Raw genomic sequence first — 60,948 nt, 5'->3', positions numbered from 1 at the left:
CAGGTGTGCTTTACATGAACTGGGCCTCCCCACAGTTGGGGGCTCTCTGCCTCCTACAGGACGTGGATTTCAGGAGGCCTGGAGAGTCGGCCTTCGTGTTGTCAGTAGGGCATGGGGCGCGGCTGCTCTATTTGCCAAGAGAGGGTGGCCGCGTAGTGGGCTGTCCTGGTCTGGCACAGGCCACGGTGTACTTTAGCCATGTGTGGTAAGCCGAAAGGGGCTGGAGTCAGCCTGGCACTGTTCATTACGCATCACTAATCTGTCACCCCAGTATCAGCATGCCGATGCTCAAAGTGCGATTCTTGCTGCCATGTTTGAATGAACTGTGGTGGCCAAGTCGATGAGCTGGACAATGAAGGATCACAACTGCCAGGTCAGCCACTTTAGTTCTGTGGTGGTAGAAGCAGGCCTGAGACACCCATGTCAGACTAAGCAACCTCCATCCATCCATTTTCCAACCCGCTGAATCCGAACACAGGGTCACGGGGGTCTGCTGGAGTCAATCCCAGCCAACACAGGGCACAAGGCAGGAACCAATCCGAGGCAGGGTGCCAACCCACCGCAGGACCAAGCAACCTGACACACAGATTTGGAGTCTAACACCTAAAGCTGTCTTAGTGACAATTTACAGCCCCCCAGGTGCCCACCTCCAAAAATGTCACCAGCTGAACATCACTTGACTTGTGTGCTGAGGAAACTCCAAACAACTCATTCAAGCCAAGAAACTGGGCCGATCCCACTTTTAAAGTCCAACGTAAGGCTAAACATAAGAATGGCAGAGTGACAGGCGGCCGAGCGGCATCAGCACGCTGATGCCTTGCACCAACCTTTATATAGTGTCTTCCTTGAGTAAGCAATTCAGGTGGACTCACAAGATTTGCTGTAATAGATTGAGTTAATTGCGAAGTGCGCTTCCTTTTATTGGGGAGGTGGTGTGCTTTCACTGACAGTTTGGCCCTTCATGCGGACTACATTCCCCATCATGCCCTGCGAGCAGCAGTCCGATTTCCCAACTGCCTTTTCGGTAGCGATCCCCGCCTTAAAGCGATCGAGCTTGCTACTCGTGGGAGGAGATGGCGAAAGAGAACTTCATTACCCAGCCTACTTAGCGGAGAGCGCGGGCTGATCCCAGAATGCTCTTCAGCGGCGGCGGCTGTCCCTTTAAATCCGACTGGTGCCGGGACGTTTCGACTGGTGGTCGTGGCGTAATCAGAAGCGGGACGACTAGGGTGGACAGGGGATGGACTGTCCTGCTCGCACTCTGAAATAGAAGAAATTGTGCCCTTTAAGACGGGCGGCGGCGGCGGGGACGGGGCTGGGCTGCTGTGACGCGAATTCCGGGCTCGTCTCCTTCGGCTAGCCGATCGGCATGCCGGCTGAGTGAAGGGATGAGATTCACGACAAAGTGGCCTTCGTGTACAGCGCGTGGACCGTCTGCTCCGGCGAGAGACTTCACCTCATTTGTGCCATGGGCGCTTGGCTCTTCACGGCCGCGGCCTGCCTTCTCTTCTGCCAGGTAGGGGGCATGACGAGGCGGGAGAAGGCCGAGCTCAGGTAAGACGTTTGAGGCTGCGGGGGGCCGAGGGGGCGGCTTTGCAGGACCGACGATTGAGAGGATGACGTATTCGTATAGCGCCTTTCTGTGCCATACCGTTGTTATATGGCCAGCCTTTATCCAGCGCCTTCTGTGTGCTTAGGTGGGCTTGTATTGGCCGCGTGTTTATATAGCGCCTTACCGGAGCCTGCCCAGGTGAGACGCCATTATTGTGTAGTGACGGATGCAAGCAGTCAGCCTTTAGACGTAGGCACATTTGTTGGTACCCTTCCATGAAAGAAGAACCGACATTTAAGTCTAAAGTGACAAAAGTCCTTGGCACCCATCATTGTTTTTATTGCGTAATTAACAAAAGTCAGAGTTTGGATTCTACAGAATGTCTGAAATAATAACCTAAATGAAAATCGCATAAGCAAAAAAGATGGGACCCTCAATGTAACATTTGGTGTGCCTTCTCAGGTTTGTGTTCAGTGTGAGACAGCAGGGCGATGATTTGATTGACGTTGGCTGAGCGAGCGACTGAATGCACGACTGGTGACGAGTGTGATACGAATTCAATAAGACGGCCAGTTAGGAACACAGAATCACTGGAATCCAGTTATTTAGGGTCCTTCATAGGGGTACCAACAAATGTGTGCAGGCCATTTTAGAAGATCTTTGTAGAATGAGCAACACTTGATCTCTTATCACACTGCCGTTGTTTTATTCAGTGACACCTCAAAGGCCTGCGGGGACATAGGGGACAACTGCTTTTCATTGTGGCACTTTTTCAATGAGCTCGAAGGGTCCCAACAAACTTGTCATTCACAGGGTGTGCAGCTTCTGAGTGGGGGTCATCGCAGTGACTGTCGTGTGCTCTGAAGCACAGCACCCAGCGGGCACCTGGACTGGTGTCTTGTAGGAGGGCAGTGTGGCCTGTGCTCGTGTTGTGGTGCTGGACTGGTTTTCTTGCACTTTTTGGTAATTTGACTGCACTTTGCTCCCTTGGTGCATTCAGTTGTTCATTCCTGTTAGATGCCAAGACTGCGCTGGTGACGAGGCTGATGGGCATTTGCTCCTTCCATGTTTGAGCCAGTACAGCGGGCACTGAGTGATGCCCTTTGTGGATTTTACAATATAATACAATTTATTCTTGTGTAGCCCATAATCGCACATGGAGGTCCGCAATGGGCTTTAGCAGGCCCTGCGTCTTCACAGCCCCTCAGCCTTCAGTCTAAGAAGAGAAGGAAAAACTCCCAAAAAACCCTTGTAGGGAAAAATGGAAACAAATGGATTTTGTGTCTTTAACTCTGACCCTGAAGTCCGAAGCCCATTGTAGGAAACCATGACTTCCTGAGCTTGACCTCCTGCCTGCTGCACTTTGGGCACACAGAGACTCTCTTGATAGCAGCCTGGCCCTTGGCATGTGCCCATACCTGACTCCCCATCTCCCTCTCTGTTTCTCCCACACAGGGAGCAGGTGCTGGAGATGTTCGACCACGCCTTTGGCAGCTACATGGTAAGCCTTTGCCCACTGGCCTGTGGCACAGGGCCTCAGGCTGGCCGTTTGAAGCCAGTTCCCCATTCCTGACTTGCCATGGAGGTGGTGGGCATCTCTTAAGGTCTAACAGCCCTTCTCTTGCTTTTCCAGAAATACGCCTATCCTGCTGATGAGCTGATGCCCCTGAGCTGCCGTGGCCGCATCCGAGGTTTCGAACCCAACCGGGGCGACGTTGATGACTCCTTAGGAAAGTATGTAATTATGGGGTGCCATTCTGCCTGCCTCACAGCATGGCAGAGCATTAGAGATGGCGCTGACTCTCGCCTTTTGCTGCCCACAGGTTCTCTCTCACCCTCGTCGACACTTTGGACACTCTGGTGGTGAGTGCCATGCTACCTGAGCAGTAGCTGAGGTGCCTTTTGCTGGGTTTGTGGTGCGGTGGGGTCTTCATCTTCTAGTGATGTTTTGGAGCCATCGTGAGCCCCCCCCATGCTGACCGGGGTGTCTTTTCAATGATCTGCTTTGTATTTCAGGTCCTCAACAGGCTGGATGAGTTTGAAGAGGCCGTCCGGAGGGTCATCCTGGATGTTCGGTTTGACAATGACGTGGTCGTCTCTGTGTTTGAGACCAACATTCGTGTGCTGGGGTGTGTAAGTGGGAAGAGTGGGGGGCCTGGGGAGTGACTGCAGTAACGTCTGGGTGATGCTTATTAAATGAGGGGGGCTTGAGCTGGACAATGCCAGTGATTCCACTTTGTCTCTCTTGAAGTGGCCTGCTAGGAGGACATGCCATGGCCACCATGCTGAGAGACCGGCCTGCGAGTGAGAGGATGGCGTGGTACAAAGATGAGCTGCTGTACATGGCGAGGGACTTGGGCCACCGGTTGCTGCCAGCGTTCAACACTACCAGCGGCCTGCCGTACCCCCGGGTGGGTGAGCATTGGCTGCTGTGGTCTCGTGTATCGTGTTGCACGTCGCGTATGGCTTACTTGGCATGTCCTGTGTTTCAGGTGAACCTGCGCTATGGAGTGCTGAACCCACTCTCCAGGACGGGCACAGAGTCGGACACCTGCACGGCCTGCGCTGGCACCATGATCCTGGAGTTCGCCGCACTCAGCCGCATGCTGGGCGAGACTGTCTTTGAGGTATGTGATGGCGTCGAGCTCTGGGTGGGACACTTGTCACCTGTTGCCCACATGTAATCCTAGAAGAAGAGACTGGCATTGTCATGATGTGCCACCACTGATGGGGACTGCATGTCGCAGAGTGGACTGGTGGTAAGCACCATGGGACTGCCATGTCAGAATGGTGGTATGCACTGCGGCTCTGTGATTGGTCAGATGCCCACAGCTGGGAGGGGCTGGATTAGAGTGGGTGGAGCACCGAGTTACGAAGGTCCAATGGAAGCCTTACAGGAGAGACTGGCACAACTGAACAAGCAAAGTGGACGGAATGGTCACTGTGCTGGTCACCTTGACTTGCTGGCCCTTTCTACTGTCCTGTCATTGTGATGTTTAGGAAGTAAGCAATTTAAGCAGAAGGACAGGGGCCAATGCCACCCTAAAAATCATGTGTGTGTGTTGATCCCAAACTCGGCTGTGGCGGCCCACTTGTGTCTGTTATGGTTTGACTGCTTCCCTGGCTGACTGTATGGAAACGGGCGGCTTCTTTAAAGAGCGAGCACAGCGCCCAGGACGATTACACGGACAGATCTGCAAACCGCAGAAACGTGAAAGTCCGAGTGGCAGCAAATAGAAAGGAATGTTGGCGAAGCTCCGATGGACTGCCAGGCTTTTAGAAAGTGGAGGACCAGTCGACCCACCGCGGTGTGTCTTGTGTACGGTGAGCGACGGTTGGTTTAGCTCTCTTATGGCTGAAGGGGTAGCAGTCAGGCTGGCGGCTAAAACATTACTTTGGACCCCCAGGATCCCCACACATGACTTGGGTGGTCTGCACATTGGTTTTTGAATTGCTCAGACATGTTACTGGCGTGGTAACCATGTAGACCACCTTGGAGTGCCCTCTCTTTAGATGACTGCGCGGTGTGCGGACAACGAGCCAGTAGGGTTAATGAACGAGGACGTTGGGCGCAGCACGGCTCTTCACACGCGGGTGCCAGCGCACTGCTCTCTTACCAGTGCCACATTCAAGCCGAGTCCCTCAGGCACATCCCACGGAAATGAATGGAAGGAATAATTAAGGAGAAGGTTGGGCAGCACATGGCGCGTACAGCAGTTTTACTGGGAAGTCTGTATGGGCTCAGACGAGGAGGTCTGGTTCTACCAACACACTGGCATTCTGTGAGGATACGGGGGGCACATGAGATGATTGATCATTGATAAGGCGCCATGTGAGAGGGTTGGCATCAGGGTGTGGTGTGTAGAACTGGCACAGACCCAGGAAGCAGAAATGATGATGGGGTGGAGAACCTTCTCAGAATTGGCTGATGTTAAGAGTGCTGGCCAGCAGGGGGCAGTGCTGGTGCTGCTGCTGTTTTTAATATAAAGAAATGATTTGGATAGAAAAACAAAGAAGAGTTACAGGTGGGAAGTGAAATACACAATGGGGGGGGTCTGAAAATCAAGAGCCCACCTTAGGAGGAGGACAAGCCATTAAGAATGTCAGGTTATATAGCGCCTTGACATGTGCTGTACAAGTCACTGAAGGTTTATAACCCACTGGTGAGGCCTCATGCGGAGTCCTGGGGGCAGCGAGGGTCTCCATAAAGACCGAGAAGTCCAGAGAGGAGCTGAGCCTGAAGGAGATGAAGAGCAGACGTGACTGACTGATGGGTTTAAAATGATGAAGGGCATCGGCCCAGTGGAGCGAGATGGTGACTTCAAAATGAAACGCATTAAGGGTAAATGTCACACAGAGCGCCACAGACCCGTGGAATGAGTGACCACGTTGTGTGGTGGGCAGCAGGACTTTAGGGACCCTCAACTCGATGTTATTTGGGGGGGTTTCTGTGGATAGGACTGGCGTATTTTGTTGGGCACAGTGGTCTCTTCTCGTCCAGGTTGTTCAAATGTTCTCCAACTGCTTTAAAACCCCAGAATTAGGGTTAGACGTCTATCCGCTCCTCCTCTTCCTCAGTGTGCGAGTGGACGCAGACTTTACCAAGCGGGATGGAGTGCCAACAATTTGGCCAGGCAGACCCCTCCTGAGGTGGTCCCAGTGTCTGGGGGGAGCTGAAGCCAAATGTTTGTATTTAAACCATCTTGCTGCAGATGGGCATCCTGGCAGTTTTAGTGTGTCTGGTGGGCTGGGGTTGGGGCACAGAATAACGGGCTCTGCTCTGATGTCATCTTCCTGAAGGCTGCTCGATGAGTTTGTTAACATCAGTGGCCAACACGGCTGCCCCCTGACTTGTGTGTGCTCTCTCTCTCTCTCTCTGTGTCAGGAACATGCCCGCCGGGCCCTGGACGTGCTCTGGGAGAAGCGTCAGCGGGGAAGTGACCTCGTGGGGACAGTCATCAACATCCACAATGGAGACTGGGTGCGCAGGGGTGAGTGCTGCCAGGTGACTGTGCCCCTCTGGCCGGGCACTTTCCACTCCTCTGACGATGACCATTTGCGTTTCAGACAGTGGCGTGGGAGCGGGCATTGACTCCTACTACGAGTACCTGATGAAGGCCTACATCCTGCTGGGTGACGGCGTCTTCCTGGAACGGTTTAATGCGGTAAGCGTGGCACCTGTAGGGGCGGTCAGAGTGGCCTGCGGTGCCTCGTGTGTTTGACCCTGGGTGTCTCCTGCAGCACTACGCGGCCATCATGAAGTACATCAGCCAGCCGCCGCTCCTCCTCAGTGTCCACATGCACAACCCTACGGTCAGCGTGCGCGGTTGGATGGACTCCCTGCTCGCCTTCTTCCCTGGTCTGCAGGTCAGTGTGAGGGCTTTTGTTGGTTGCTTTTTTGAAAGCTGCCCATGCTGATGCCATGCTGTTTTGTGGCAGGTCTTGAGGGGGGACTTGAAGCCCGCTATCGAGACCCACGAGATGCTGTACCAGGTCACCAAGAAGCACAAGTTCCTCCCAGAGGTGGGCACCCGACATCTTTGATTTGTGCCAAGTGAGTGCTGCCCCCTGCTGGACTGACTTTTTCCCCCCTCTCTCTCTCTCTCTCTCTGCCAACCCCCCCTACCCCCCAAGGCGTTCACCACAGAGTTCCGAGTGCACTGGGGTCAGCACCCCCTGAGGCCCGAGTTTGCAGAGAGCACCTACTTCCTGTATAAGGTGAGCTGGCGCTGCCCCCTGACTTGGCCCTTTGACGTTGCACCCTACTGAGCGTTTCGTTCTTTAGGCCACTGGAGACCCTCACTACCTGCAGGTGGGCAAATCCATCGTGGACAGCCTGAATGGGCATGCCCGTGTGCCATGTGGTTTCGCAGCTGTCCAGGACGTGCGCACTGGCACTCACGAGGACCGGTAGGTGGCACGGCGTGGCATGGCGGGGGGCTCCCTGGGCTCGGCACCGCTCAGCCTGTCCTTCCGCTTCATGCAGGATGGACTCCTTCTTCTTGGCCGAGATGTTCAAGTACCTGTTCCTGCTCTTCTCGGAGAAGGCCGACCTGCCCTTCAACATCGACAACTACGTCTTCACGACCGAAGCCCACCTGCTGCCGGTGACTCTGTCCTCGTCCAGGCCGGCCTGTCCCACCAATGTCACGGTGAGTTCTGCTCTGTGTCCGCGGCCTGGCGCGCCTGGCATGTGCACACCGAGTGATGATGTTGTCCTTTCCCTTCTGCCCCCAGGTGGCGGCCCCTGCCGAGGATGACCCCTTCTCCTACACCTGCCCGAGCCTGCAGACCCTTTTTCCCAACAATCCCGCCTTTGCTCAGAGGATCCGTGACCGCTACAAGTACCTGATTGGAGCTGGTGGGTCACACGGCCCCACATCAGTCAGGTGATCTATGGCTGGCTGTGCTTCCGGACGCAGGTTTGGAATGGGGGGGGGGGGCATGTGCCATCTGTGGAAGGGTGGTGCCTTCAGTTGACCAGTCTGTGGTACACATATGCCCAGAGGTGTGTGCCAATGGAGCCTTTGCTCTTCTTTTCGTGTGCAGGGGGATTGAGCTACCCCTCCATGACAGTGGTCTGGAGCCCATTGAGCTCCTCAAGAGCATGGGCATCACACTGATGGCAATGGGCGAGGGCAGCGGCAGGGAGTCGGGCACGCCAGGACAGCAGGTCAGTAGCAGTCGGGTGCCCACGTTGCATCCTAAGTTTTTTCTTCTGTAACCCTTTGTTTGCTTGGCAGGCTATGCCAGCTCCTGAAGGCGGGGTGTACCGGGTGAAGTTGGTTGCCGAGGTGCTGCCCGCCCCAGAATCTGAGACGCTTGTGCCCATGGCCGTTCAGATAATTTCGCCACCATTCCTGGGGAGGACCGTACTGACTGCTGGACCGGCCAAGTTTGGCATGGACCTTTCCAAGAACGAGCATGGGGTGAGGTACCCTGTCTAGGAGTCTCTTTCAAGGGCACATGATGGGCAGCTTCTTGATCTCTGGCTTTGCTCTCTTCTAGGTCAAGGGGAGAGTCGTCCGGAGCGCCCCCTACTCTGCCTGCGGTCCCCCGACCAATGGCGCAGAGCTTCAGGGGCACATCGCACTGGCAGTGCGTGGAGACTGCATGTTTGCGGTGAAGGCTCGCCACCTGCAGGAGGCGGGTGCCATTGGGGCCATCTTTATAGGTAACTGGTGCCCTGGCATGGGTGGGCAGGGGGGTTGCCTGTCTCCTGTTGCACTTCACTTTGCTCCTGTGCCATTGCAGACCACAGTGAAGGCACCAGCAGCGAGGAGACCCCCCTGTTTCAAATGGTTGGCGATGGCGGCCCCGTTGATGGCATCTCCATTCCACTCGTGTTCCTCTTCAGCAAGGAGGGTCGGGTCCTCCTGAAGGCCGTAGACGAGCACCACAACGTCGACGTGCTTTTGGTGTCCAGACACAAGCAGCTTGGCCAAGGTAAGCAGCGGCTCAGCAGGGAGGGCACTGGACTGGCGCGCCAGCACCTCTGAGCCTCAGTCTTCTTCTGTTTCCCCCCAGAAGGCAAGGCGGCCCATCGGGCCATCGCTATGAACATCAAGATCCGCATGGCAGACGAGAGTGACGCGGGCCCTCAGTCTGCAGATGACACGGCCACCATTGAGCTGCTGCTTACCACAGAGGGAACGAGTGGCATGTGCCAGGAAAGTGCGGGTGGCTGTAAAGGACTGCAGGAGCAGCAGGGGGGAGGGGCATCAGCTGACCCATCCGAGTGCCAAAGCCCTTGACCGGCCGCTGGGCTAGAGGCCATGCCTAAAGGGCATGCAAGGCCTTCAGTAGTGCTGCGCCCATTCAGGCATCACCAGCCTCTCTGTGGTGAAGTGATACCGGGTGCAGCTGCCTTACGGGAGCCGAGACCCTCGTGGCCTTCGACCCTCTGCCAGCTGCTCCCTGGGCTGTGGGGTGGCCATGACGTGCCTCCGAGTGGTGCCGCCGGTCCAGCTGTTGGAAGATGTGTGGCGTCCATGGTGCCCTGCCCAGTTGGAGTGTGATGCCCTCTGCTGGACAGATCTCTCCACACATGTCCCTGCTGGCGCTGGCAATGACGATGACGCGCCTTTGAGGTGACCCCTTTTAGTTTTGTGTTCCATTGGAGGTTCCACAGTAAGAAACGTTGATGGTGACCGGGCTGGCCGTTTTTTTTTTTTTTTTTTCCTCTACACTACACCCTGGTGTTGCCGTTGGCACGTCTTCACAAATAAAAGACACCGATGTGCCCACTTTAACACGGGTCCTTGTTCTTGATTGGGGCATACTGATGGTTGAAGGGCTCATCCCTGACCTCCGTGTTGTCCTCCTCGTGTCTCCTAGCAGGCTCTGAGGGGCTGTCAGATTGGTGGAGACCACGGGGACACTAAACCAGTGAAGTGGGACGACGGGACAGGTGAGCCGCCCGATGGTAACGATGACAAAAGCAAAGCAGTGACCTTAAGCCGTGCCAACCTGGGTGGCTGTGCCCATCGGAGAGCCTTCATTCCTCACGCTTGACACATTGAGGGCAGGATAGCTGGGCAATTGTCACCCATTCATCGCGTGCCACACACCTGCCACGTCTGATCTGTGAAGTGGGCAGCGAGACCCCCGGAGGTCCAGCTCTCGAGTCTGACTGAGTTGGCAGGCTTCCCTTCTGGTGGCCACATTTAGCGTTGTGTCCAACATGAAAGCCTTTCTACCCTCGTTCTTCAGTATCTCTGAATTCGGCTCGTATTCGGTTATGGAAACGGACCTCATGCCAACTGAGGGGGTCTCGCCAGGTGCGTGAAGGGACATGACGTCCTCTGGGACTTTCAGGCGTCTCTTTGTGAGACCGAAAACTGATGCTTCGATCCTTCAAAGTGCGCAACCACCAAAATACTTGACCCCTTTAAATGTGGGAAGGGTCCCGAAACACGTGTGTCGGCCCTAAAAGACCACGCGGCCCCCCGAGTCTCGTTTCTCTTCCACACTTCAATGATGAGGTGGCTATGAGGAGCAGGGTGGTGCAAAGTGTGCCCCCCCATCAGTGCCCCCTGCCAACTGCAGCTCATCTCATCTGACCAGCTGCCCATCTTTTCTTTTCTCTTCTTATCGTCTGACATTTCTGTTTTGTTGTTGGTTTTCAAACTTTAACTGCTCATCGCTTTCTCTCATCTTTCTCTCGCGTTCTCTCTCTCTCTTTCTTCCTCTCTCTTGTTCTCGCACTCTCTTCTTCTTCTTCTTTCTTGTGGTCTTCCCCTTCTCCTCCTGTCACTTGACCCTAACGGTGACAATTCCCAAGCAGAGCCGCCAGCCAGGGTGATGACAGCTGATCAGAGTCGAGCCCACCACGTAGTAAACGCTGGGCAACAACTTCAAAAAGAATCCAAGTGGCCCGTGTAACCAATCAGGGCCTCTGAATGCAAATCCACCAAACTTAGCGTTGTCATTTGTACTTTGAGACTGAAAGTCGGAGATAACGACTCCCTTAATTAGGCCAGGAGGTTGGTTGCAACAAAAACCAGCAGCCACAGGGGGTCCCCAGGATCGAGTTTGGGACCCACCGTTTGGCCTCTGTTGTCACAATACAAGTAGAGGTGATGGAGGACACCTAGTGGACACTAAGCAGAAGTGCCCGTCACTTGACAGGCCGACTGTGTCACTTTTTCGATTTCCTCATCTTGACATCTCCGCCGTGACATGTTGGCTTCTATGTGCGCCTCCTGCTGGGCTCGTTTTTAAATGAGCATCTAGGAAATCAGTGGAATGAGGGGACTATGGGGGCCTAACTGATGTTGGGGTACTAAATCGGCCCCCGCAGTTCACTAAGGTGACACTAAGGTGAAAACTGAAACAGTGGCATCATGAACGGGCAGGAGCAACCCTGAAAGATGGCAATCAATGCCAGGGTCGAAACATGTGAGGGACCCTTGAATTCAAAGGTACCCACCCCTGAGATCGCATGGTAAAGTATGTCCACCGAGGGGCACTGGACCTGCCACCATAGGGAAGACCCCAGCTCCTGTGACAACGAGAATGTGGACGTGAGGCCAACATGGCGTGAGGGTCACGAGAAGCAGGACCCTTAAACAAAAAGCAAACCAAAAACAGGTGTGACCGGGGTGGGGGGCACGACACAACACGACTCACATGGCAGCCTCCGTAAACTCCAACTCTTCAGCACACGCCTGAGGACACCTGCTGGAGACTGAAGCCAGGAGGACTTGTGGAGGGGATGTGGAGACCCCGACCCGTTTAAGAGAATCAGCCTGCGCCACGGGGGTCCGCTAAGGTATCGAGACACCGCGGTGGTCTGTTTAGGGTTCACCTTCACAGGCCTTGGCATCTGGAGGGCTTCATTTTACAGACCTGAGAGAGTTTGAGCATCAAAGTGGGGAATGGAGGGGCACGGAGATGATGATGATGATGAAGGAGCGGAGAAGGACATGGAGAGCCAGTAGGGAAGGGGGCGTTTAAAACAGTACAGTGGCACCAAAGTCAGACCTTTTCAGTGGTGACAGTAAAATAAAAAGCTGCCAGCATCCCCGGTGGTCCGCCAGTCTTGTGCGGTCTTTATTGTCAAACGACCCCTCCAACTTCCAATGAGCGTGTGGGGGTGACAGGTGACAAAACGTAGACGCGCTCATCACTCGTCACCTGCTGAGCCCCTCAACACCATCGACTCCTGCTGAAAGGGGGCTGATCTTCATCACAGTGGTCACAATGACACGCGCACACGCAGCTGGACTTGTCATGCCTTCTGTGACCCTCTGTGGGGTGGCAGTGAAGGAGACGAGAGCAGAGATGCGGGCCACAGCCGTGCCTCGTCCTTTAAATAAAGTCTGGTGACAGCAAACCTGCTCTCCTCAAGATGGACGTCACACGCCTGTCACAGAGCCTGAGCACAAGGCTGGAAAGGCCACAAAAGCATCGCTACAGTTCATCAATCCAGGGTGTGACCTGTGGGGGGGTGTCACTGAGCCACCGACACAGTCCTGGGTTCAACAGAAAGTGAGATTCAGTTACAGAGAGGACCTTCACAAGTCACACTCTCCTCACTCCCAGGTGAGCCGCGGCCACCTCCTCTCGACCCCAACTCCCCCATCCTTTATGACGGCCCAGCAGCACAAAAGCTCCGTAACTCGGCGAGCTCTTCTACTGGCCGCATCCTCCGGTGGCACCCATGGACCTCAACACGGTTGCCTGTGTGAACTTCAAGCCCCCTGCAACCCTTGGGTGTCTAAACTGGAGCCGAGCCAATGGAGCACTGCCACCTACCATACTGGGCCTCCTGCCCATCCATTATGTCTCCTCCCCATCTGGCCATTATGGCCTCCTGGCCGGGTAGGGGGGCCTATCTCAGAAGACAAGACCCCCCAAGAAGTCTACACCCTGCAAAATGTCCACCATCAGAAAAATGCTGGATAAGAAGGGAGTTCAAGGTAGGATCCTGTTTGGGGAAAAATGGGCACTGCACACCAACATCAAAATATCATGCCAAGTGTGAAGCCCAGTGGAAGGGGCATCAGGGTTTGGACTTGGACATCACCAAGGCAACAAGGAATCCAAAGGTGCGTCAAGACATCTAACACTTAAGGGCCCTCATCCCTGACCTGACGCTTAAGGGAGATCGGCTGATGGAACAAGACGATGAGGCAAAGCTCACAAGGAAATCGACTAAAGAGACCCCATGGAGATGGCATTGGATGACTCAAAGAGGGCACCCAGGAGCATGGAGGAGCTGAGAGAGGGTCCCAAATCCCTCCGCGGCGGGGTGCACGTCTCAGAAGCAGCTACAGGAGTCGCCAAGTGGGGGTGACTGTCATTGGGTCTGTCCCGAGTTGCCACATTTCAGTAGGAATCAAGGCAGAAATCCAGGGGATTCCAAGGGGCTCACGTACTTCTCTCGTCACAAGTGAGCACAAGTGCAGCCTGGAGTCGGGGTCGGTCACTGTGCACGTCTTTCGCGCTCGGTCACAATTACATCTAACATGTGAGTCACATCCAAGTAGGACGTGGAGTCCACAAGCCTCGCTCTACGTCCAAAATGAAGCCCTGCTCGTTGCAATCGCCACTTCATCCGAACTAGTAAAGCTTGTCGCTCTTCATCTCAGTCAGCATGTCGCCAATCCTTTACCGTCATGTGGCCGGAGAGGACCGAATTGAGTCGCGGAACGCTGAGTGTGTAGAGCGAGTGCACCGACGGGGACCCTTTTACATGACGTACCACGGACCAACGCGCCGGAGCGCTTTTACACGGACACGGAGAAATCCCGCCTTCAAGTCTCTTTTTATAGATTTTTTTTTCTTTTTGTACTTAGGCTGTAACGTACAGCGTGGAGAGTGGTACATTTTGTATTTTGCATCTTTATCCAGCGTGCGATTTACCTTCCTTCGAAATTCACTACTTCGATCAATCGCACGAGCCTGTTTAACGCTCTCATTCCCACAGAGGGCCGCTTGTTTTGTCCGCCTGAGAAGCCCCGGATTGACAGACAACGGGCCAATCAGAGCGTCGAGGCTGCCGTCGCAACTCCCACACTGACACCTGATTGGTAGAAGGCATTCCTCCCGCCACCGTCTTGCCGTCGCTTCTGTTTGTTTGCTGTTGAACGTTTCGTGGCGTAAGCTGAAGTCTACAGAGCGGCCGGCATGTTCGCGGGGCTGCCCGAGCTGGGCATCTCCAACGGGGAGGATCTGAAGGAGACGCTGACGAACTGCACGGAGCCCCTCAAAGCCATCGACCAGTTCCAGGCGAGTACCGCCGCTAGGAGGTTAGTTCGCTCGCGTCCGCGCTCTGGATGTCCAGGGAGGCTGGCTGACCCCTCAACTGCCCCCCAGGGCACAAGGACGGGACACGAAGCCGTTCGTTTCTGTTATGAACCCACTGCTGCTGCGGCGGCGGCGGCTTGGCATTGGTCGCCGTGGTGGAGCCCACCCAGGACTGGGTGCCGCAGAGCCCCGGGTTTGCATATGGCGTCAGTCCTTCACATTTAGTTGGCCACATCGCCGTGTTTTAGTAGTGCAAGCCGACGAAACCGAAGCATTCGGCCCAAGCCCCAGAAACTGCAAAGTCCCCTTTGAAAGGGCAGGACGTGCTGGGGACCCCGACATTGTGGCCCCCGAGAGGCAGTGATGGCAGACACCCCGGGTGTTCCCAAGTCACAGCGGTTTTCAGCTTGTTTTTCATAATGGCACTCGTATTTTATTTTATTTTGTGGCACTCCTAGTTCATGTTCTGTTAGACCCGCTGTCAAGTGTCGCCATATCTCCTGAGTTGTACATTTTAGTATCTCTTTAGGGACACGGTGTGTGCGTCAATAACTCAGAGCCATGAAATAAATCGGACTGACTTTTCCATGAGATATTTGGGCTTGTCGTGGCCCACAGATCTTTGACACATTAGGTGGAATACTTCGAGATCGGTAGTCTTGCTCGTTTCTTTTGTTTTATCCAAACTCGCACAGATAAAAGTATAGGAAGAGCCCCCCAGAGAAGGACCACCCCTGATATGTCGGCTCATATTTCCACAGACAGAGAATGGGATTCTTCTGCCATCCCTGCAGTCGGCTCTGCCCTTCCTTGACCTGCATGGCACTCCCCGCCTCGAGTTTCACCAGTCTGTTTTCGATGAGCTGCGGGAGAAACTGCTGGAGAGAGTGGCGGTCATCGCTGAAGGCAAAGATGAAGACCGGTAATGATGCTCTGTGGCCGGTACACACGTGTGTGGTGCGACGTGAGATGTCCCTCATCTCTTTTGTTTTTCTTTTCAGCTACACCAAACTAGAGGAACTACTGGAGAAGAGCTTCCCGCTGGTGAAGATGCCTTCCATTCAGCCAGTGGCGATGCGTGTCATGAAGCACCTGCCCAAGGTTCCTCTTGTACATCTGTGTCATCGTCACAGCCAAAGACACGGCGGTGCCAGCTTTTGTGAGGACACAGCTCTTGATGATCACTGTTGGTTTTTTTTCTGTTTTCCTCTACTCAGGTCCCTGAAAAGAAGCTCAAGCTTGTCATGGCCGACAAAGACCTGTATAGGGTTTGTGATGTGGAGGTGAAGAGGCAGATCTGGCAGGACAACCAGGCCCTTTTTGGAGACGAGGTGTCACCACTCCTCAAACAGTACATCGTGGAGAAAGAGAATGCGCTTTTCAGCAGTGACCTGTCAGTGCTGCACAACTTCTTCAGCTCCTCACCGAAAACGCGTCGCCAAGGAGAGGTGAGGATCATCTGCCGTCCTCACCATAGACACATTTAGTGACCTACCAGGAGTGGGTCAAGCAGAGGGCATGTAAGATATTGGGTTGAGGGTGTCTGCTTGATGTGTCTTTGTTCCTTGTCAACATTTAAGGTGCCCAGTATGAGACTGTTCATTTTGTCAGGTGGTGCAGAAGTTGACTCAGATGATCGGAAAGAACGTCAAGTTGTATGACATGGTGCTTCAGTTCCTACGTACGCTCTTTCTGCGTACACGAAATGTGCATTACTGCACCCTGCGAGCCGAACTTCTCATGTCCTTGCATGACCTGGACATCAGTGAGATCTGCACCATCGACCCCTGCCACAAAGTGAGTCGCTCTAGTTGGTGTAGCTGCCAGCTGTCTGCTCTGCTAGTGTCCCAACTGTCATTGTCCTCACTGGCACCTCTGTCAACTTCCTTTTGCAGTTCACTTGGTGCCTGGACGCCTGCATTCGAGAGAAGTTTGTGGATGCCAAAAGAGCGCGGGAGCTGCAGGGTTTCCTGGATGGAGTAAAGAAGGGTCAGGAGCAAGTTCTCGGGTAAGCAGAGTGCCCGCTGATGTGCCATTTGTGGAGGAGGCTTGTCTTAGAGCTTCACATTCTTTGTTGCCTTGTGCCTTTTAGGGACCTCTCGATGATCTTGTGTGACCCCTTTGCCACTAACACTCTAGTTCTGAGCACCATACGCAATCTTCAGGATTTGGTCAGTCAGGAGGCACTGCCCAGGGTAGGAGAGTGGGATCCCGGCCTGGCAGACTGGTGTCTTACAGTCTTTACTCTGCGTCATCTCATTCAGACCACTTTGTCTTTACAGGACAGTCCTGACCTGTTGCTGCTTCTCCGGATGCTGTCCCTGGGCCAAGGGGCTTGGGACATGATTGACAGCCAGGTGTTCAAGGAGCCTCGTCTGGTATGTGACTCCTCGCCAATCTGTGGAATGCCATGTGTCCTGGTATCGTAAGCTCTTCCTCTAGCTCAGCTCTGGAGTGCAAGCTCTGAATGATCAGCTTGGTTTGTCTTGTACTGATGGGCCTCACCGGGAGGCTGAAGCTAATTGGGTTGATCCACTCCTAAAATGGGGGTCTCCAGTTTGCTGTGCATGCACTCCAGAGCTCCCAGTTTGTGGTTGTTGATGGTTTGTCTTTTTCAGGAGCCTGAATTGGTCACCAAGTTCCTGCCGACTCTCTTGTCGTTTGTCGTGGATGACTACACCTTCACTGTGGACCAGAAGTTGTTGGTGGAGGAGAAGATTCCTGTCACATACCCAAGTGCCCTGCCTGAATACTTTACAAAGTAAGTCTGACCTGAATAGTTGTGCCGTTTGTGGATTTTAGATGGGTTCACATCGGGCACGTGCAGTGGGCACAGTACAATGGGACATCATCACTCATGCTGCTTTGTTTGTGGACCATGAGAGGACCATTGACAGAACATGATAAAGTGTAAGAGGCCCAGTTATTAACATTAGTGGTACATCAGGAACATGGAGGATGAATAGTGAAAGCTGAAAGTGGAGGTGGTGGCAGAGAGCCACAAAGCACCCCGCTGTTCATCACAGTTAATGATTGGGGCGGCCAGTGACTCCCACCCCTGGCCCAGTTGAGCCTGCTGTTTGGTTTTGTGTGAACAGGAATGAGCCGGCTTGTGGAGGGGACTGAAGGTGACAAGCTGATCACAGACGCCTCTCTCGAGTGCCAAAGGCCCACTGTGCCCACGTGGAGCGCCATCTCTGCATATGTGTCACTGACCCATGGTGATTTGCCTTTGTCCAAGCACTTGACATCAGACTCACCATTTTGAGATGGAGGTGACATTTTACAGAGCTCCTTGATTTCCGTTTGTTCCTGCCTCTGTCCCTAAATGTCATTTAGGTGGTGACGAAATGTCTGACCAATAGGGTGACACAGAGTAACCGACTGACCGCTCTGCACACGATGTGTTTTAAATCCTGAAGTTGGCTTCCTCACACATATGGTCTTCACATTTGCTGCTCTGGCTGAGTGCTCGGAGCCCACCGTGCCCATTGTCAGAACATCTGCAGGTTTAAAAAGTAGACTCAAAGTCCTCACTGATGAAGCACATGCTCCCTCATCACCCTGTCTGCTCAGATGTCACCTGATGTAATATAACGTCACAACCCTGCCTGTTCCTGGGGTGGCTGCAGCCTACACCAGCGGCCTCGGGCATAAGGCTGGAAGCAGACGTGTAGAAGGGTTGTGCGGGTACTGGTACTGGTACTGGAGAAGACCAACACCTCTACAATTTCAAACAGCATGGTAGCAGCTTTTTGGGGTTTTCAATACTAGAAGTAAACCTCAGCTTTCCCCTCCGTCCCAAACTCCCCCTACAGTCCACATGTGGTAGTGTAAGTGTGGATGAACCGCCAGCTTTGACAGAACAAACCCCTTCATTGGTCTGACGTGCTCGGGACTTCATGGGGGGAGCGCCAATACCCCCAGCCGCCTTATCCGCTCCTGTTGTTGCTTCAGTGACTGCACACTTCACGCTATCAAGAGGGTAGCAGCGCCATGGAGGGTCTTGTAGTTATTCGCTGTTGGCTTTGGAACTGCTATGGTGGCAGTACTGAGGCCTGAAAGCTGGTTGGCATCAATTTTAGTACCAGTCCAACCCAAATGTACAGGGACGCCAGGGTCAGGGTTACCGTCAAGGTTCAGATTTGAGCTCATGACAATGCACTAGTGAGGCGGTGATAGTGACCTCTGTGCCAGCGCACTGTGCTGACCATTACAGCCTAGAAAGAGATGAAGCGTACATGCAGGTTAAGATGGCACTCGGATCGAAACGTTTAACTTTATGTGGCATCACAGCAGGGCATTGTGTTTGTTCACAGCACACTTAAGACTGACACCTCCACAGCACCTACACGTCCCTCATCTCGGCCATTGGGATTGATGGCCTCTGTTCCATTACGGCCGTCCCCTCTGTGCTTGGTGGCAGCTCTGCCAGTTCAGATGACTGTCTGGTAACGGTTGGCCATGGCAGTACTGGGGCAGTCAGCTTAATCAGACCCCAGCAGAGCGCCAGCACAAAGAAACACATCAGCATGCGTGAGGTGACCAGACATGGAGATGTCATGAGCCAGGATTTGCCACCTTCTCGGGCACAAATGCAGGTGCCATCCAGAGAGTATGGGTGAAATGTTTATGAAGAGAAGGCAGCTCAGTCCATAATATTGAGTTGGCACTCTGAAGAACCCCAGTATCCCATTCAGGTCTGCCTCCTGCCTCACACCCCATGCTGCCAGCCGGCTCCCCACCAGCCTGAACTGGATTGAGCAGGTGTACAACGAATGGAGATGTGAGAATCCGAACTCAGCGGGGACCCTCGTGTGACGCCGTCAGGTCAGGGTGGTCAGCTGCTATCTGTTGGCCTCATGACTTTCCACTCCTCAAGGCAGCACGTCTTGAACTGTACCAGTCACTTGTGCCACTGTCTTGACGGTGCCGTTGGAGAAGCTGGTAAGCCTTGGGGGTGACAGTTTTGGTGGTCAGTTCAACAGCACACAGGGTACCTGAACAACCTTGGGGGCACTGGTCTGCTGCCCAGCCCAGCTTGGTGCACGAACTTCTGTTAAGGACATGACCCTTGGGATGCCACACTGGGTGGGGGGGGGGTGTCCTGAGAGTCGGGCATTGTGCTTAGTTGAGCACCAGGCTGGCAGTATCCTGAGCCTTCTCTGAAGACCCAAAGCCCAGTGCTGCCCAGTCCACGTTTGATGCCCTCCAGTCGTTCTCTTGCCAGGTTCCTCCAGGACAGCCGAGTGGCGTGTGAGATGGGCCTTTACTACGTGCTACATGTTACCAAGCAGAGGAACAAGAACGCCCTGCAGAGGCTGCTGCCTGCCCTCGGTGAGGACCTTTTGTATGGCTGATCGTGCCAGAGGTTGGCAGTGCCCGATGCTGACGTGTCTGCTCTTGTCGTTCCAGTGGAGACGCACAATGACCAGGCCTTCGGTGACGTTTTCCTGCACTTGTTCACGGGCACCCTGACCCTGCTAGCCGAGGAGTTTGGCTCGGAGGATTTCTGTTCTGCTGTGTTTGATGGCTTCTTCCTCACCACCTGCTCCAGGTAGGCAGCTGGCTGAATGGGGCAAATGGCACTAGCTGGCCACGTGCCCTTGACAAGCTGTGCCATCTCTTTCAGCAGGGAGAACGTTCATCGCCATCTGCTGCGCCTGCTGCTGCAGATTCACCCCAAGGTGCTGCCCACCCGGATAGAAACCCTGGTGAAGTCGCTGGAGCCTTCCAAGCAGGTGTGCCCCGTGGTCTCGATGAGGTGTGGGTTCTGGGAGTGGGGCAGTGCCAGTGACACTTCTTGTCATTTGAAACAGGCCAGCGACGCAGTGCGCGAGCTCCACACACAGCTGGTGGACAAGCTGGACTCGCAGAAGAAAAGCCCTGCCAACGTGGCGGAGACGACGCCCATGGAGCTGCCCGTCGCGACGCCCGCCCTGACGCCCACCACCCCTCCACCAGTGGCCTCGCCGTCATTGTCTTCTTGAGGCTGGCTGCCCTGTCTGGCCGTGCCCACTGATGTCTGTAAATAATAAATGTGCTGGTTTTTGACATTCTGGCCTGGTCACCTCCTTGGCAAGGTGGGCTTTTTGTTACTCGGGTGACTCTTGGCAGTGTGGGGATGTCCCCCTTGTTGTGTTTGGGTGACAGCAGGGTGAAGCAGGCACCTCGTGGTCCGTGCCACCCTCTTGACTGAGGCCCTTGAATAAGCGGGTGACCCCGAGAGATTGACGGTAGGAGAATAGGACCCTGTGGCCGTGTGCCCCTTGGACGGACCCCCCCTGCTGGGTCTGCAGTAGGCTCTGTCTCGCTGCCCCTCCCCCACGAGCTGGTCTCCATGGTAACAAGGACGATGCGCTGCATCCCATCAGCCAGCCGAGCGGCTCAGTCTCTGCAGCGCCATGGAGCCCGCGGTGCTCGTCTTCCTGCTCTACGTGATGATCTTCCACGAGCTCGTCTGCGGCTGGATGGAGTATCGGAAGCTGGCGGCCAAGCCCAAGAAGCAGAAGGGTCCGGTCTGGAGTGCCAGGTGAGTGCCCATGGGGGCCTGCTGGCCATCTGAGGGGGCTGTGTGGGTGGGTCTGCTGTTGTGTTTGTGGAGTGGCACCGGGCATGTCTCGTTCAGAAATGACAATCCCATTCACCACCCTTTACCCTCTGCTCTGACTTCTAGCTGTTCCAGGTCTGCCACCCCAAGTGTCACCAGAGTACCCAACCTGCCCATCAAGGTGGAGCGCCAGCGGGACTGGAGGAAGGCCTGCAGGATTGTAAGGAAGGCTTGAGGCAATGGCGGAGGGGACGGACGGTGAGAGGAAGGAGTCGCCCATGTGGCATTGCCCTCAGTGCCAGCTGCCTCCTGCTTTGTGCCAAGTGCCCCCCCCGTGTCTGGCTTGGGTTATCAGAGTGAGGGTTGAGCACCTCTTTCGTCTTTGTCCGTCTGTCTGTTGCCCCTGTGACCCCCCCTTCTGGACGGTGGGCATGGAGCTCCACCTATTGCTACTGTGGTGCCACCAGCAGGAGTCCCTGATGCAGTTGTGGCATCCTCTGCACAGGGTACACTTAAAGGGGGCCGCAGACACATCAGCCATTTCAAATTCCTTCAAGTCCGTGGTGGGCACCTGCACCAGCCCCTCCAAGGATCTCGCTGGCCCTTTGCTTTCAGCTGAGGTGGAGGGCTCAGACACAGCAGGCCTGCCCGTTTCTATAGTGCCTTTCACCAGCCCACCTTGTGTGAAGAGGGCGATTCAGCAAATTCATCCAAGTGAGCGAAGGCCAGCAGGGGGCGCAGTGTTTTAGTGGGGGTGTCCTTTCATTGTCACCATAGCGAGGAGGGCCTATGACAAGAAACTCGACTTTGAGGTGGTGTGGACACGTTAAGTCGCTGAGTGAGCAACAGTGGGTGGGAGTCACCTGGGGGGTCTCAGTGCCTTAAACCTCACACGTGATAAGGAGAGCAGGCTATGACTGGGGGGGGGGACTGTCCTTCTGTTCCTGCCATCTTCAAGGGGACTGCTGGCACTTGTATGGACCCATCCTGGCATTGTGGGTGGCACAGTCCATCCTGGCAACAAATGGTCCTGGAGAGGACCCCACTCACATGAACCTTGAAGGCAAAATTAGAAAAATGAAACTGGAACCTGCTGGCTGGTCTTGGCATGTCTGCATTGGGCGGGTGGGCACTGTGTCTGTCCTGCAATGCCAGCTGTGACCAGCATGGAGTCACGTCCTTGGCTGCCTCCTCCTTTTCACAAATGTGTGATTGTCATTTAGGCAACAATAAACTGAACTGCATTGGGTGGGTGCATAGTTGGGGGGGGTGGGCATCTCGTTTCACCCGCCCACTGCTTGGCAGTGATGAGTGGATGAAGTGGCGGTGTTGTCATTCAGGGGTCAGTGGCTGCAGAACGTAAAGAAAGACCCAAATAAACAAATGTGACGGCTCATCAGAGATTAACGAGTGGACGACTTGTTTGTTATTTCTGAGTGTGTGGAACAACTCGGCTGTGACCGTCACACATTGTCACAAAGTGTCACACAGTGTCACAGCTTAAGCTTGGCCTTTTTAAGTTTGTCAATGTAATATTTTACAATCAAATGAGGTGGCAGATCATCATAAACACCATGTCTGGTCCACCCACTGGGCCCTGGTGGGGGGGTCCACCCATGACAGCTGATCAGAGAGATGGGTGGGGACGAGTGCTTGATTGACAGCGGCTTGACGCACAGGTGGGCGGGGCACTGATGACAACAACCAGCAGCACCCAATCGTTCAGAAGATCGGAGGGGAGGTTGTGGGATTGGGGGGGGGTCTTGGACTGGTTACACCCTGAAAGCTGAGATGCTCGAGTCCAGTGTGGTGGGCAGCCATCTTGACTGTGGCACCCCGCTGTTCTTCTTCTGGACCCCTGGCACTTCAGTATGGAAGGCCCTCACAGCTTACAGTCAGTGGAGCCACATGGTGTGCCAGGGTGAAAGGCACTATATCATAGACGAGTGGGTTTAAGATTAACAGATTCTTCACCTTTGGTTGTGGTGTCAGTTTTTAAAAAACTCTGAGGTTGGACAACTGGGTTTTTCTGTCTGACTCTTTAATGTCTGCATATGTGGCTCCCTGGAGATCTGCATGGACACCACCCATCCCTCCAAATAGCCCTGGCAGTTTCTTGGCACATGACTCTGGGTGTCGCCTGGTGGCCGACTGCACACGTGAGGGTTAACCACCCAAACCCCCCGGGACTCCTCTGCCCACCATCAGCTCCCCCTTGAGGTGGTCATCATGTGTACTCAGGCTCAGTCCACACCAAGGTTATTATAGTAAACGAAAACTAAAATCAAAACTGAAACTATTCTTAAAAAAAACATTTTCGTAAACTGAAATAAAATAACAAAACTGAAATGAAACTATTAAAGTAGCTGGAAAGACGAACTGAAATAAAAGAATAATTTACTCAAATATGTTTAGTTTTCGTTTTTGAGTGAATATTCATGCCGTTAGTTTTTAACCCTTGTAAGTTTGAACTCGTCATCCACCACCAGCCGCCCGCCCGCACGTATTCATCCAGTGACGAGCGAGCGCGTAAAGCGTGGGACACAGAAAGGGATTTGCGTGCCGCCTTTCTGTCTGCTTCTTATCAAAATGGAGTTCACACGGCTGGAATCCGAATGTGCTGCTCAACAAAAACTTCACCATACGGACAGAAAAGTCACAAGTGAGGGACTTCTCAGGTGTCTGCTTGTTGCTGACAGCAATTCATCTGCCACTTCGCACAGGAGAAATCGTGTAGTACAGTAATCATGAAAAATTCAACCTCGATAGTTGGATGAATCTTGACGTTAGAGACTAACGAGAGTCCAAAAATACTGTTTGTGGGAACTGTGTGTTTGTGTGCGCACGCGGGCGTGTCTCTGTGTGTGTGTGTGTGTGTGTGTGTGTGCGCACGCGGGCGTGTCTCTGTGTGTGTGTGCGCACGCGCGTGTGTCTGTGTGTGTGTGTGCGCACGCGCGTGTGTCTGTATATGTGTGTGTGTGTGTGTGTGCGCACGCGCGTGTGTCTGTATATGTGTGTGTGTGTGTGCGCACGCGCGTGTGTCTGTATGTCTGTGCGCACGCGCGTGTGTCTGTAAACGCGATAACTCAAAAACACAACTAGATAGATGGATGACATTCAGCACGTGCTTCTTACACCACAATTGTACATCTGGATTAACTTTTGGGCCAAACCCATCACCCGGCAGTGGCACTTTACCTGAACACATAGGATTTTTATTTATTTATGCAGCTGCAGAGTCCGATTTATTCAACATTACTTTAATAATAATTGTTCAATATATTACTGATTTGATTTGTTGCTGATGGTTCCTTAATGTACATAATATAACAATATAATCCTTGTCTTGCGGTTTACTCCTCAAATATCCATATCTGAGTATACAAGAAAGTCGCGGAGAGCCCTCACGATTCTTGAAGACTAAACGCCGCTGACCGACGAGCTGACCATACAAGACCACATAACGTCGCTGACCGATCACTGCTGCTTTACAAACGTCGTTTAACAACAAAGCGATACAAACAAAGGCAGAGAGTCTGACAAGTGCTGAAAAACTAGACATACTAACGGGTTTTTGTATTTATTTTATATTTATGAATCTATCTTGTTTAGTTCATATTCACGACTCAAAATACCTGATATTGTGAAAGTAAACCATTAGCAGAATGATATTTTTCAATGTTTTTCTCTCGCACACCAGGACTTTTGCTGCGGTGACGCCTGTGACCCTGCTCTGGATAAACAGCTTTCCATCATGTCGTGTATGTCGTTGTTAATCGCAGACGCCGTCTCTGTCGTTTTATGCCCGTCTGTACCCCTATGCCCTGCCCTGCTCTGCTCATTTTGGGTTTGCTGCCCTCATGGTGGGCCACTCGAGTCTCACGGCCCCTCACATTACCTGCTTGTTCTTCTTCTTTGATTCTCTCAATACGGCTACGTGGGGTCTGCACACTCATTCAAATCTAAGAGTCCTGTTCTTCCTAAGCTCCTGTGATTTTCATGAGAAAATATCTTAAAAATCATACAATTGTGTAAAATGATTCACATTCAGTGTCTAGTTTTGATTCTGCTGGTTGTTATCAGACAAACACACACGCAGATAGTAAAGCAGGCGGCGCAGTAAACTCGAACATTAAACTCGTATCCACATCTGCTAAGTGTACAGTTCTGTCTGATTGTAACACAAAACTAACTCCATGCTATAATTAAACTAAAACTGATAGAAATGTCTTTGTGAAATAAAAACTAAAAATACACAATGAAGGAAAACTAAAACTAAACTGAATTCCCAAGTAAGGTCAGAAAAAATACAGAAATAAAAACTAACATAAAAACACAAAACTATCAGAACCTTGGGGGCAACGGCACCTGCACATCTCTGATGTCCTCTCAGTCTTAACGAATCACAACAAGGGGGCGGAGCTCCTCACTAAACTCCCATTGGCCGATTGCACCACAACCCAATCATAATAAAGCCTCAGCCCTGGAGACCCCCAGACGTCTCTGCCCGTGTTTTTGTCCTCCACACATTCCTCCTCATTCTTGCCCTGCCAGGTCCCCATGATATTCATTTGGGGGTCTCCTGGCAGACCCTGCCATGGCATCTGTGCTCCAGTGTGAAGAACAGTAACAATAAGATTAGGAGTTCAGTGGCGCTGCCCACTCTCGAGCACATCACGTCCAATCTGCCATCTACCGCCCCTTCCTGCTCCTCTGACCGACGGACCCCGGCTTTAGTTTGTGCCCTTGAGAATTCGTGTTCTCCTCTTCACAGCGAAGGTGAATGTCGTCTTATTGTCTGCAGTTTATGAAGGTGGCTTTACCAGCCGGGCACCAAAGGTCAGATGCGGAGCTCGAGCTTCTCACACGGCCATGCGATGGGCTGACGTTACGAGCCCTGGCATGAAAAGAGCAGAAACGGCGAGCTGTGGGGGCAGAAGGCTGCAATGCCAGACAGCCCAGATAGCGACATATCGGCTATTAAGTCGGTCCACTCATCCTCATCCTCGAAGCCTTAAACTCAGACGGCCTCAGCATGCGGTGAGTTTGAATGAACGTCTCCCACCACTAAGACGACTCCTGACTTCTACCCACTCAGGCGCGCCATCGTCCTCTTTTCTAATCACATTCAGGTCAGCGTGCCAGCTGTAGAAGTTGGCACTTCTCTCTGCTCAGTTGTGGCTCGGCTCCGTCGGCCGACTTGTGGTGCGTGTTACCGGTGATGGGTGTTGTGAGCCTAGTGACGATGTTCAGGTGGGCAACAGTGCCAGCTTTGTCAAAAACAGCCCAGAGTGCCACACACACATTTTCTGATTTGTTACTCTTTATTAACCACTTAAATATTGTTAACACGTCTTCACGTCACCCACTGCTTCAAAGTGACTGCTGGGTAATCCAGTGAGGACCCTCATACAAAAAAAAAAAAAAAAATCAAACCCCCCCGCCCATCCACCCGCCCCCAGCTCCACCCACGGACCCCAGTCAGTCAAACAGATCTCTGGCGCTCTGGAACATTTCCGAGAGCTTCTGGACAGACTCATCCGCCACACATTCCTGGTGGTCTCTGTCCACTTGCTCCTTATGCTTTGCCAGGGTGTGCTGTGGACAGAAAGGGCAGACAGTTTGTGTCAATTGACTGAGCCCCTCGCACCGTACGCCAACTTCACAAGGACGAGACCCCCACTAACCCAGCTGACTCCATCTGCTGAAGCCTACCACCCAGTCTCACCTCCATCTTTGACAAATAGTTGGTCACCATCTCTAGGATAACATTCAGATTCGAGACCACCCTGCGTCTCTCTTCAGTCTTCTCTTGAACAACAAAGTGATACCTGAAAAGAAATATTTCTTAAGACCCCATTGCCAGTCAGCCCACCCTTGAGGTTCTCCCTATTGTGTCGGTGCAATGTGTGTGCAGGTCCTCTGATGGACGACCGAGAACACATTCTGCAAGTAAACATCCCGTTGCTAGGCGACATCTATGAAAGTCAGGAGGAGACCGAGGTGCCAGCGGGAGACATTTGGAGGAGTGTGCCACCTTTATGGACAGACTCAGACTATCGTATGGTGGGCTCCACGGGAGACGGTGGCACACACCACTGGCTGAGAGTGACCTCCTCAGCTTTATACAGGCAGGCACAACACACTGCCCATTTAAGGATGGGGGTCAAGGGCCGATGCCAACGGCTTTGTTTCACCGTGCTTGTCAAATGAAAACGAGCGACGAGCTTCAGCTACACACAAGTAACGCCATTGTGCCAATACTGAAGAACCCGAGAGCGTTTTCTCTCCAAAGACGGCCATTCAATCCCTGCAGTGCCAGGTGGGTGTCACACATCTAGTTGGCACAGCTGGTTAGATGGAGCACATACCATACCTTTGAATAAATGACCACCAGGAGTGCCAGCGAGGTGCTGTGGCCCCCCCATCTTGTGTTTGTGACAAGTAGTTGGGTGTCAAAAAGGCACAGAAGTAGATGAGGAGATGACAAACAGAAAGAGCAGGGACAAAGCCAGGAACAAACAAACCAAAAAAAATCAAGATGCCACCACCCAGCGCGCAAGTCCAAGGGACTCGTCAAGAATCTTCACTACCAAAGCGGCTTTGAAAGCTTGGCACCAATCGAAAGGTTTAACTTTGGGTGATGCTTGTACTGTGCAGCCATCGTCTATGCCGTTTGTGTGACGTGTGCCATGTGATCAACTCTAAATGGCGGTGCCAATGCTAGAAAACAAAACGAGGTTGAAAAATAAGCTGAAAAGATTCTGAAACAAAAAGGCAGAGCCACAGAATCTCGACATCTCCAAAGCCCAAATTCAGAACACAACGCTCCAGGGGTTCGTCACTAAGCTGAATGTCCCCTCTTTGTCCCCTCAAGCGCATTTCCTTACTGTTGCTGCGCCGCCTTCAGCTCCTCAGACACTTTCTCCATGTCCTCCATCATCTTCTTCTCCAAGGCAGATTTCCGGTCCTCGAGGGATTGCACTTCCAGCGCCCAGCTCTCCTCCTTCCTCTTCATTTCCTAAGTGTGAATGAGCATAACTGCTTGAATGTCCCCCCTCTGGCCTGGCCGGTCACGTTTTCAAGGTGACAGGTACATTTTAGATCAATTTCTTAAACACAGTTTTATGAAATACAAGTGGGCCACGGGAAGTGCTGCCATGGCTCTTTGACCCTTACCTCGGTGTCCTGCTCTACCTGCTCACTCAGTTTCTGCAGCTGCTGGTTCAACTGTTTAATCTCAGCCTCCTTATCCAAAAGGACGGAATTCATCTGCAGGAAAATCCAAGGACGCCAGGAGTTAACAAAAGAAAGAGAATTTAAACCAAAAAACACCAGCGGAGAAACGACGGGCTGTCCTCGTGAAGGGCCCAGTCTGCCCAGTTACTGCTCTTTACTAGGACTTCGGTGCCACTGCCAATACCGCCATGCGTCCTCCCCACAAATGTGGGGCACTGGACGGGCATCATGCCACTTCACGCCACTACTTATATGACGCCTGGCAAGTTCTGCAGAGACATCGGGTGAGGCTTTAGACAACGCATGCATCCTCAAAGACAGAATGGCTGAGAAGTCAAGCTGGCACAAATGAAGCCCCCTGCAGAGGCGCTATATTCATTATTTACACCGATGTCAATTTAAAAAGCAGACTTGGATATAAAGCCTCACAGAAACATCTCCACTGCCTTGTCGTCTCTCAGGGGTTTCAGTTCAAGTTGCACACGCAAAGGTCTCTCGTTCGTCTTCAGCAGATGGCACACAAACTGATAATCGAGACGAGGACAAGCTTGTCACCTGCATAGTGACATGGCTTCAAACCCATCCATGATCAGCACGTGTCTAAGTGCACAGAGTCCACCGCTGCAGACTCCCGCCTGCTCACACTGTGCCACACAGGAGGCTCACTTTGTCTCGCCAACGATACGGACGACAGCACAACGTGGCGTCACTTACCGACTGCGGTTCAACAAACACGATGGCAGTTGTGTGAAACTCGGAGCACGCAGCACAAATCAAACAGGACAGACGACGCAGTTTCACATTAGGATGTAATGTAAGCAAGAGTGCTGGGACATGTAAAGGAGTGAGGGGGGCCGTGGGAGACCCTCAAGTGCCACGAAAAGTCACTTGTGTCCAGAAAATGAAATGGAAGTGGAGCCTGAGCTGGATGGCGCATCAGTGAAGGTTTACTTTGATTTGCAGGCTCCTGCTTTCCATACAAAGTGGTGGATAAGCCCGGCTAAATTTTACCTGCTCCACAGCTTCTTCGAGGCTCAGCTTGTGGTGAAGTTGTTTGCTGGTCTCCTCCTCCATCTGAGAGATCATATTGTTGAGGGGAATCTAAAAAGACAAAGCACCAGTGAGTTCTCACCTCCAGCAAGCCCCGTCTGCCCAGTTGTTTTTTCCCCTCATATGTAGTGGATGTATGCGAGTGGATGAATGGAACGCAGCCATAGGGGACGCACATACCAGTGGGTTTCTTCTCGCCGGTACCAAGCCCAGATAAACAGGGAGGGTAACGTCATAAAGGACATCTGGTGTACAATGTTGCCAGATCAATATGCAGACAACAATACAGATTTCCATACTGGGGGTCCAGGTGAACAACGCGCACCATCAGTACTGTTAGCCAACAGGGAGCTGGCAGAAATTGGGAGACTGTTTGGGGAAGAAGGAGAAGAACATTAGAACAATCCGGATGAGAACAGGCCATTCAGCTCAAAGCTCGCCAGTCCTATCTACTTAATTCTTCTAAAAAAAATCATCAAGACGAGTTTTAAAAGTCCCTAAAGTCTTACTGCCCACCACAATACTTGGAAACTTCTGAAGGGGAAATTTCATCCAAACATTCAGAGATTTTTCTTTACACAAAGAACCACAGACACTGTGGCCAACTGCCCCCCCGCGTGTTCTTGATGAACTCATTTTAATGTCATCGTCTCGATCCACTGGACAAATGCCCTTCATTATTTCAGCACTTCAATCAGGTCTCCTCTTGATCTTCTTTTGCTTAAACTAAAAAGAGGAGGAGGAAGGTTAGGAGAGTGGAAGTGAGGGTAGGAACTTTGAATGTTGGCAGTATGACTGGTAAGGGGAGAGAGTTCGCATAAGCCACCCAAGTTGGGTGTGCAATAGATGAGAAGGAAGATTTCTGGAGTGAGTTGGATGAAGTGGTGGAGAGTGAACTCATGGAGAGACAGTGGTGTGATTGGAGCGGATTTCAATGGGCACGTTGGTGAAGGGAACAGACTGGATGAGGAGGTGATGGGAAGGTATGGTGTCAAGGAGAGGAATGGAGAAGAAGTGAAATAGTCAGGAGTACAAGGAGATAAGGCTTAAGGTGAAGTGAGAGGTGGTGAAGACAAAAGCAAAGGTGTATGATGAGCTGTATGAGAGGCTGGACACTAAGGAGGGAGAAAAGGACCAGTGGGACTGAGCTGGGAAAAGGGAAGCAGCAGGTTAGGGTGATAAAGGATAAAGATGGAAACACACTCCTAAGTGAGGAAGAGTGTGATGAGAAGATGGAAAGTACTGCGAGAGGCTGACGAATGAAGAGAATGAGAGAGAAGAGCTTGGATGATGTGGAGATAGTGATCAGGAAGTGCAGCAGATTAGCAAGGAGGAAGTAAGGACAGCGATGAAGATGAAGAATGGAAAGGCCGTTGGTCCAGATAACATACCTGTGGAAGCATGAAGGTGTTTAGGAGAGATGGCAGTGGAGTTTCTAAATCAGACTGTTTAATGGAATCTTGGAAAGTGAGAGGATGCCAGAGGAGTGGAGAAGAAGTGTACTGGTGCAGACATTTAAGGATAAGGGGAATGTGCAGGACTGCAGTAACTACAGGGGAATAAAACTGATGAGACAGCATGAAGTTATGGGAAAGAGTAGTGGAAGCTCAGTTAAGAAGGGAGGTGATGATTAGTGAGCAGCAGGATGGTTTCATGCCAAGAAAGCACCACAGATGAGATGTTTGCTCTGAGGATGTTGATGGAGAAGTTTAGAGAAGGCCAGAAGGGGTCTGTGGACCTGGAGAAAGCATATGACAGGGTGACTGAGTGGAGCTGTGGTATTGTATGAGGAAGTCGGGAGTGGCAGAGAAGTACGCAAGAGTTGTACAGAATATGTACAAGGGAAATGTGACCGTGGTGAGGTCTTCGGTAGGAGTGACGGAGGTGGGATTACATCAGGGATCGACTGAGCCCTTATTTGCAATGGTGATGGACAGGTTAATAGATGAGATTAGACAGGAGTCCCCATGGACTGTGATGTTTGTGGATGACATTGTGATCTGTAGTGAGTGAGTCAAGGAGACCCTGGAGAGGTGGAGATCTCCTCTAGATAGGAGAGGAATGAAGGTCAGTAGGACCACCAAGACAGAATGTGTGTGTGTGTGTGTGTGTGAATTAGAGGGAGGTCATAGGAATGGTGAGGATGAGGGAGTAGAGTTGGCGAAAGGTGGATGAGATTAAGTACTTGGGATCAGCAGTACAGAGTAACTGGGAGTGACGAGTGCAGAAAGGGTGTCAGGAGTGATTTGTGACAAATGGGTACCAGAAAGAAAGGGAAGGTCTACAGGATGGTAGTGAGACCAGCTATATTATATGGGTTGGAGACAGTGGCACTGACCAAAAAACAGGAGAGAGCTGGAGGTGGCAGAGTACAGATTTTTGCATTGGGTACGATAAGGATGGACAGGATTAGGGACAAGTACATTAGAGGGTCTGCTCAGGTTGGACAGTTGGGAGACAAAGTCAGAGAGGTGAGATTGCGTTGGTTTGGACATGTGCAGAGAGATGCTGGTGATATACTGAGAGAAGAATGGTAAGGATGGTGCTGCCAAGCAAGAGGAAGACCCAAGAGGAGTTTGCTGCTCAGTCATCAGGTAGACCACTTGGATGAAAATTTAAAACCATTCATGCATTTGTAGTTTTTCTGTTTACTCAGCACTCATGACAGGTGGTGAGGCACATGTACCCACCTCTCCTATTGCTGGCGCCCACTCGAGTTTGGTGTGCAGACCCCCTGGTAAATAAGGCATAGGCTCAGATTTTTTTGTTAATAAGCACCACAAATTCAGTTCTGTAGCCACTCTGGTAATAGAAGCCCAGTGAACTTCACCCAGAGAAGGCCCCAGATGATCAGAGCCTTGATTGGACATCTCCATCTGATGGACTGGCACAGATAACCCTGGTCACTGAACCTGGCCATTCATGTGAGGTTCCCTTATTCAGACAGTCTCTCATTCACTCTCTGATGTAACACCAGCTTACTTCATTTTGAAGGTCAGGCTGCTTCCCTTTCAGCCAAGAGGAAGTTTAGCACCGTAAATCACAACTAAATAAACGAACTTCAATCAATTTCCATAATAAACAGACTTACTTCAATCTGAGTTTTGTAGTTGTTCATCTGAGAGAATGCGCTCTCAGGGGTGAATTTAATTTCAAAGTCTTGTCCACAAGCATTCTCAGCTAACGACGGGATCAGTTTAAGCTTCCTGGCCAAACTGTGGTAATCGGCCAGCACACTTTCCACCTCACAATGACAAAGAAACACAGAAAAACAATCCAATCTTAATATATAGAATAGAAATGGAAACTCTTTAAATGTACTCTGAAGAACAAGTTTGAGCGCCTGTACCAGCACGAAGTGCTTTTAAATAAAAGGGCATGCTCACTTATGGAGCGCCCGCTAGACAGCCTGGTGGTCTCGGCGAAGGAGACAATTAAATGAAACCCGAGTGTCATTATGAACAATGCTGCACATCTTCTCTTTGACACACAAACACGGAGGACTTTCAGGCAACAATTAAAAATTGGCAGAAGCGTGTCAAGGAACGCAACTGGGGCTCCTGTATACCAACAGCAATACCTGTACAGCACCTCACTGGGACTGCCAAGTCAGAACTTTTATTTTCTCCGTCCTTTTAAGTCATTCTGGATGAGCTCAAACCACAGTATTTATACAGATTTATGTATTTATTTTATAAGAGCTTCTGTAAAAAGTCAACTTTCCCCTTGGGTACAAATTAACTTCCATCTATGCTGACAGGAGGTGTGCCTGTCAGTAGAAAGCACAAGATACTGTCTGAGTGACCATACCATGACACTGACATTTAATTTAAAAGCACTATACAAACAAACAGCAGGAGACTTTGTCATACGAGATAGGAACATGCTTACAGACTCCTTAGCTTTTGCAAGGTTAATTTCCTCCTTCCATTTTTGACCTTCAGCTTCCTCCAAACTTTTGGTCAGGTCTGAAATCGTCTGCTGCAGCTCCCGCCTTTCATGATTTATCCTCTCGATATCAGCTGGAGAAAGTTTCTGATTTTCAAGTATGTGCTGCAGTCGCTCATTTTCCTGTTTCACTGCCTCCAAATGCAGTCCTGCAGTAAAAGGCAAAGACCTCCGACATTACAAGGCTGGAGAGTAAAATGCATTTAGAGGACACATCAAACCATACAGCACAGTAAGCAAACTTCAATAAACATTATGCAGTGGTAACTTATTAATGAGATAGACTAGCTGTACTAGTGACCATGTAAGTATTAGTAGGACGAGACTGATGGGAGAACTCCATGATATTAATACTCAGGTAGAAGCCATTTTAAAAATAAGAGTCTGCATGACCCTCCATATTATTCTTCTCATTAAAAGATACAGCGGTTAGTGCACAATAATCATCATCATCACAGCTCCAGAGCCATGGACGTCAAAGGCCAGCATGGACATGGTGTGTGTGGATTTTGCACGTTCCTGGTGAACTAAAGCAGAGCTGACCTCCTCACGAGTACCAGTGGTGCTTTACTGCTTAAATGTCTGAATCCTTACAGACCAAGAAAACGGATTGGGAGAGTCAGACTTGAAAGGAACATTACAGAAGTGGAAGTGATACGATGACAAAAATAATTCTCACTTTGATATTAAGATCCTTGTATTACTGCCCATTGTCAATTATTGTAAGTTATTAACAAAAGTGAACTTACTGTACTCTTAAATGCTTGCTGTACAAGTCATACAGACACGATCATGCCGGGGTACTAACCATTTGAGTGGTCTTCTCCAAATTCTCCACTTCACGCGCAAGAACTTGAGCCTTTTCGGCCAGACATGCCAAATGGTTTTCATCCACATTGAATAATTCTTCTGTAAAACAGTTTATGTTAAAAATGCCTTTAGCACTTGTAGACAACCTAAACACTATTAAGAGTCGTGACTGGTCCGCCTATTTAGAACGTACGTTTGGTTGTATTTCCACATGCATATGCAGTACAGGCAGCATATCGAGATCATCAGCGTGGGACTGGACAGCAGCCACAGGTGAAGGTCACAGCAAAGAGTTAAACGCAGTGGCCAACAGCACAACAGATTTGGGCCTCTGCTGTAAAAATTCAGGGCTGATGATTCAGTTCACACTTTGGCTAAAAACACAGAAGAAGCTGAGGAGTCTACTTCAGCCATTAATAAAAAAAAAATAAGACTCCTAAGAGAGCAGGACTCGAGCCATTAGTGCCAAACTGTCCTTAAGACGGCACATTCAGAACAGGATGGTTACCTGCACTAAAACTCCCTCTGGCTACCAGTTTCATTTTCTAGTGAATCTCCCCGGGCTCTCACCATTTTAATTGATATTTAGAATGTCAACACTCCCTGCAGCGGCCCACCTCATAAACCAGGGACACAGACAGCAATAGGAAAGTCACATGAAAGGTGGTCCTTATTCTGGGTCTCTGGACAGGACATACACAAGACAATTTGCCCCCAGAGCGGCTGATTTCACAACAGCTTGGAATATCTGAAGCCTAATAATAGGAGCACCGAGAGTTACTGGAAACAGCAGAGACAGTCTAAGGCTGAAGTGAGCTTATGTGCGTACTTAGCTTAGGCAGAAATATGGCGTCTTGGCGTTCAAACGTGTCAGCTCCTTGCATAAACTCTTCGTAACACCGGGAGGTATACTCCATGAACAACTGAAAGAGAGAAAGTTTATTTTAATTACAGGCCAATAAGTCACAGCTCAGAGTTCTGTCCAGAAGAGCCTCACATTATCAGCACATTTAACTGCTCGTTCTTTGGTTGCCCTGTGAAACTTTAAAATGATAAGAAATCCCGAGGAGTAAACATCTAGAGAGGGCTGTGCAGAGGAGAAGCTGGAAGGCAGGATTTGGGGGGCTCTTGTGTCTCAGGATGAAAGCAGATGTACCACCAGGCTAAAGATAAAGTAGCAGTGGGAGATGTGCAAAGAAATGCCACCAAGGGGGTCTCCAAGAAATGTCCTAACATGACAGGCAGGACAAATAAGGTAGTCATTGAAACCTCAACCATCCATCCATCCATTGTCTAACCTGCCTGCTAGTCAGTGTCATTAGCGAATGTCTATTACGATTACTGTGCTGGGCAAACCGTAAAATGTTACCCGACAGCATCTAGTGGAGACTAAATATAGTGCACTGAACAAAAATCGGGAAGGCACTGCACCAAGGGGTCTAAAATGAGAATGAAGACCAAATGATCACCCCTCGTCTCTTCTAAAATCATCCTCTAGCGTGTTTTAAAGCAGCTAAGATAAAGAAGCACACATACCAAAAGCCATTTGTGCTTGAGATAGAGAACTGAAGCATAAGGGGAAGAAAGGCAAAGCAGCAATGAGAGGTCGTCTTACTTTATTAAACTGAATTCCATCTTCCGTTTCAAAATCACCATCAGAAAAGTCTGGATACAGCAAATCCTGCCCTTTAACAGACTTCATCACCTAGGAAGGTGAAATGCAAGACTGACGCTCTTACTCGAGGTCCAGATAGTGCAGGCCTAAGACTAAAACTCCCACATCACTGATCTGTGCAAATGGCTTTACAGGTTAATTTGTGATAAAATGCTTATAGCGTCTTTAATATTGCACCATAGCCTCAAATCAAACATATTCAATACAATGAAAAAATGAGACGTCCTAAATAATCATAACTAGTAATATCAGCATAATAAAGAGAATAAAATGAAAAGAGTGATGTTTAAGGTGAAGCCTGACCTTCTACAATAATCTGCTCAATTATAAAACAGTAATAACAAAAGCTGCGTAGAACAGCCATGCTAGACATGCAATGGTTAACAGCAGCAAGGTGCAGGAGGGGGCACACTGGGTGGTCTTTAGTTGTCCGACTCTCCAGACAGACGCGTTCATTTTTAAGCAAATGCTGATTCTGCCAATTTATTCACTTGCCTGTACGCTGTCTATCATCCATATTAGTGATCCAAGAACCTGGGGCCAAGTGTGTGGCGCACCCACCGAGTACATGGAGCTCTTGGACAGAGGAAATGGGTATCTGTAAAGCAACAGTAAACATATGACAGTGAAAATATCCATAGGCAGAAACACGAATGACACAGTCCTGCTACAAACATTTCACAGGTTGTACTGAATGCAACAAAGAATTGTGTCTGATGCCCACCTACACAATAAAAGGGGACAAACAGAACCAGGTGTTGCTTTTATGTGGCTGTAGGAAACAAAGTCAAATGGCGATGAAATGTGAGACTGGCTTTGTGCACAGCACTTACTAAAAGGAGGGAGCCAAGCAGCAGTCAGCCTGCCACAAAGTTAAGGGAGAGGCTGCCATTTGATTCCAGTTTACGCACACAAGAGCCTGACCTGACCTCTGCTCTGCTCCAGAAGTAAATACAAGCAACTGTAACTCCCTGAAGACTGCAGGGAACACTCAACTCAATACTCAGAGATGCGATGAAATGTAATTGTGTTTCACTTGTGCCGCTCTTCTGATTAGGACAGGCAGGTTAACTTTCATGTCATGTTGGGTACGTCGCACATCAGGCCAGGAAACAGCCAGGTGTAGAGTTTGCTTTTATTAAACTACTTTGACTGAAAAGACTTGTAGGATTAGAATGAGCAGCACCATCCACTAACTCACAACCATCTTGGGTTTAAACAACAAAACAGGCTTTTTGGCATAAGACACTCTGAACGGGAATGCCAAGTACAGTAATCCCTCCTCCATCGTGGTGGTTGCGTTCCAGAACCCCCCGCAAAAGGTGAAAATCCGCGAAGTAGAAACCGTATGTTTATATGGTTATTTTTATATTGTCATGCTTGGGTCACAGATTTGCACAGAAACACAGGAGGTTGTAGAGAGACAGGAACTTTATTCAAACACTGCAAACAAACATTTGTCTCTTTTTCAAAAGTTTAAACTGTGCTCCATGACAAGACAGAGATGACAGTTCCATCTCACAATTAAAAGAATGCAAACATATCTTCCTCTTCAAAGGAGTGCGCGTCAGGAGCAGAGAATGTCAGAGAGAGAGAGAGAGAGAGAGAGAGAGAGAAGCAAACAAATCAATAGGGCTGTTTGGCTTTTAAGTATGCGAAGCACCGCGGCACAAAGCTGTTGAAGGCGGCAGCTCACACCCCCTCTGTCAGGAGCAGAGAAAGAGAGAGTTAGAGACAGATAAAAACAAACAAACAAACAAAAAAAAATCAATACGTGCCCTTTGTGCTTTTAAGTATGCGAAGCACTGTGCAGCATGTCGCTTCACGAAGCAGCTGCATAGAAGGGAGCAACGTGAAGATAATCTTTCAGCATTTTTAGACAAGCGTCCGTATCGTCTAGGTGTGCGAACAGCCCCCCTGCTCAATCCCCCTACGTCAGGATCAGAGAATGTCAGCGCGCGAGAGAGAGAGAGAAAAGTAAGTTGGGTAGCTTCTCAGCCATCTGCCAATAGCGTCCCTTGTATGAAATCAACTGGGCAAACCAACTGAGGAAGCATGTACCAGAAATTAAAAGACCCATTGTCCGCAGAAATCCACGAACTAGCAAAAAATCTGCGATATATATTTAAATATGCTTACATATAAAATCTGCGATAGAATGAAGCCACGAAAGGCGAAGCGCGATATAGCGAGGGATTACTGTAATGACATAGTGGTTGGCATAGCAGTGCAGTGCCAGGCAATGGCGATCAAAACCCATAATTGCAGGTTTATCTCCAAGTCATTTCAGTCGACTAAAAGTACATTTCTACTTGTGTGTTGTGATGGACTGACGCCATCTCCGGTTTGCTGCTTATGATGCTGTGATAAGTGACTTGAACAAGGATGGAGAGAAAACAATGAATTCTGATTCTGCTAAGGAGAAGCACCCGAGCTCAATAAAGCAACTTACGACACCCTCCCAAAACCTTAATAATGTTGATTTCATTACCCCAGTTCCTTAAGAAGTCGTGGAATCTCCTCCTCGATTTTAGAAGTTGGCTCCTGGAAATTTGGATCCAGTTGATTATAAATGAAACAGAAGATCTTTAAAAATTCTTTTGTAGATGGAGACTGTAGGGACTTCACAGTGACAGAGCCTGGGAATCCACTATCATTAAGAAACTGCAAAGTGAACATTACATGAATTAAAGACCTTAACGAGATGAACAGAGCTGAAGCCAAGACTAAGCTGCTAGGTGGGCATTCTCAGCCAACATTGCCTGCCACAGCCCATAAAACTGGCACTGTGGAGATCTAAGGCAACAGAGCTGAACCAGTCACTGACTAGCTAGAGGCATTGACGGCGAGAAGTGGACACCACCAACACAACTCATGTTACATGAAGCCCACCTGACTCTTCATAACCATTTGCTTTCAGTGCTCTTGTTAACAGAAACCAGCAAGCTGTAGCGCCATTCTGAGTGGATCGTTAGGCCCGTTCATACTTGCAGTCAGCTATGTGGTTGTGCACACGCTGCTCCATTTGTAGTTCAAGTGTTCAGTATGCGACGCTCCCCCCAAAGCTTTGACTTTGCCTTTCCATATCGATCTCGTAGTGATTTCCATTTCCACCTTACAAACTTTCATCTTTGCTCAGAGTCTGGCGGATTTCTCACCATGAATTTGTGGGCATCGCTGTGTGCATTGAATGTTGGATTGTGTAGGTGCGGGTAGCGGCACTTCTGTGCTTATTGGTGGAGCCACTGTGAGGTTTTTCTTGTGCAGCATATGCTCAGTCGACATCCACAGGGACACACAACTCTGGAGACCAGTGGGCACCTGTGACAAGGTATGTGTGCCAGGATTAATGATTACATTTATGTCATGCAGACCCTTGCGGTGATGCGGTGTAAACGGGCCTTCAGCCAGTGACATGAGAGAAGGGCAGCACAGGAACAGTCAAAGGTGACGAGCGTATGAAACAAAGCCCTGCTTATAAAGTAGACGCCTGCACAAGGCACATACAAATCATTGTCTCTCTGTGTGCCAAGTGTGTCTAACTGCACTTCCTTCTTCCACTCATCATCATTTCAACCCCCAGGGCACTTCAATAGCTGTATGTGGGTCATCAGTGAACTTAAAAAGGTAAAAATGGATCCAGAAGCCACTCAATTTGAGAAACAAATTTCCATTCCTCATTCGTTTAAAAAAATTAAACTGATCCCTTTGGGCTGGCAGTGCAACATCAGCATGGCTAATTATTAATGCAAATTAGCCACACGCCCAGCAATGATCTCTAAACAAGTCTTAAAGGAGCCCACCCTTCATCAGGAAACACAGGACATGCTGTGAAATAATAAAAACACAAGATGTATTCCTACTTACAAGACGCAGAATAAAGCGTGAAGCATCTGCATCAATACACGGGAAACAAAACATTCCTGCTGTTCCGGGAGCCACGAATCCAAACAATGGAACGAGCCAGCCCACACCGCCCTTTTGTGGCACCATCAATGTGTGCCCAAGACTGACCTCTGAGCACAATGATCTTTAATTTTATTTACTTGTTGCAATTTATTGTATTTTGTCTGCGGTATTCATTCTATGGGCGTCTTGTGTGTGGTTAGCACTGCTGCCTCTCAGCTGGGGTCACAATAGTTGGTCCAGCATAGTCGGCAGACATTTCTGTAGCCCTCAGCGACACGTAAAAGAACATTCCACCATTATAATAAACTCAAACGTAGCTCAGTTCCTCTTTCCCCGTTGACTTAAATGCATCTACTGGAGTTTGCAAACATTTCTGTGACTTTGCCAAACTCTCACAGAACCAAATTCAGCAGGGTTCATTCATCATTAGTCTCATATTTCAACAGTGAGGGGTGAAAGGGTCAGAAAGTGTGCCATAGGGCAGAAGCAGGGCCTAGCATGAGAGACAAAGATGAAGTGTAACACTCTGAGGTAGGCATGGCACCCAGCGTGCTACACAAACCTAGAGAGTAGAGGCTCGGAGAAGCTTTGGGGATTTCGTTTCTACTCTGTGGCCCCCTTCTCGTTTTTTTACTCAGCAGCTGTGCTACCCATCCAAGACGGATTGAAATGTAAATAATCAACATGGACTTCAGCGTATCATCCGATAACGTTCGCAGTGTACAATCTCCGAGATGCGTTTTTAACACGTGTACTAATGAAATTCACGGCATTATTCAATCCAATAGATGGGACATCACAAACATTAGCAGTGCTTTTACAAACCCCACATCAAATGGCCTAAACAGAGACGTGGCAACCATTCGGAGATACGGCCACACTGACATGCACACTTTTGTAAAGGTGGATTCAAACTACCTGCTTCTGGGAACGGATTCAGTAAAACAGCACCTCCTTGTGGCGATGCTTCATTCTTACCTCACACAGATTTTTAATGCACTGCTGAACAAATGTCTTCTCATGGAGTGGCCGAGGATCTTTGATTTTCTCCATTATACTAAATGCACCAAAAAGGCTGCTTCGAGACCCTCCTGCTCCACTTGACCTGTAACACAGATCTCCTTTTAACATTCAGGAGGCTGCTGAATTTAGGAGCCATTTTATTTCCATAGTACAAAACAATCTTAAAACAAAACAGAAGTCCAGGTAAAGTTAAATAAAACATTAAAAACACACAAAGTTGGCCGCTCATCTCCAACTCATCACATCTAAGAGACGGGTTCACAAGCTGCTCATCAAAGCTGAATGCTCACTCATTCACTTTCTGTGCCTACTGATTTCAACACACAATGCCAGTTTATTAAAATATGCACACAACACATGATGATGAATTTTGATCCTACAGAGTTAACTCACCTTTTCCCAAAAAAGCTGATTTTCCTCTCGGTGGTTGCAGACATCGTCTTAGCTGAATTCAGCTTCTCAAAGGTCAGGTGGTCCTTTCTGCAAAGCAATAATGGACATACAGTGGCAGCCAATACATGGCATCAGAACATCTACACCATTTGGGAGCTGTTCATAGAATGCAATGGAAACCAGCATTCGGGTTTCAAATCCTGAACCCAGTCATTGTCTACCTGCACTTTGGTGTCTAAAAGGATTTTCCTCTAAAATGGCGAGTGTTGGATTAACAGGCAATTCCAAACTGACCCCGAGTGTATGTGAGAGAATGGGCCGCCTTCCCAAAGCCTGGCCAGATGTCCATCGCCAGTCTGTGTTTTGTGCCATGGGCTGAAGGAGAGGATTTTTCAAGTAAGAAATGGTGTAGAGCCTAACGGAAGGGCATATTAGAGTTCATCCCAAAGCGCAGGATGGCTGACTGATTCAAGCATTATGTAGGCCACACTGTCATGACCTTAAATTGCTGGCGTCGTTCTTCGGTAGCTGCTCCCCTAAATCCCAGTACCAGGGCACCTCTGAAGCTGCGGTACAGGACAGACCCGTGCTGAGCAGGAGAAGGGCACTTGCTCAACCAGAGGGTGAGGGATCATTGATAAAAAGGCAAAGGAGAGACAGGAATCCCCTTTGCCATTTGTGACACTAGTCGATATTAGGAGACTAAAGAGAATCATGGCAGCACTGCGCAAGAATACCAAACAAGCCATATAGCATGTAGTGAGGAAAACAAACAAAGAGCCAAAGAAAGGAAACCAACAGTAATTGTCAGCCTTAGTTTAACAGTCGATTCTACTTCATGTGTTTCTGATGCTCCAAATTACAGCTGTGACACACAAGCCCACAATAACACGACACGTTTGAACCAAACCCCCCTGCCAACTTAGCACACAGACTCCGATGGTACTCACCCTTGGGGTGTCATTAGATTCATCCTGCTGCTCTCAGTTACCCTGGCAGGGAGCTGCGAGTTCCTGGGTGCCCGACTCATGTCTCTGTGAAGAAAGACCAAAGAGCGGCCATCAGTATCGTCACTACAGCCCGCTAGCTCAAGCCTGATGACCGGGGCTCTTCATTAAACTCTCGTGTCCAGCCGGTAGAGCCGGGGGGTCTCTCGGGGGCTTTAGGGTCGCATTCAGCACACAAGTGGAATTATAAAATAAGCACGAAGGCCCTATCACGACCTCGGCGATGCTATGCTCACATTACGCCGGGCAGCCTCAAACGAGGAACACAAGAGCGCGACGTGCACTTCTGAAAAGCGACCTTCTGGTCGGAGCGAGCGCCAGCGTCAGGCAGCCGTTAAGCCTCCCCGCACCCCGAGCTCCCACCGCCGTTTTACCCGCTCGATGACAGACTCTAACGAACAATAAACGTGGCACTAACATCTCACCTTTCTAGAGGGACACCAAACTCACCGACTGTGCTGAAGCGGACGCAGCCGTAAACGGACCTCCTGTCTGTGTGTTTTTATTGTCAAAAAAGCCGCCAAGAAGTACGAGACGCCGTGATACGCCCTCGCGGTGACGTCACGAGCACAGAGACCGCCGCTGTTGATGTCGGCACGAATCGAAGCACATCACTGCCACTTAGTGGTGCGGAGGAGGAATTACAGGACTGTGCGGCTCGGCCGTGCTTCAGCGAGACGTGACAAGCGCGTTAACTGTCAGCTGCCGCGGGTGCAAAATATGGAAAAGAAGACGGAGTTACGAGTGAGTCTGGCCAGTCACATGCATGTTATTAGTAGTTTTATTATTTCTAAAGATCATCTTACTGGCCTGAAGCTGTGTCAACCTCATTCTGGACTGGTGCCTAAGGTGTCTGCCCGATATGTGGCCCCCGGCTAATGTCTGACCAGGAGGTGAGCACTTTTTAAAATAGCTCTACCTCTGTTTTCTGAACCAGCTTAATCTATTTTTAAGGGTACAGGGAGCGCACACATTCACACACACACATACTCACCACCCCCCCCCCCCCCCCCCCCCCATGCTGTGCCAGTTTAGAGTGACCAGTTAAGGTGACTGGTGAGTCCTTAGGATGAGAACTGGAGGACTGGCAGAAAATCCCACAGACACGGGAAGACAAACAGCAGCACTTCAGCAGCTGGAGTTAACAGACACAGAACAGCAAAAATAAAACATAAAAACATAAGGAAAGGGTCCAAACCAAATCACAGAGCCACAACGTTGTGATGCTGCTCTTCAGAAAGGTCACAGAGGGCCACACCTGCCATCTTTACAGGCCTCATCCCTGGCAGCCTGTCCCCAACTCAAAAGGCGAGCCTGAAAGATGTCATCGAGTCCAGCAAACCACAATGGCGTGTCAACAAGAAGCCGTAATGGCGGCTGAAGAACAAACTGACTGTGAGCCTGTGGCTGAATTTAGCAAAGGTGTGAATCGGTCATTTGACGCTGAAATCGGAGATCCACCCGCGATCGACCTCGTCCATCAGCCCGTCTGATTGGCTGCCATTTCAGTGCCTGCTGCTGCTGGCCATCAACAAACAAGCCGTCTACAAGAAGGTGAGTCGGCCAGGAAGTGCGCCAAGAAACCCGCTGGTCCCGCCCTGGTGGCGACGTCTCAGACATGTCACATGAAGGAAGGACGTGTGCTAAATGTGCCCGAGCACAGCAGTGACGCTCGACGTGGCTCTCCTGCTGTCTTTGTGTCACTGTTTTCATGTCTCCTGGTGTCTCCTCCATGCTCTTGAGACCCTCTGGTGATGGCAAGTGTGGATGTGCCATCCTGAAGGAGCTCGACTACCTGTGCCACCTGAATGGGCTGCAGGTACCAGTAGTGACACGGACACGAGCAGAATGGCAAACTGGAGATGAGTCGGTCAGGACGGATGAGGTGCGAGCAACCGTCTGAGGCCACCATTCCCTTTTTGGGGGAGTCTGGCTGTTGTCCTCTCCAGGTCACCTGATGTCACTTTCATTTGCACCAAAGCAGGTGACGCTGATTCACAGTCCCTTGTACTTCCTGACTTGGGGTCGCACTGGGAATGTGAAGCGTTCCCTTCATTTGTTTGAGCAGTGGATATGAAGAGGGCATCAGTGGAGGGTCTCGTTGGTCTCATTGGCTGATGTAATGTTTAGGAATTCGACAGCAAAACACACTGCTGGGTGAACTGAGCAAAGAATGAGCGTGATGTAAGGGTTAGGAAGGCAGGGTGGCACGGTGGCTCACGGAGTGGCAGGCCGAGAATCACAGCTCTGCTCCGAGCGTTTTCTGGGTGGAGTCTGCAGGTTCTCCGTGGGTCCATGTGGGGTACCTGCAGGTGCTCTGTGTGTGTGTGAGTGTGAGTGTGTCAAGGTGAGGTACCAGCAGATTCTGTGTGTATGTGCCCAGGTGTGGCACCTGCCATGTTGGGTACCAGCAGGTGCTGTGTGTGTGTGAGTGGCTCCTGCCTGGAGCACAGGGCTTGCTGAGATGTGCCCCCTCTGTGACGGTGCCGTTCATAAACACACGTCACTCCACAGCCATCATGGACCATTCGAGGGACGTCACTTAGCCACCAGGAGCCAGCGGTGATATGGGAGGTGAAGAATGAAAGTCAAAGTGTGCCACATTTGGCCGTGTTCTTAACCAGTGCCAACGTGTGCCCGCGGTGACTCACTGAATGCCCTGAGGGCATTGCCAATGCAAATGGCCAGTTATTGATGGTGTCACGTGAATTCTCCTCAGGTCATTAATAATTTGTAATTATTCAAATGGGAGACGCGGTAACCTTTCTGTATTGAAATGAGAGGGAAATTTGGAATTTGCAGTTTGCCTAACGACATACCCACCAGACGGCTTAGACATCGATGTGCCAATGAGGCGTTTTATTGAGGTTGTAAGGCTTAGTAACGGAGACATTAAGACCTCCCAGTCCCCTCAGCACTTTTCTACTTTCTATTTCTTCCGCTTTTGCTTGCCACTCCTGGACCCGTTGGCGTCACCCGTCGATGACATAACAGTTGGCTCTCGTTGGGTTGCCTTATCAATGGGATGGCTCTCTGGTTTTCCCTAGGTGACCCCCGTGGCTTTTCAGTGATGACACTGGTGTCATGAAGGGGGGTAGGTGACATTGTGTGACAGTAAATGGATTGTCCTTCACAGTGGCACAGGTGTCTGCCAGCAGTCTGACTATGGTGACACAGACTAGGTGCCCCCTTCCCTCAAGACATTCGGTCGACTTTGTGCAGAAACTTTGAGAATCTACTTGTTGTGATGGGTGGGCTTTTCAGCTGTTGGAGGCCACGTCCTCATTGGAGGGTCTCTGTTGAGGGTCATAAATAGAAAATCAGACCAAAGGAGACTTGTACATGGCGCTTGCTTACCATCTGCAGAGTCCAGTGTGGCCACCAAAGACAACGAGCAGAAAGAGCATTAAGACGGCTGTCTGCTCTGCTGCTATAGCACTGATATCGGTAAGGGAGACCCCCGCAGCACTGAGTCGTAACCGGTCTTTGTATGTTCCTAAAACCGGTCTCACGTCATGGGACGTTTTTGTGTATGTGCCGTTCACCGGCTTTAGGAACATACAGTGTGTGTCTGTGTGCGAGAATGGGAACATTTTAGGGCAGACATACCATTGGTGGGCCGCCATACGTGTGTCAGCGGGCCGCACTGTAACAAATACTGTTATACAGTACAAAGTTACTGTAGCTTTCTTTCAAATACTGAAAAGTTTAAAGAAAAGCAATTTATTTCCATACAATCTCCGTACAACAGCGTACAATTAGAGTCTTAGTCTCTTAGCTAGGTCCTTATATTATTATATTCATTATATTATAGTCATTGCTTACATAGGGGTCTTACAGTGTGAGATTTATTTCTTTTGTCCCGACTCTTGGCATCTCTTGTTAATAACCAGTTCGTCAATATCAGGCTTGAAATCTCGTGCAGCTGCAAGGAGGGATGAACGGTGCTCGACGGTAAGTCTTGAGCGATGTGGGGTTTTGGTAACTTTCATTATCGAAAACAATTACTCACAAAGGTATGAGCTTCCGAACATTGACAATACTCTCGATGCCAACTTACAGATCTGCACATACGAGGGTGGCAGGTAAGCCTGGCACACCAACTTCGTTGTATTTTGCCTTCAGAATAGAATCGGACTGCACTTCAGTCAACTCCATTTGGATATTCTCAGGCGCATTCTCAGCGTTGTAAGAGTAGGGGGACGTGAAGAGCGCAAAGTCCTGTTTGTGTGAACTGAAATCACGAAGACGCTCAGTACAAGTTGGAAAACAAATTCTCCAAAAATCTAATTTTAATTTACTTCAAAGTTTATATTGTAAAATAAGCCGATATGCAAAAAGCCCCCTGACCTACACTAATTTTACAAACTCAAAATCACAAAAATTTGTTAATAAACAATTCGCCAACTTCTCACGTCCACTTCAGATCTTCTGCTGTAGTCTGCACTAACTGTTCGTTACAATACTAGCACAAAATTACATGAAACTAGAGCAAAAAAACGTGCAAATATGCGAGCTATTACTACTCGTGATGGTCAGTTCTGACCAGTGGCCAGTCTCAGCAGCCCAGCCAGTAGCGGCTCTAGGCTCGTGGCGGCCGTGGGCAGAGAAAGAATCGGTGGCCCCTTCGCCCGTCCGTTGCGGAGACTGCATAGCCGCCTCGTGCTCGTGACACGCTTCTATATGCGCGTGTCCGTAAGTGGCGGCCCATGATATTCTTATTATGGGAGAACGTTATAATACGACACTCGTATAGCTTACTGCTCCGACTCGAGCGACATTAGTAAATACAGCGGACTAATTAACAAGAAACACAATGTTTATCGGCCACATCGCCGTCAGCTGTGTGTCGTTATTTTCTCTTTGTTTTATATTCAATATATATTGGTGTGGCGGCCCTGTGCAGGTGCAGTTTACATGCCTAAGGCCACCCCTGCGGCCCGCTGCCTGCTGCAGCCTAGCACTTCAGTTGTGACGTCACGGCTCATTAACTTGTCTAGGCTCGTGGCTACACTAGCAGATGACGTCTCCGGTACCGTAATGCCCTGGGAAAACGCGCTTTTGTAAGAAGGCAGAAGTAAGAAAAGTCAATAAGTAACACCGAAGATGCAGAATGATTCAATCACAAAGGATAGTAATCATTGTGTACAAGTTTAGTGCTAACTAGGATCGGTCATGCGGGCTGCACAGATTTCTGTTGCGGGCCGCGTGTTTGACATGCTTGTTTTAGGGGGTCTGCATTTGCTGGGGTCACTTTGGGTTCGGGTTTTCTGAATTACGTGAGCACTCGGCTCAGATCTCTTTACTCCTGTTATTGTTGTGAAGCTCAGGGAGAGAAAGAAACTCCAGTGTGTGAGTGTATGAGTGTGTGAGAGTGTGTGTATGTGAGTGTGTGTGTGTGAGTGTATGAGTGTGTGAGAGTGTGTGTATGTGAGTGTGTGTGAGTGTGTGTGTGTGAGTGTATGAGTGTGTGAGAGTGTGTGTATGTGAGTGTGTGTGAGTGAGTGTGTGTATGTGAGTGTGAATGTGTGAATGTGTGTGTGTGAGTGTGTATGAGTGTATGGGTGTGAGTGTGTGTGTGTGAGTGTGTGAGTGAGGGTGTGTATGGTTGTGTGAATGTGTGTGAGTGTGTGTGTGTTTTTTATTCTGCGGTGTCTCCTTGGGGAGTATTTGAGGTGACCAACATACGGAGCTGTGGTGACGCCGTCCCTTGACCTCGAGCTCATGAGGAGTGACACCTCACTGCTGCCTTTAAAGCGCCTTCTGAGCGCAGTGACATTTTCTGACACCAAAACCAAATTCTAAAAAGCCCGGCGCGCCTGGAAGACAAGGTGCCACCGGGTGAGTCCATTCGCGATCGATTCCAGAATGTCTTGGATTTTCCCTTTATTTCAGTTTGCCAGCATCAAAGGGGGGCATCCAGTGGCCCCCAACCGCAGCCCTTTTACTTTCTCCCTCTCGTCTGTTCTTGAATTACAACAGAAAATCCCGAGACAGTGACATTAAAGCTGTGGACCATCAGGATTGTGAGGGACTGGAACCTGCAGGCTGGAATGGAAAGACAAAGGACAGACTGGGGACAGCGCTGGGGGGCTATTCGTCTAGCGCTCTGTTTTAGTTGTCCTCCTCAATTCATTGTTTCAGTGTGTCAGCCACACAGCTGTTGTGATGTAAGTCACACTGGCACAGAATTCGAAATTTGCAGGAGCGCCCCCTATATGCTGCACACACACACACACACACTCACACACACACACTCCCTTTGCACGCCGCGGGCCCCCTTAACTACTTTTGTCTTTTTGAAGCCCCTACCTTGGGGGTCTTTTCCATAAACTTGCGAGCCGCTCGCACACGTGACGTGCTAAGCGCAGTGTTTCGTTCCCCACCAGACCACGTGACGCGCTTTTCTTTCTTTATTTATTTCTATATCTGTTTGATCTCATTATGATGACTTTTATCGTTTCTTTCTTTCTTTCTTTCTTTCTTTCTTTCTTTCTTTCTTTCTTTCTTTCTTTCTTTCTTTCTTTCTATATCTGTTTGATCTCATTATGATGACTTTTATCGGATTGGTTCCGTTTAGTTTTTATTCTCAGATGCCCGGGTATGCCAGTCACGTATCTCGGGCAGGTCACCACTTAACGCTGTCATCTCCAGTTTCTTGTCTCGAGTTGTGTTGCTCGGCCGCCCCCGTAATTTGCTGCGCTTCTGCCAGTTTTGTCGTCTGTCAGCTCGACTCAGCTGCCCGCCATTTCACTGTTAAGTTCCAGTTACATTTGTACGATGAGGACGGAGGAGTGCCGTGTGATGGCATTGGCTGGTGACAGTGCCAGGCGTGCCTTTCAGGTTTCGTACACGCCTTGTTGCGCTCACTTTAGATTTCTTATCAGACTGGAATCTACGGAATAGTGGAAGGCGCTATATGAGGTATGGCATGTTGTCTTCGTGTCCGTGTCACTTATCTGGGCTCCCGCCTTGCGCCCCCAGTGATTTGGAGAAGAACGGACGGACGCCTAACGTGGAAGACGCCTTGCGTGTCTTTTCGATTTGCTTTCTTTCTAAAATTTCGGGGGTGGCGGGTCAGTAGATCACAGGGTTCCGTGAGGGTCGGCCACCCAAAACAGTCAGCCAGGTGAACGCGGGCACCTCTGGAACTGGTTAGGCTGCACGCACCCAGGTGAAAGAGTGCAGCGTCCGAGCGCCGGGACAGCAGGAGGATTGGGGGGCTGACGGACCGAACGACCGGAATCATTTTTCAATGGCACTTTAGGGGTCTTCACTGGTTTGCGTGGCTCTTCGTTGCGCGACCACTTCAGATTCTCCGCACATGAAGTTGGCGCTTTGTACTTTAAAAAATTCCTCATATGTGGGAAACCCCCGCATTCTTTAACGGGCTACCGAGCAGACCCCTCGTCACTCTGTGGGTCTCAATAAATAAAAAGTCACTTCTGGAGGATTCATGTGGACTTAGGGAACCAGAAATGTGTCGCCCATGGTATCGCCCTGAAGAGCAACACTGGCACCCTCACAGGCACGGACGGGGAGTTAATGGACCGGCGGTCACTTCTGGGGTTTAAGGAGCTGTAAGAAGGGGCTGCTAGGCTGGACAGGAGACCCCCGCTTCGTGATGCCCGGCCAAGGTGGACGAAAATGTGTGGCTGTCGCCTCTTATAAACTCTTCTTAACATCCCAGTTGGCCTTCTGGGACTGGCACCAGTCCATCTCCTGGCACACTATTAGCCAGTTGACCCATGTTGTGTTACTGGAGGCATCGTATTCTCACTTTACGAGTGGCGAAGGTTCGACATGCTAGATGAGCGAGGACTTCAGAGATAAACGCAACCGCAAGTCAGAGAAGCCGAGCCGAGCCGAGCCGAGCCGAGCAGTGTAGCGTCGCGGCGCCTTTAACCGTCAGCGTGTCTCCACATCGGTCACAGAACCGGACCTCCACGATGTCACGTGAACAGATCGGACTAGTGGTCTCTGCGGAGCCCAACTAACAGACGGCGGAATCCTCCGCGAACAGCCCGACAATGTGGCCGTGGAACGCTTCAGCGGGTGACACTGACGGGGTTCGTGTTCGGCGCATGCCCGTTGCGCTCAGTCAGCTTCACACTCGCGTTCAGCAGGCGCGTCCACAAAGTCTTTCATTTCCGGAGGGAAACGTTCACGTGATCACGTCACTTATTCCTTCTCTTGACGTCGATACACTGACGTGAACGGGCAGCGCTAATGACAGCGACACAATCTGGGGAGCAGTAGGGGGACAGGCGTGCGTGCCTTTTACAGCGATGCAGGGGGCACGCGTGCCAGTGTGGTGGTGCTGCCCAGGGCTCGGTCAGAGCCAGCGCCAACACCCACACCATTCATTTCTTTCTGTCTGCACACTTCATACACAGCATGTCACTACAAAGAAAAACAAATGACAAGTAGAGAGGAATAATAACAATGCATGAAAAGTACACAAAAGACACACATTTACATAAGAAAGGGGACTAATGAAGACAATGGGGGTTATTGCCTGGCTGAGGAGAAGGGTGGGCAAAAAAAAGGAAAGGAGGGAGGGGGCATACGGGGGTGTGCAAAAGACCATCCAGTCCCCATAAATGTCCTTCTTTAATGTTTTTGATAAGCTTCGTCTTAGAGGGGGTCTCGTGGCAGGTTGGGGTATTCACTTTATTGAGGTGCTGCAGCTGAGAAACCAGAGAAGAAGAAGAGAGAAGAGCAAAGATGAAGAGAGGCGGCGGGGTGATTGAAGGGTCTCCTCAGCACACACATGGCTCATCTTTCAAGAGCAGAAAGCAACCGACCCTACAAAAAGGCAAAGTGAAAAAGGGGGCACCTTAAAATGTCCCACAGTGTCAGCCTGGCGAGTCTCCACCGGTAACGTATTTTAGGCTTTGGTGTGTAACGGCAGAAGACCACCATTAGGAGATATGAGGTTCTGACTTGCAGAGTGATTAAGGCGTCGACTCTGAATGCCACGGGTAGCCGGTGCGATGCCCACCCGCCCGCCATGATGTGCTCACATTCTAACGTCGTCCATTGCAGTGAAACCACCAGCGTGAGGAGAGGTCTGACTTTGGCAAACTTCCTTAAATGTGGTAATCTGGTGATTAAAGTTGAGGTCCCAATTCCTTGACCTTCAATGCTGAGGGGTCCGCTTTATTTCTACCCCCTCGCTATTCCCACTTTTCCTAAGATTACCATTTTTCCTTAAGTGGCTTGAGGAGATGACTACAAGGCCAACCTCGGGCCAGAGAGCCCACAGAGTCAGGGTCCTCACAGCTGTGGTAGCTCACCTTCAGAGTAATGGGAGCGTGGAGACCCTCATGCAATGCCAAACTCAACACGACGGACCTCCAAACTGCAAGGAATTGTTAACTAAGACGGAGACCACGCAGTGTGAGCCCACCCATTGACTAAGGCGGTTTATCAGGACTCTGTGCTCTGAGGTGTCAAACGCTGCACTCATGTCTAAGAGAAGAAGAAATCACACAGCCAAGCAGGGAAGAGTGAGCTGTGGGCACCAAACATGAGGTGCCAGTTTGACTAAACGCTTTCATAAAACACAACGTGACCACAGGCTGGCGCCGGGCTTCTGTTCAGAGGCCCGTGAGGACATCTTGTTTGGTGCACTTTGATGACAAAAAGAGAATTCCAGAAGACTAGATGTTCATCCGAGGTCCACCATCACTGGTCTGAAGGTGCCAAGCTCTGCCAGTAGGGACTCGCCCGGTGGGCTCGCTGGACGTCTTTAAAAACTCCCACAGTCCCGCTGGGTACCTTTGGCCTTTGCGAAGCCAGCCATCCACGGGGGCTTTAATGGATTCAAGCTGGTGGTCTGGGATTTTGCTCTTCTTCATGGATTCACCGTTCCTCTGTTGTGGTCCCACCACTGCCAGTGATGAAGATGGAGGGGTCTGCAGAGCTGGATGTGGACCTCGCTGGACGGACGTTGTGCATTCTTACCGCGCCCTTCTTTTATTATTCCTCTCGTGTTTCTTCTTATTCTTTACTAAAAGTAATACGAGGGGACTGAAGTTCATTTCCATGACATTGGATGCCCACTGGGGGGCTGGCTGGCCCCCTTGAAGCCCCTGCAGATTTTATATTTTTTCTTCAGCTTATTTGGAGTTTGGCCGTGTCATCGGTCTCGTCTCTTAGAAGTGACTCTGCCATCTGCTAGTGACGTGTCCTCTTGGCGTGAGTCCCGACTGCCTGGGTGGGTTTTTGTTTTTTTCATTATAATTTGTTTCTGTTTGCGTCTGAAGACCCCTTGACATTTGTAAAGCACTTTGAGCTCATCGTTTGTATGCCATACAGAGAAATGGCAGTGATGCTGTTTATTCTGCGGTGCCCCCTGTGGCAGCTGCCTTAAATTGCATTTGGCAGCCCCCCACGTTGCCCCCTCCTGTCATCTTTAATGTTCATGTTGTCTGCCCCTCTCCCCCCAGTGAAGATGCCCTTCAGAGTGTTTGCTTATCCTGCGTCAGACCCTCGAGCCCCCCCCCCCCCCGGTCTGATGGGGTGTGATGCCCATGTGGCTGCCTTGCCATCAAGGTTGACCACAGGCTTTGCTGACTGGACACTGTGGTCAAAATGAGTAAAAGTGAGTTGAGTGCCCCATGTGATGGGCATCTAATTTAACTGCATTGTACCAGTGATGCCCTACGTTGTGCCCATGATCTGTCAGTGTAGACACAGTTTGGGCATTCCTGGCACTGCCAATTATTAATCCCTCATCTTTGTCTTTCCAGTCCCACCATCACCATGTCCAGCTCCATGTCTGCCAGCTCTGACCTCAGTAAGACCTTGTGGGACAAGTACATGTGCCTCCCGCAGGGGGACAAGGTGCAGGCCACCTACATCTGGATTGATGGCACCGGAGAAGGCCTGTGCTACAAGACGAGGACCCTGGACTTGGAGCCCAAGGGCATCGAAGGTAAGTGTGGTGCCACACATGGTGGCATAAGATAGGCACAAACCTCACTGGGCACATTCTGACTGAGCTGATTTGCCCTCAGATGTTCCCGAGTGGAATTTCGACGGCTCAAGCACCTACCAGGCGGAGGTCTCCAACAGCGACATGTACCTGATACCCGTGTGCCTCTTCAGGGACCCTTTCACGCTGGACCCCAACAAGCTGGTGATGTGCGAGGTGCTCAAGTACAACCGCCAGCCTGCAGGTAACACGTGCGCATGTGTGTGTGCCCCCCCCCACCCTAATTGCCAAACTAATGCCAGCTTTTGATCTTCCAGAGACCAACCTGCGCAGCAGCTGCCTTGAGGTGATGGAGCAGGCCGGGCACAGCCACCCTTGGTTTGGCATGGAGCAGGAATACTTGCTGTTGGGCATTGACAAGCACCCCTTTGGTTGGCCCAAGAATGGCTACCCTGCAACCCAAGGTGAGCTGTGCCACCTCTTAATATTAGACAGGTGTCTGGTCCTCTGCTGGCACTACCCAATCTCACTGTTGCCTTCTTCTGCAGGTTCCTATAGCTGCAGAGTGGGCGCCGACAAAGTCTACGGCCGAGACATCATCGAGTGCCACTACAAGGCCTGTCTGTATGCTGGGGTGAAGATCGCTGGCACCAATGCGGAAGCCATGCCCTCTCAGGTATGTGTGGGTGGGCACTCTTACCTGGCAGCTCTGTCCTTAGCACCCTTCTCTCAATATACCCCTCATCTCTCCAAACCAACACCATCTCACCTCTCTGACTTTGTCTCCCACCCGTCCCACCTGAGCGGACCCTCTAATGTCCTCATTGCTAATCCTGTCCATCCTCATCACACCCAATGCAAATCTTCACATCTTTAACTCTGCCACCTCCAGTTCTGTCTCCTGTGCCACCGTCTCCAGCCCATATAACAGAGCTGGTCTCACTACCAACCTGTAGACCTTCACTGTCGCTCTCGCTGATACCCGTCTGTCACCAATCACTCCTGTCACTCTTCTCCAGCCACTCCATCCTGCCTGCACTCTCTTTTTCACCTCTCTTCCACAATCCCCATTACTGTGCCCATGAAAGGCACTATAATAACTGTCTCATTTCAGTGGGAGTTCCAGGTGGGGCCCTGCGAGGGCATTGCCATGGGCGATCACCTGTGGATGGCGCGCTTCTTGCTGCACCGTGTCTGTGAAGACTTCGGGGTGGTGGCCACGCTTGACCCCAAGCCGATTGCGGGTAACTGGTATGGAGCAGGGTGTCACACCAACTTCAGCACGGAGGCCATGCGTAACAAGGGGGGACTTCAGTAAGTGTGCCGCCCTTGTGGCAGGGTGGGGTGGGTTATGCCATCCCGAGGTGATGTGCCATTTTGTTTCCAGGCATATCGAGGAGGCCATCGAGAAGCTGAGCAAGCGACACTCGTATCACCTCTGCATGTACGACCCTAAAGGGGGCGCCGACAACTCCCGCCGCCTGACTGGCTCCCATGGCAGCTCCAGCATCCACAAATTCTCTGCTGGCGTCGCCAGTCGTAACACCAGCATCCGAATCCCCCAGCATGTTGGAAAAGATGGCTGTGGCTACTTTGAGGACCGCCGCCCTGCTGCCAACTGTGACCCGTATGCCGTGACAGAGGTCATCACCCGCACGTGTGTGCTAAATGAGGCGGAGCCTGTGCCCACAGGCGAGGTGCCCTGAGGATGACGAGGCACTTCTATCTTCACTGCCATCTTCTTCCTTCATTTTAACTGACTGATGGCCACCGCGGATCATTTTTTTGCTATGAAGCTCCATAAATAAAACCTTTGATGCGATGTGTGCCATGTGTGGAAAGTGCTGCCCTCTAGGGATGGTGTGGATTCCTGTGCTGGCAGCACATTGACATGAAAGGGGGTGCAGTGGGCTCATGCCCTGTTGGTGGACCCTTGTGTCCATGAAAGGCACTTTGGCCTCTAGGGTTCCTTTCTGTTTGTGGACTCCTGGATGTCTGACTGGTGGTCCTCACCCATCACAGACATGGTGCCCCTCATGTTGGTGACACTTTATTCTCACAGAGGGGTCCGTGACATACTGCCAATGGCTGTGGCTGGCCACCTCAGCTTCATTAACTCACGAGCCGCATGCCTGCGGTGACATGTGACCATCTTCCTGGTTTACGTCACCTGCTGCAGGTGGCATTTGCCTCATCCTCCTGCCAGTTTTTCACCTGGGTGCAAATGTATCTATCTATCTAAATGCCCAGTTTCAACTTCTGGACATGTGACTTCCAGTATGAAGCTCACTTTGTGGGCACTTGAACTGGCACCTGCTCCTCACACCTTGGGTTTGTGCCATCTGTGCTGGGAATAAGAAGGAGCTGTTTAAGGAGCCCAAGAAGATGGGCACTGGACCATATGGTGTGGCAGGGTGACATGTGGCATCTCTGAATGTTTAGTGTGGTGACTCCTGCCAACCTCAGGGTGGCAATACAATCTGTATCCCTGTGGAATATAGCCAGCAGCAGTGCCCCCTTCCCTCTGCTGTTATTAAACAGCCCCATGATGTGTGCCAGGATCAAGGTGGCAGGGGTGTCCTCTGGGATCAGCATGGCATCACATGGTGCCCATATGATGGTTGGTTGGTTAGAGATGGTTGGTCTGACCAGGGCTGACTGACTATGAATCAGTCAGCTGGCAGTGATTTAATGGAGGAAGGCGGGCACATCTTCCCTGGTTGTTGCTGTGGTTGAAGGCCACTGAGGAAGCGGGCACATTGTGGCAAGCAAATTCCAGCTGCCACTGAACACAGTGATTCACAGAGGGGGTGCAAACAGGGCGCAGACATCTACTCTGTGTCGCGGGCATAGAAGAGGGAGGTGGGAGGCATTTGGACCTGCAGCCCACCTTCAGATGCACACAGACAGAGCGTTGTCAGCCATATTAGCTCTTACCCAGAATGCTTTGGGTTTACATTCAAGAGAATCTCCTGAGCTCGTTCTCGGGGTCTTGTCCTTCGCTGAATGGCATCACGATGACACTGTTACACGTGTTGAAGTCCTCGAAACAGGACCATGTCACGCATATTAAAGATGACGTAAAAAAACACGCTAACCGCGACGCGGAGCACATGACTGGGCCAGCACTGGAAACGAAGAATGAAAAGTGACAGCCACACAGCAAGCGCCCCATCAGGACGTCACCCTGTTAGAATTCAATCTAAACACACAAGCCGGACCCTCGGTGGAGCTGCTCTCCCCTCTCCTCCGCAGCTTCTCCACTTCGGTGGTCTTCTGATGATATGGCTGGTGTGTGGTGGTCTCCATCTGTGCACGCGTTTGTACGACAGGAGGTGACTTTGCCAACATGTGACTGCATGCTTCATATAGCGCCTTACTGCTCATGTCAAGGGGCTTTTCAGGTTCTGCTCATTGATTTTCACACACTTCTCTTGTTAGGGGACATCGAGTGCCAAGGCTGAGTGGCAGGGGGACATGAAATAAAGTAAAAAGAAATAAAAAGAAATAAAAAAATAATCAATTAAATAACAAAAGTAATGGATAAGACTGTGCCACTCAGCCATTGTCACTGCCCCCCACTCACCTGGCAGTCATTGTACCCTTATTCAGCCCAGCATGGCAACTCTGCCCTGGCACATGGGAGCAGCATGTCTGCCACCTTTTTGCACCTTAGTGTGACCCAATGGTGATGGCCTGAAGGACTCCAAGGTTCACTTTGGGTGGCACCAGAGTGGCCACAGTGCCCTGAACCCATTTCATGGATGCGGCACATCCTGAGAAGATCAGGGAGCCAACGGGCCACCCAGGAACTAAAGGTGGGCAGGCGAGGGCTCCTGCACTTTGGTCTCTTGAATTGCTGCCAGCACCTCCTTGGCACGTGTCATGCTGGAGTCACACGGATGCACTGTACAGAAGTACCCGCTCACACGCTCATGCCACACACTCGTCACACGCCTGTCACTCATCACTGGCCTGACACAGTGGGCCACAGCTGGCCGGCTGTCTTCTGTGTACTCTTGGCAGCCTGTAGGGGGCACACCAGACCCTCATTACAGAGGGTAGTTGTCATAAACTCTGTGCCCAACCAGTGGGTGTTTCCTCAGTATGGCACCTTTCAGAGTGAAGGAGCTGCCTAAGGTCAGGGGGCTGGGGATGATGTGGTAGACCACCAGTGGTATCGGAGCAGCTTCAGAGGCTTAAGCCTCCAATCGTTAAGTCCGTAATGTGAGATTTAACCCCGTAATCAAATCAGCAACAGACCCTGCCAATCCTAAAAAGGCCCCTAATGGCCACTGCCAGCCTTAGTCTGAATGGGAGCACTAGGCAGAGCCGAGGAGTGCCACGTGAGGGTGCCAGGACTCCTGGCTGTGTTGGTTTTCCCTTTTCCATTTATAACCTCAGGCAGGTACAAAGAGTTAAAGACGAGCAGTTCCAACTCTAAACAACGTGTTCTCGGTAATATTCATAAAATAAAAACAATAAGCAAAGCACATTTGAATATCGGTACCCATACAGCCTGACAAATGCTGACGAGGAGGTTCAGGTGGCACACCGGCTTGCAGATACGTTAAATGTCTGCAGTCAGGTGGGCAGGTCAAGGGGGCCGCACTCCCCTCTCAATATGGCTGCCGAGTTGTGGGCTCCTTCATCGTGATGACGAGGGAGGGAGGGGTACAGCAGCCAAATGGATACGTTGTTTGTCCAAATCCTCACACCAATAGGGATGGCATCTGATTCAAGCCAATCCCAAACAGCCACACTTCAGACCAATGGGGGCACCCGCCCCCCTAAAAAGCCTTTTGTTGAGATTGCCAGCTGGGCAATTTGGCTTTCCTGAGGGGGTCTTGCAGAGAACCAATCACTGGCCAAGCTGGTTTTAGAAAATGACAAAGAATGGGGGCGGGGGGTGCTGAGGTGGGTCAGCCAAACCGCTGCTGTCCCTATCAGTGATTAATGTGACACTAATATGACAATGAAGTTGATTACAAAACTTCACCCCACAACACTGGCACACTCCTGTCAGTCCTGGCAGCAACAGAGCAGCATGGAAGGCACTATATGACTCCACTCCACTAAAGAGTGCCCCCCCGTGGCCGAGGGAGGTGGGCTACTAATTCAAGTGTCTCTTGTGGTTGACCTCAACATCTTCATTAAAGACAGAAAGTTCTCCTCTAAGAGGACAAATTGAGTGAGCAGTCAGGCAGTTCATGAAGAGGGAGCGTCCATCAGCAGCAGACGAGGACGGTCACAGAATGGAAGCAGACGCTCAGACTTCCTGATGGCTCAGTGTTCATTAATGCGTACATGGCCCACTCTGATTGGTCAACAGACAGGAGGTGTTCGGCTACAATGAAAGACTTTCTCCTTTCTATCCTCGTTCTTCAATTTCTTTTAGTTTAGCCGTTACCCCTGTATGTTATCAGCTGCCCAGTTTGGCTCTTTACGGGACGTCTGCTCATCTCCTGATCATACATTTGGTGTAGCACGTCCACCGGCTCCTGGTACTTTCTTGCCTTTCTCGTTCACTTGACGTTTCTCTGGCGTCCTGATGTGCCTGCACAGGTTTCTGACTCGTATTCACCCTTTTAAACTGGCAAGATGGCACAGCACTACCCTAAACGACTCTAATTTTCCTTCCACATTCCCCCATTGCGATTTATTTACGTCCCACTAAAACCACTTTAACTCTGTCTGTTTTTAATTTGTACAAATGAAGTGTGTATCAAAGACCAAATATGTCCCTCCTTAGAGACAAGAAAAAAGGGAAAGATCTCAGCTGAAAATCAGTGGAAATCATTAAAACCGATGAAGTCAAACAATAAATCTGTGAGCCGTAGCCTCGTAACTTCAAAGTGCGATGATAACACAGAATTAAGAACGACTTCATCTCCTTCTTACTCAACAAACACAAGTCCTGTTAGGTCACAGGAGACTTCTAGTCCACAATGTTTCATCTCTCATTTCTATTGTCACTGCTGGTGACACAGATAGCCCAAGTAGTTAACTTCCCATACTCCAGCAGCAGCATACTGATAAAGAACAATATTAAATTAAAGAGTGAGAACAATGCAGGTATACAGACAGACAATAACTTTAAATAATGTTAACGTTTACCCCCCCGGGTGGAATTGAAGAGTCTCATAGTGTGGGGTCTCCTCAGTCTGTCAGTGGAGCAGGACGGTGACAGCAGTCTGTCGCTGAAGCTGCTCCTCTGTCTGGAGATGATCCTGTTCAGTGGATGCAGTAGATTCTCCATGATTGACAGGAGTCTGCTCAGCGTCCGTCGCTCTGCCACAGATGTTAAACTGTCCAGCTCCGTGCCTACAATAGATCCTGCCTTCCTCACCAGTTTGTCCAGGCGTGAGGCGTCCTTCTTCTTTATGCTGCCTCCCCAGCACACCACCACGTAGAAGAGGGTGCTCGCCACAACTGTCTGATAGAACATCTACAGCATCTTATTGCAGATGTTGAAGGACGCCAGCCTTCTAAGAAAGTATAGTCAGCTCTGTCCTCTCTTACACAGATCATCAGTATTGGCAGTCCAGTCTAATTTATCATTCAGCTGCACTCCCAGGTATTTATAGGTCTGCACCATCTGCACACAGTCACCTCTGATGATCACGGGGTCCATGAGAGGTCTGGTCCTCCTAAAATCCACCACCAGCTCCTTGGTTTTGCTGGTGTTCAGGTGTAGGTGGTTTGACTCGCACCATTTAACAAAGTCTTTGATGAGGTCCCTATACTCCTCCTCCTGCCCACTGCTGATGCCAGCCCACCATAGCAGTGTCGTCAGTGAACTTTTGCACGTGGCAGGACTCCGAGTTGTATTGAAAGTCCGATGTATATAGGCTGAACAGGACCAGAGAAAGTACAGTCCCTTGTGCTGCTGACCACAATGTCAGACCTGCAGTTCCCGAGATGCACATACTGAGGTCTGTCTGTAAGATAGTCCACTGTCCATGGCACCAGGTATGAATCTACTCCCATCTCTGTCAGCTTGTCCCTAAGGAGCAGAGGTTGGATGGTGTGCTGTATTTGAAGAAAATTATTAAAATTCTTCTTGGTGCTTTTTACTAGTGTGTCCTGGACGTCTGTCTGGTGGGTTTTCATGGGGCAGCAGCACCTCTAGCGTCCACACTTTATATATATATATCTCCAGATTTAACTATCAATCTGATTTTCTATTATTCCTTATTCTGTTTGGTTTTATTGTTCATGTCATAAATACCAGACTGTTTTCAACTTTCTATGCTTTGTCTTCATGTCTGGAGTGACTGACATAATAAGGTCGATTTCTTTGAGCACCTGGTGCAGCTTGAGGTTCACTGTACACTCCATGCTGTCAGGTTTATTAAGGCTGAGGGTGTGAGCTCCACCCCATAGTAGGGAACAGGACGTCAGGTAAGGCATTCTGGGATGATAAATGGCTGATAGTCAAGGACGTTGAGTCTTTGTATGTCTGGATATATTCTTAGAGACAAAAGTGATATCTACAGTGCATCCAGAAAGTATTCCCAGCACGTCATCACATTTTCCACATTTTGTTATCTTACAGCCTTATTCCAAAATGGATTCAATTCATTTTTTCCTCAGAATTCTACACACAACACCCCATAATGACAACGTGAAAAAAGTTTACTTGAGGTTTTTGCAAATTTATTAAAAATAAACAAACTGAGAAATCCCATGTCCATAAGTACTCACAGCCTTTGCTCAATACTTTGTCGATGCCCCTTTGGCAGCAATTCCAGCCTCAAGTCTTGTTGAATATGATGCCACAAGCTTGGCACACCTATCCTTGGCCAGTTTGGCCCATTCCTCTTTGCAGCACCTCTCAAGCTCCATCAGGTTGGATGGGAAGTGTCGGTGCACAGCCATTTTAAGATCTCTCCAGAGATGTTCAATCAGATTCAAGTCTGGGCTCTGGCTGGGCCACTCAAGGACATTCACAGAGTTGTCCTGAAGCCACTCCTTTGATATCTTGGCTGTGTGCTTAGGGTCGTTGTCCTGCTGAAAGATGAACCGTCGCCCCAGTCTGAGGTCAAGAGCGCTCTGGAGCAGGTTTTCATCCAGGATGTCTCTGTACATTGCTGC

At 50.4% G+C, this 60,948-nt stretch overlaps 4 protein-coding genes and 1 long non-coding RNA gene across 8 annotated transcripts in view; 3 read left to right on the top strand and 2 right to left on the bottom strand.

The window, feature by feature from the left end:
- Window positions 1–1,011: 1,011 nt before the first annotated feature.
- LOC114642618 (ER degradation-enhancing alpha-mannosidase-like protein 3) lies at window positions 1,012–9,730 on the top strand. 2 transcript variants are annotated; one of them, XM_028791486.2, is made up of 20 exons: window positions 1,012–1,516; window positions 3,008–3,053; window positions 3,186–3,286; window positions 3,376–3,415; window positions 3,569–3,681; window positions 3,804–3,963; window positions 4,045–4,179; window positions 6,438–6,543; window positions 6,620–6,717; window positions 6,794–6,919; window positions 6,992–7,075; window positions 7,187–7,270; window positions 7,338–7,462; window positions 7,539–7,704; window positions 7,790–7,941; window positions 8,102–8,225; window positions 8,296–8,481; window positions 8,561–8,726; window positions 8,807–8,998; window positions 9,080–9,730. In XM_028791486.2, the coding sequence occupies exons 1-20, from the start codon at window positions 1,389–1,391 to the stop codon at window positions 9,304–9,306; spliced, it is 2,559 nt and encodes an 852-aa protein (XP_028647319.1). In that variant the 5' UTR covers window positions 1,012–1,388; the 3' UTR covers window positions 9,307–9,730. The 2 variants fall into 2 exon arrangements, with proteins under 2 accessions (XP_028647319.1, XP_028647317.1); XM_028791484.2 differs by having other exon boundaries at window positions 1,014–1,554; window positions 9,080–9,729.
- Window positions 9,731–13,723: 3,993 nt separating this feature from the next.
- On the top strand, window positions 13,724–20,365 carry nelfb (negative elongation factor complex member B). Of its 3 annotated transcripts, XM_051931577.1 has the most exons (14): window positions 13,733–13,910; window positions 13,988–14,287; window positions 15,067–15,227; window positions 15,307–15,406; window positions 15,523–15,753; window positions 15,917–16,102; window positions 16,201–16,313; window positions 16,398–16,500; window positions 16,588–16,683; window positions 16,924–17,066; window positions 19,536–19,642; window positions 19,721–19,862; window positions 19,938–20,046; window positions 20,125–20,365. In XM_051931577.1, the coding sequence occupies exons 2-14, from the start codon at window positions 14,186–14,188 to the stop codon at window positions 20,293–20,295; spliced, it is 1,764 nt and encodes a 587-aa protein (XP_051787537.1). In that variant the 5' UTR covers window positions 13,733–13,910; window positions 13,988–14,185; the 3' UTR covers window positions 20,296–20,365. The 3 variants fall into 3 exon arrangements, with proteins under 3 accessions (XP_051787538.1, XP_051787537.1, XP_028647321.1); XM_051931578.1 differs by having other exon boundaries at window positions 13,724–14,287; window positions 19,941–20,046; XM_028791488.2 differs by having other exon boundaries at window positions 13,733–14,287.
- Window positions 20,366–26,288: 5,923 nt separating this feature from the next.
- On the bottom strand, window positions 26,289–42,491 carry LOC114642611 (kinetochore protein NDC80 homolog). Its single transcript, XM_051932261.1, has 16 exons — window positions 42,360–42,491; window positions 41,853–41,936; window positions 40,903–40,989; window positions 40,465–40,591; window positions 38,069–38,241; window positions 36,073–36,175; window positions 35,518–35,607; window positions 34,732–34,825; window positions 33,897–34,001; window positions 33,036–33,241; window positions 32,236–32,388; window positions 29,106–29,195; window positions 28,035–28,127; window positions 27,746–27,876; window positions 26,584–26,686; window positions 26,289–26,453 (listed from the first exon to the last, which is right to left on the bottom strand). The coding sequence occupies exons 2-16, from the start codon at window positions 41,930–41,932 to the stop codon at window positions 26,337–26,339; spliced, it is 1,752 nt and encodes a 583-aa protein (XP_051788221.1). The 5' UTR covers window positions 41,933–41,936; window positions 42,360–42,491; the 3' UTR covers window positions 26,289–26,336.
- Window positions 42,492–52,655: 10,164 nt separating this feature from the next.
- On the top strand, window positions 52,656–54,169 carry LOC114642610 (glutamine synthetase-like). The gene is made up of 5 exons (XM_028791474.2): window positions 52,656–52,851; window positions 52,934–53,095; window positions 53,169–53,315; window positions 53,400–53,527; window positions 53,966–54,169. The coding sequence occupies exons 1-5, from the start codon at window positions 52,680–52,682 to the stop codon at window positions 54,167–54,169; spliced, it is 813 nt and encodes a 270-aa protein (XP_028647307.2). The 5' UTR covers window positions 52,656–52,679.
- LOC127529075 (uncharacterized) overlaps window positions 54,155–60,948 on the bottom strand; it is a 66,069-nt gene continuing 59,275 nt past the window's right edge. The window contains exon 3 of the long non-coding RNA XR_007935742.1: window positions 54,155–54,287. This is a non-coding gene — a long non-coding RNA (uncharacterized LOC127529075). The remainder of the gene's footprint in view (window positions 54,288–60,948) is intronic.

Source organism: Erpetoichthys calabaricus, chromosome 9 (assembly GCF_900747795.2).
Source record: "Erpetoichthys calabaricus chromosome 9, fErpCal1.3, whole genome shotgun sequence".
NCBI classification, from domain to species: domain Eukaryota; kingdom Metazoa; phylum Chordata; class Cladistia; order Polypteriformes; family Polypteridae; genus Erpetoichthys; species Erpetoichthys calabaricus.
Note: the sequence above shows the minus strand (reverse complement) of the source record. Positions and strands in the feature narration are given on the sequence as shown.

What these genes read in the sequence shown, in the direction of transcription:
- LOC114642610 (XM_028791474.2), top strand. Translation starts at nt 52,680, where the DNA reads ATGTCCAGCTCCATGTCTGCCAGCTCTGACCTCAGTAAGACCTTGTGG. An exon ending in GGAGCCCAAGGGCATCGAAG is followed by an intron (nt 52,852 to 52,933) that starts GTAAGTGTGGTG and finishes ATTTGCCCTCAG; the next exon opens with ATGTTCCCGAGTGGAATTTC. An exon ending in CGGAAGCCATGCCCTCTCAG is followed by an intron (nt 53,528 to 53,965) that starts GTATGTGTGGGT and finishes GTCTCATTTCAG; the next exon opens with TGGGAGTTCCAGGTGGGGCC.
- LOC114642611 (XM_051932261.1), bottom strand. Translation starts at nt 41,932, where the DNA reads ATGAGTCGGGCACCCAGGAACTCGCAGCTCCCTGCCAGGGTAACTGAG. An exon ending in TTGCAAAAGCTAAGGAGTCT is followed by an intron (nt 32,389 to 33,035) that starts GTAAGCATGTTC and finishes TGTCATTGTGAG; the next exon opens with GTGGAAAGTGTGCTGGCCGA. An exon ending in CTGAAGGCGGCGCAGCAACA is followed by an intron (nt 26,687 to 27,745) that starts GTAAGGAAATGC and finishes ATTTCTTTTCAG; the next exon opens with GTATCACTTTGTTGTTCAAG.
- LOC114642618 (XM_028791486.2), top strand. Translation starts at nt 1,389, where the DNA reads ATGAGATTCACGACAAAGTGGCCTTCGTGTACAGCGCGTGGACCGTCT. An exon ending in GTTGATGACTCCTTAGGAAA is followed by an intron (nt 3,287 to 3,375) that starts GTATGTAATTAT and finishes TGCTGCCCACAG; the next exon opens with GTTCTCTCTCACCCTCGTCG. An exon ending in ACACAAGCAGCTTGGCCAAG is followed by an intron (nt 8,999 to 9,079) that starts GTAAGCAGCGGC and finishes GTTTCCCCCCAG; the next exon opens with AAGGCAAGGCGGCCCATCGG.
- nelfb (XM_051931577.1), top strand. Translation starts at nt 14,186, where the DNA reads ATGTTCGCGGGGCTGCCCGAGCTGGGCATCTCCAACGGGGAGGATCTG. An exon ending in GTCAGGAGGCACTGCCCAGG is followed by an intron (nt 16,501 to 16,587) that starts GTAGGAGAGTGG and finishes TTGTCTTTACAG; the next exon opens with GACAGTCCTGACCTGTTGCT. An exon ending in TGTTCAAGGAGCCTCGTCTG is followed by an intron (nt 16,684 to 16,923) that starts GTATGTGACTCC and finishes TGTCTTTTTCAG; the next exon opens with GAGCCTGAATTGGTCACCAA.